Source organism: Alnus glutinosa, chromosome 5, assembly GCF_958979055.1.
Source record: "Alnus glutinosa chromosome 5, dhAlnGlut1.1, whole genome shotgun sequence".
Taxonomy (NCBI): Eukaryota; Viridiplantae; Streptophyta; class Magnoliopsida; order Fagales; family Betulaceae; genus Alnus; species Alnus glutinosa.
Genome location: NC_084890.1, coordinates 29,333,156 through 29,387,522, shown reverse-complemented (window position 1 = coordinate 29,387,522; position 54,367 = coordinate 29,333,156). Strand labels below are relative to the sequence as shown.

The following is a 54,367-nucleotide window of genomic DNA, read 5'->3' as shown; positions in this document are numbered from 1 at the left end:
CTTTCTTTTTTCTTTTTTTTTTTTTCCTTTTTTTCCTCTTATGATGATCAAATAGACAAAGAGAACAAAACAAGAAAAACACCATAACAAAAGAGAAAACAAGAAACCAGCAGAGGGGAGCTACTGCCTAAGGAGGGTTGAAATCACTAATGGGTACAAAACTCCCACGAGGCAAGGCAAAAATGTGAATGCTTTCACACATCTAGCTAGCAAGTTTATACATAGAACAGTTAGCACTATGATGAACTTTTCTAAAGGACCAATCTGGAATGAACTAGAAGAGATGGCGGACTTTTATTATAAGCTCATAATTAATTTTTTTATCCTAGATAAAACCATCCTAATACTTAGTTATTATATTGTAATTAAAATCATATTCGTCAAGCTAATTAAATAAATTAGTTTTTTTAGTTATAAAACTTTTTTTTAAAAAAAATATCAACTCATATTTGCAATAGATCTTTTTTTATAATTATTATTATCAATTCTTGATAATTTAATAATATTATCAAATGGCAAAGTTTTAAATAGTAATTTTAACTATTTCATAACCTCAATTCACAAACTTAAACAACTCGATTTTCAGTCTATAATCATTCATATTACATATGCATATAATAATAATAATAATAATAATAATAATAATAATAGTAATAATAATATTCATATTCATATTTTTAAGTGTGATCGATATTCCCGTTGCTGAGAGAATCCATGGGGAAGGAGATTCGTCTGAAGTTTGGTTGTAAAGCTTGGATGAGAGGGTCCACGGAAAATGGAAGCCATTGCATGTGTGCCACGTGTGACTTGGAATTAAAGTAAAAATGAAGGCAGACAAGCCCTCCTTGGATTGCGATTGTTGGAAAATGGGGTCCCACTGATGTGAGACGGCATATCTATCAAGATTATGCACAAGACAGTTAGCGTTACGATGAACTTTTCTAGACGACCAATCGGAAATGCACTCGAAGAGATGGCAGGCTTCTATTATAAAGGGTTCCAATTGCCAGTCTATCATGCATAAGCTCATAATTAATAAAGATGTACAGAAACGACCACTTGCGAATTACCCTATAAAATGATGTTATTAATGCCTTCTGCCTTGACAAATTTGATGGAGAGAAGAGTAGCTTAGCCTCACCACCGAAGGATCTCGGGGAAAGAATTTTTTTCGATGAATCACGACATGTAGTAGCTCCCAAAGAGATTAAAGAGCTGGATGAAGAAGCAGTGGTAAATGCCAAAGGAGGTAGTTTAGGATTCGTTTGACTTTGTGATTTTAAAAAGTATGATTTAAAAATTTACGATCTGAAAAAATAATTTTTAAAAACGCAGTTAAATGTTTGGTAAAATCACAATTTGGCCTTTAAAATCGCATGTTAACTTTTAAAATTTTACGTTTTCAAAAACTCACTCCCTTACCTACGATTTGAAAAAGTAATTTTCTGCGTTTTTATCGAATGTTCACTTTAATTAGCCAAAATATATAATATTTGGCTAGCCAAGTGTGAATGCTCTTAGGAGCCTTACGGGCTACAGGAGTGAGGGGCGAACTTACCTTAATGGTTAAGGAGGTCTTTGGCAACCCAAAAAAATTTTAATACTCTTATAAAATTATTATTTTTTATATTATGGCCCCCTCAATGATGACTTTTTCACCCCTAGATGGAAGATGCATTTTTAATATATAATTTTAATTAGTAATTTATATTGAAAAATAAATTGCTAAAAATTTTACTATAAAGACGAGAATAGATAAATTTTATTCCATAAAAGACCATCGTCAAGCATAATTCGAATGAGATGTCAAGTTCTTTTTTTATTTTTTTTATACACGTCTATAGCAAACTATAAAACTTTTGTATTTAATTTGAGAGGAAGTTTTATACACATGTAATTTTTATATATAATTATGACTCATAACTTTATGAAATTAAGTTTAAAAGTTATCTGTTTTTATTTTAGCGCGTTCGCACACATAAATGAAATATATATATATATATATATATATGAGAAATGCTTGGTTGTATACTCTTATCCCACTCCTATCCCACCTTTATCTACGTGGACCAATAATACTGTTTAAAAAATAGGGTCCCACTATACTCTCTCTACTATCTCTTACATTATTGGTCCAAGTACACAAGGGTGGGATATGAGTGAAATGAGAGTGTACAACTAAGCACTTCTCTATATATTATATATATATATATATATATATATATATATATATATATATGACTGCATGAGAGTCAAATATATTACATATATACTAATTATCAACCATGCATGGTACATACACGTACAACAGTCCGTGTCTCTTAAATGTGAAGGCCTTTACGTCCTTTTAAAAAAGTCCCCAAACCAAAGAAAAAGGACATTAAAATAATGTATGACCTTTTAAACAAGACACTTGTAAAGCGTAGTAAGCCTTTAGTCTAAGAAAAAATTCTGTGACTTTTTAACCCCAAACATCAGAAACTCACGTCCTAAAGATGTAAACGTCTTTCTTTGTCTTCAAGTCGTTTGAGAAACGTCTTGCATAATTTGGTGACCCTTTTTCCAGGGACGTGAGTTTTTATACTCTAGCTACGTTTAGAAAGGCAGCGTCAACATAAACGACCTTAAGTTTTTAGGCTTTTTTTTTTTTTTTTTATGTAAAACGACGTTAATCTGTAATAACAATTAAAAAAAAAAAATTCAGATTTCTCAGAAGCCAAACAGAAAATTCAAAATTAAAAACTGATGAAATCGAACCTCACTCTCAAACCATATAATAAAATACTGTAGATATGTTTGTAATGGCACACTTGAGGACTCTGTCCTACATTCTATTTATAACCAAATATACACGATCTACAATTGAATTTGAAATTACTTAAAAAAGAATTTGGAATTACAAACAATGAAACTCATCTGACAATGATTTTGTTACAGAATTCAAAAATCAAATAAACTGTAGATGACATCATCTGAGACAATCTTCGCTAGCTTTTGGACTAGATCTCACGAGATTGAGGTCGAGTAGGAGTTTCCTCTCGTCGGCGCTGGAGACATCATGGAGTTCGAGCTTAGAGACGGGGTTTGTGGTGCGAACGAAGCAGGCGGAGTCGAGCTTAATTGTAGCAGAGGAGGCCGGTCTTGTGGTAGAAAGCGAAGAACTTGACCGCCGGGAACATCTGCGGCGAGGGCGAAGGCGAGGGTGAGGTTGACAAAGTCGGAACTGCAAAGGAGGAAGAGTGGAGAGTTTTTAACTTTTTTTACTGACTTGGACTTGGGAGTTCATCCAACAACGGTGCAGAAGAAGAAGAAAAAATATAGGGTTATTTGAGGAATGAATGGTCAAGATTGAAGGTATCAGATGGCTAGGATTTAATCTTTAAAGATTAATGGTTGGACAGTTGGCGTTGAGTGTATGACAACCGTTTTTACAGAATTCAAAAAAATAAAACCACTTGCGTCTTTTGCTTTAAACCAGCGTCTTTTGTTTCAATTTTTTATTAAAATTTATTTAGTTGAAAGTAAAAGGACGAAAAGTAACTCAAATGAATTTCAAACCAACGCCTATTGCAAAGTGACGCTATCTCTTCGATGAGTAGCCATATATTTTAAAGGACAAAAAATAAGAAAATTAGGAGACCTTTATGATAAAGCAACGTAAAATTCATCAAAAAGTTGCTAATTAAACTCTACATATTACATCACTTTAATAAAGGGTAGTAGAAAAAATGACTTAAACACCCTGATTTCAACGACTTAACTAAAATATGACTCTATCTCTTAATTGAAAGAGTCATTTTTATAAAAGGTAGTGATACTATGCAATTAACAGCATTTTTGCAAAATGCAGTGAATAAAAAAGACGTTAAAGACTCCATTTTTTGTAGGGTCCCTCGAGTAACATCAATTAAATAATTTAGTAATGACATTTTCTGCGCAGCTCTTGCAATTAAGCGCAGCTCGTGTAATAGTGGACTTGTTTGGCAAAGACACGTACATAACATAACAGAGTAGTGGATTGTTAGTTTTAGAATTAGTAAAAAGTGATGATGTGATATAAAATAAAAAGAATTTGTATAAAAAAGTGAAAAAGTTTTGTATTGTAGTGAATTTTTTTTATTTGAATAGTAATAAAAAATTATTAATGTGATATAAAAAGTGAAAAAAGTGAGAATGTTTTGATGTTGATTGGTGGTAAAAAATATAATAAAGTAAAAAAAAAAAAAGTACATAAACAGTAACAGCATTATGCTGTTACTGTTCTGTAACTTATCAAACAAGCCCAGCCTTACTATCTAATGCTGTTACTGTTCTATAACTTATCAAACAAGCCCAGCCTTACTATCGGTACGTAGAGGAGATGATGGCCACAACACTTCTTCCTTATATTTTTGCTTTAATTTATTGTACTCATCTTGCTTTTGTACATGGAAGCACAAGCACTCCTGATGATGAAGGTGAGGAAGTCTTCTTCTTTTTCTTTTTCTTTTTCTTTTTTGTCTCTATTTTATATATACATGTGTCTGTAAAATTTTTGAAGCATGGGCCTAAAATTATATATATCGAATCTAATCCATCCAATTCATTTAATTAAATAGGTCAAATTATTTAATCTTAACCCATAATTTCATGTTGGTTTCATATCGAGTTTACAGGTCATGTGTCAAAAAATTTTAACCTTAGATTTAAGTGTATTAAGGTTTTGAGTTTTAAGTGGATTTTTTTTTTTAAAAAAAAAAAAAAAAAAAAAAAAAAAAAAAAAAAAAAAAAAAAAACTAATCTATGCATGTACTCTATATATCTTTTTTTAGAATGGAAATTTATCTTAGCCGTTTCAGCCTATGAATTATATCTTAGTTCTGTGTGATTAACTTATTTTATTATGTTATTTTCTGTTTCTTTACATACACCAAGAAACGACAGGTCAAATTAAATAGGCAAAGTTGAAGAACTTTGTATTTTGTGTGACATCAATAGATAATGCAGGGGTAGATTTCATTGACACAGTTGTTAACATTTTATTTCCTTGTCTTTATTTTGATTTCTCAGGGGACCTTTCAATTGTTTGTGATGCAAATTGATATGCATGCATGTGATGGGATTCCTTCTATGATATTTATATTTGTGTCAACCGGCATGCAGAACACGTGCTAGAAATTAAAGTAAACAAACAAGTCTTTTGATTGTTTGGTTGGATTCATTATATGATGTTTCTATATATAATGAATCTTTTAAAAATTTCTTTTATGTGTTGTGAATGCTCACCCATTTTTTGGTTAAAGTAATAGCCGAATGTAGCTTCATTTTCATCAAAATTTTCACTTTAATTAGCTAAAATATATAACATTTGGCTAGTCGAGTGTGAATGCTCTTAGGAGCCCTACGGGCAATAGGAGTAAGGGGCGAACTTACCTTAATAGTTGGGAGGTCTTCGGCAACCCTAAAAAATTTTAATATCCTTATAAAATTATTATTTTTTATATTATGGCCCCGTACGTCAATGATGACTTATTCACCCTTAGATAGAAGATGCATTTTTAGTAGATAATTTTAATTAGTAATTTATATTGAGAAAGAAATTGCTAAAAATTTTACTACAGAAATGAGAATAGATGAATTTTATTCGATGAATGACAATCGTCAAGCATAATTTGAATGAGATGTCAAGCTTTTTTTTTTTTTTTTTTTTTTTATATATATATATATATATATTTTTGTACACGTCTATAGCAAACTAGAAAACTTTTATATTTAATTTGAGAGGAAGTTTTATACACATGTAATTTTTATATACAATTATAACTTATAATTTAGGGAAAAATACATGCAACCCTCTCAAACTACCACCTTATTGTTAATGTACCCTCCAAACTACCAATTGTGTCAATGTCCCCCCCTAAACTACCAAAAAATGTCAATATCCTTCTAATGACAAAAATATCCTTCATAAAATTATTAAAATAAAATAAAAACTAAAAAAATTATTAAAAAATATAAAATAACAAAAATTTATACAAAAAAAAATTGAAAACTGGTTTTTCCTTCTTTTTTTTTTTTTAAAGAAAAAAAAATGTTTTCATAATTTTCAGTTATTTTTTCGTTTGTTTTTTTTAAAAAATTTAATAAAAAGCTGGTTTTTCTTTTTCCTTTTTTTTTTTTAAATAAAAAAATTATTTTTATAATTTTCAGCTATTTTTTCATTTTTTTTTTTTTTTTTAGTTTTAGTTTTAGTTTTTTTTTTTTCAAATTTATAAGAACATTTTTGTCTTATTCAAAAATATTTATGGTCATTTTTGTCTTTTTGTTAGTCTTAAGAGGGACATTGACATTTTTTGAAACTTTAAGGAGAGACATTAACACAATTGGTAATTTGAGGATACATTGACAATTGAATGGTAGTTTGAGAGAATATCTATAGTTTTTCCTATAATTTAATATGAAACTAAGTCTAAAATTGTCTGTTTCTGTTTTACATTAAACTTGCGTTCCCACATGTAAATGAAATATATATATATATATATATATATATATATATATATATAAAAGTTCAGATCAAAAATTTGTGGCTCTGCCCTGGCAGCAGCGAAATAGGGACCGGATGAGGAGAGCTTCTACGCATGCGGCTTTCATCAGTCTCTCATCCGTCTCTTTTCCACGTGTCAATTTTTTTTTTTTCGTTTTTTTTTAAACAAAAAAAAAAAAAAGCAATCAAAAGATTCAAAACGCAGATGTCGCCATTCTCATGTTTCATTTTCAAAATTTCCCCCATTTCCCACCGTGCTCTCCCCCACCGACCGGAATCCGACCCACTTGCCGACGCTGACGCCGCTCGCTCCCTCTTGGAGTCCCTCCCTCGAAACCAGCAGACCGGCCCGCTGACCGGAAATCCGACCCAGCAGACCGTCGACCCCAAACGAACGGCACCCACGACCGAGCTCCTCTCTCTGACCCAGCAGACCGAGCGCCGCCTCTGAGCACCGCGGATCTCCGACCCAGTAGACCGTCGACAAATCTGCTGTATACCCTTTCCCTTTCCTTTCCTCCTTTCATTTTCTGAGAAAATTTTATCTTTTTATCCTTAGTTTGGTTGGTGAGAAATTTTTTTCTTTTTATCCTTAGTTTGGTTGGGTATTGAATTTCTTGTTGAGGGAAAGACTCCCTTGGTTAACAAATACACAGTTGTTCCTCACATTTAATTTTATGGCATGTGCTTGCTTTCTCTGAAATTTAGTTCACTGCTTTTCGCCTCTTTCGCGAAATGTTTCTCAGTAAAACAGTTGGATTTGATGCTCTTTTCCTGCTTATGGAGAATCAATTCCTGGGCTCTCTTGCTTCTCTTGCTTCTTAGCTTTGATTGTGTGATACATTTTTTTTTCCTGTGCTCTTTATCCATGAAGGAACATATGCTGTAAGGATTCTGATCATTGTTCTGTTTTCCACTGCACGGGGTTATTTTATCTATTATTTGCTTATTTAATAATTTAATAATTTTCTTTTCTAACCAGCCAAATTTCCACTTTCAGAGATTGTAACTGAAGTGGAACCTTTATTATGTTTCATAGCCTCCAATGTTAGTCCTTCAAGCCAATTGATCTAGGGTTCCCACCTAAGGACAGGAAAGTAACCCTCTGGCCGTATATTCAAATTTGAAACCAATACTCAGTATTGATTAAATGTAGTGATTTAATGTAGTGTCAATTTGAGAATGGAGATCTTTGTTCTTTTTGGTGATGGAGAAGATGTTTTTTCTCAAGAAATGACTAGCATTGTGGTTTCCCTGTTGAATCTTTGTCCGTTATGTTATTGTGGAGTGCCTGCACGTGTCAGGTATTCTTGGACTGATGCCAATATCGCCAGAAAATGGTATGGCTGTGAAAATTATAAGGTAATTTTTGAAATTAATATTGTGTTATGCTTTGTTTAATTGGTAGTAGGTGATGGCATTGTGATGACATTAATTTACTTTCTTTGTTATGCAGAGAACGGGTGATTGTGATTTTTTTGCATGGACTAATAATGAAATGACTACGTATGAGACGAAGATAATGGAACGCTTGAAAGTCCTAGACGATAGAAGAAAGACAGATAGTGATAGACTTGAGAAGCTAATTGAAACAAAAAATAATGATCAATATGTTAAACTTGAGAAGCTAATTGAAAAAAATGTAATGATCAGTATGTTAAACTTGAGAAGTTAATTGAAAAAAAATATAAAGATGAATATGTTAAACTTGAGAAGCTGATTGAAAAAAAATATAATGATGAATATGTTAGACTTCGACGGGAGCTGGAGCTGTATCGCACTAATGGGACGATGTTTTGGATGTTTCGGGCTATAATAGTAGTGGTCATTTTGCTTTTAGTTTTTTGCCTTAGTGGCTATGGTGGATCTCGAGGTACTTACTTGATGTTAAACTAAAAGAAAATGAGAAGTATGTACCAAGTTGGGATGTACTGTGATATGTTGGATTGTAATGTGGTCACTTGGTTTTTATTTTAGAAGAGGAATGTTATTTTGTGATTGGTGATTGGTTGAATGTAATATGACAGCTTATTTCATTAAACTTTTGGTTGGATGGTGGATTTTGCATAAATCATGTCATTTTGCATAAATCATGTCATTATGCTTTGGTAGATGGTGGATTCTTCTTAGACAATTTTTGTTTAAATCCTGTGAGGTTTAATTGGAAGCTCATGTTTTTGGTGATACTTGAGAATTATTGGATGAAGCTTCTTGAGGCTGAGTCTTACACTTTTGAGACATTTTGGAGAAACTTGAAGCTTTCCCATAAAAGGGATTCTCAAAGAGAAGCAGATTCTAGGACTTGACTTCAATATTTGATATTAATTAGTTATACTTGGACTAAACTAAAGACATATCTAATTAATATCCGATACTGTCAATTTAGATAGGAACTCCAATATGAGTAATTACTTTGGTTTGTAATTATGAATTAAATGTAATTCAAATGAATAAAGATTGGGAAACATCATCCGCAGTCTTGCACATGCCAAAAGAAAACTCATGACCACATGCAAAAATATGTATAATAAGTAAACACCATTGTAATCTGGATATATTATTTTATCAATTTCCCATCAATGAACAAAATATACGAGCAACACAGAACAGGGATGATTGGCACAAGTTTCAGATATCAAGAATAAGAACATTACTTGTTCAAGGTCAAACATGTTTTTGCACAACAGATGCTAAGTGAACCATACAACCAGAAGTTCGTTAACTTTCACACACATTTAATTGTTTTGTGGTCTTTTTCTTTCTGTTGTTAATCAGATCACGGACTTCATGCAAAACACAAATAATTTAACCCCAAAATATGTAGGTAGGCCCTTCACCAAATCAAAAATGCCTTTACACAAAGAGCTTAACTTAAATTTCCAGGTATATCAACTATCAAGAGATTACATAGATGAAAATTTCATTAGGAAAAAAAGAACTAAGAAATACAAAGAGAAGCAGATTCTCAACATTTTCTCAGTCAAAAGGTATACACCAATATCAGTAAAATGTAAACCAAAGTTTTCTTCAAACAAAGTAAAAGCATGAATTCGTTTTCACGTCATCTAGAGGCAGTGAAGAAGCTCTCGTCAACGGGTGTTTGTCTTCTAGTCAAAACCATCTGTATGCATCACAACTGGAGGGGAAAAAAAACAAAAGAAATAAGGAATAATCATTGAAATAATCAACAGTTTCTATTCAAATGAGAATACATGAAATAGTGATGCACAGTCCGATAATCAGCAGTAAGTATATTGTTCCAGCTAAGGTCCAAAATATGGAAGAAAGAGATGCTTCCACAACTCTACCTCTCAATCAGTTCTGTTATGCTCTTTATATATATATCAAAAACAAAAACACCCACATATATTCCTAGTCTTACCAAAAAAATCACAATCCACAATACAAAACAGTGCAAACCCAAGTCTCAGATGTTGTTTTTGGAGTTAATTGTTAATTACATTGGGATTTACTTTGTTTGGATGTATTTATTTAAACTAGTTCAAATATTTGATTTAGTTAGTACTTTCAGCTGGGGCTTAATTACTTGATTGTTTATGTATATCGGTAGCTTTTCTTGGTACTGAAACTAAGATAATGGGACATGCATTTATTCACTAAATCTTTCTCCCGCTCTTTTGGTTGATTTGGTAGCTCGGAAAGATTATGGATTCTGATTACAGATTCTTGTACATTGTCGAGATTACTCAGATTTATCCAACCGAGATCAAGTGTATATATTTTTAGGTGATTTTGCTGAAAACTGGGGGGCATGTATAATTTCCCTGATGTACATACCTTAAAGATACTCACTTGGTTTTAAATAACAACAAAAATAAGATGAAGAATAATTATAGCAACCTTACCAAGAGTATTAAGCAACACAAAATCAGCTTAACAGTAATTATAGCCACCAAACAAGAATCTGATAGCAGCCCATCAAAATTCAAACCATAAACATCAGCATAATGCAAAGACCCAGCTCAAAAACCTATCTCAGATCTTCTCACAGCAATACTAAAACAACAACCACCCAAAATACACTCAAAAACAGAGACCAATCTTTCCAAAACAGAGAAAGAAATCCAAAGCTCAAAACCCCAGAATCAAAAAGATCAGAAATCGCCTCCATGGATCTGAGGCAAGAAGAAAAAGAGTACCAAAAGACCAGCTTGCACGGATACAGAGGATGATGACGATATAGATAGGTAGACAAAGGCTCAATCAAAAATCAAACAGATTGTCCGTACAGTTAGGGTTTTCGGAAAATGGTTTTACCTTCTTCTCCTGCAGGCTGCAGTGCTCTCGCTTTTCCTTTCTCAGCCAATCTCTATCTTTAGTTCTACAAGTAGATCTCAGACACCATCATGGCTAATCTCTATCTTTCACAAGGAAGTGGAGACGGGCTGAGATCAGTCGGCGCTGGAACTGGAGAGCTCGGTCAGTGGTGGAGACGGGGAGCTCGGTCACCGCCGGCAAAGGGAGGAGATTGGCCGGAAAATGGGGGTAAGGTTCTGTCCGAAATAGGGGTCGCCGCCGGAAAATGGAAAATGGAAAAGCTGGCACCGGAAGCCGGCACCGGAAGCTGGCACCGCTGCTGGAAATCGGCCGGAAAATCTGGGGGGAAAATGGAGGAGATACCGCTGCTGGGGGATCGCCGGAAATGGGGAAGGAGAAAATGTGGAGGGAGAAAATGTGGGGGGAAAATGTCTTTTGGCACTGTGAATATTGGCTGACCCGAGTGGCTCTCAAATTTGGGGGGAAATGTCTTGCCACGCTGGAAAGAGACGGACGTGAGACGGACAAGAGTCACGTTTAGCATTTCCCTCAATTAAATAATTTAGTAATGATATTTTCTTTTTCTCTTTTTTTTTTTTAGAACAAATAGCATGTGCTATTATAAGAGCATTCCTAGCAGCTTCCCTTCCCTTCCCCTTCATTTTTCCTAAATGTAGAAAATAAAACTACTTTTTACTTCCCTATCAAAAAACACCCCACAGCAGCTTCCCTTCATTTTTCCCTATATCATTAAAATATTATTTTGTTACTTTTACTTTAGTTAAAAGTAAGAAAAGAAAGAGATAAAGTAAGTGAGAGATTATATTTTTAGAATAAACAATTGAATGAGAGGTGAACAGTGCTTCCCAATGCATTGGGAAGCACTGTTCACTTCCTAGGGAACAGATAATTGTAGGGAAGCTGCTGTGGGATGGTTTTTTTGACTTTCTTAAAATTTTTCCTAAAATTTAGGAAACAGATCCCTTGTAGGGAAGCTGCTAGTAATGCTCTAAGAGCACTAGCAGCAGATTCCCAACCATTTTCCCTATATTTAGGGAACAAAACTACTTTTTACTTCCCTATAAAAAAATACTCCACAATAGATTCCCTTATTTTTCCCTATATCAATTAAATATTATTTTTTTACTCTTATTTTATTCTTTTTCTCTCTTTCCTACTTTTTCTCTCTTCTCTATATCAATTAATTATACTTCTTTTATATTAAAATAATACATAGGGAATGAATAGTAGACATGTATACATAGAGAATCACTATTCATTCCCAACTCCCTCATCTAAATATAGGGCATCTGCTGTGGGATGTTTTTTGATGTTTTTCATGAAATTTTCCCTAAATATAGGGAAGGGAACCAATATAGGGTAACTGCTACTAGTGCTCTAACAACTAGATGCCCAAAGGCTACAACAAAAAATGAGGGACATACCCCCACGTTCTTAAGTCAGAAGGATCTGACTTAAAAAAACAATTACATATGTAGAATCTCAAATTTTACTAAAATTATAATCAGCCTCCTAACAAATAAAATTCTAGTAAAATCTAAGCCACACATAAGCAATTATACATAAAAACAAGAAAATACACAAACACTAGGGGTGTAAATCCGGAGCGGGTTCCCGGGTATTGGGTAAAACCCGGGATCCGGCTCCGGGCCCCCGGATTTTACTTTTTTTACACCCGGGCCCGGACCCGGGTATCCCGGATATCCGGGGTGTCCGGGTACCCGGTTTTTACATGGGTACCCGGGTAAAACCGGGTATCCGGTCCGGGTTATATTTAAAAAAAAAAAAAAAAAAAATCTTGCCCAATTTTTTGAAACTGAATGCTGTAAATAATTTCAACCGAACCCTTGTAATTGTCTAACTAGATCAGTAGCCAATAGAGTAATAAAGTCTCATTATCCTTGATTTTTTTTTAGCCAAAAACTTAGTAGTAATGCCCAGAATCAAGATTGTTATCTAATTTATCTGATTTACAGAAATCTCATAATGTCATTGAAGAGGGAAAAAGAAGTAAAGAACAATGCAATAGGCATTATATTACTGATATAAAATAAATGAATTGAACCACCCCTGAATGTGTACATAGAGAAAAGATGCAATCCACCATAATGCATTAATTCTCATAAACATATTACATATTAAAAAAGTTCAAACTTCAAACCCAAAAGTCCATAACTAAAAGTCCATAGACATTAAAAAAGTTCATAACCAAAAGTCCATAAACATATTAAAAAAGTTCAAACCCAAAAGTCCATAAACATATTAAAAAAGTTTATAACCAAAAGTCCATAAACATATTAAAAAAGTTCATAACCAAAAGTCCATAACTAAAAGTCCATAAACATATTAAAAAAAATTCATAACCAAAAGTCCATAAACATATTAAAAAAGTTCATAACTAAAAGTTCCCAGCATGGTCCGGTTTCTGGCTTTTTGTAGCTTTGCCTTTGCTCTCAATCATCTACAACTACAATAGAAGGAAAAAAAGAAGAAGAGAAGAGAATTAGTTAAATGAATAAATAACTAAAATGAATTAATAATAATGAAAACTAAAATGAATTTATAAACATTTACCATGCTCATCAAACATTTCAATAAAATTCTCATACTCCAAGCCTCCATTGCTCTTTAACCAATCTTGTGTGCAAATCAAGGCCTCAACTGTCAATGGAGATAAAGAACTCCTAAAGGGATCCAATATGCGTCCTCCATTGCTGAATGCAGACTCAGATGCAACTGTAGAAATAGGAATGGCCAATATATCACGGGCTATCTCTGCGAGGATAGGATATTTAGGTGCATTAACCTTCCACCAAAGTAAGATGTCAAATTCATTTGTTGATGCTTCACACCCATCCAAAAAATAACGATCCACCTCCGACATACACTCCGAGTTGCTCTCTTCATCAAGGTGTTTCATGAAAATCTTCATATATTGCGTCTCTGTAAGTGCATCATCATCATCATCAACATCAACACTAACATCTATAGAAGCAACACTTGAACTTTCCACACCCGCATCAAGGTTAGACAAATGCCTCACATATAACTTATTATATTGCTCCCACAAACGGTTCAAGAGGTCTTTCACATTTGTCTCGATTTGTTTCGCCCAATCAGAGCCACTACATTTTTCCAAATAATATTTTAACGCCTTCAACTTGGTACGCGGGTCAAGGACATGAGCAATATACAACAATAAGTTAATCCTTTCCATAGTCCCCCAATACTTTTCATATTTTTTTTTCATATCCCAACTCACTACACTAATGATAGGATTACAACTCATACACCCATCGGCCAATGTCTTTATAATAATACAAAGTTGAATGAAATATGAGTTGGAGGTGACATGAGTTGAACTAGAAAACTTCAATGTGGCTTCATAAAAAGGTTTCAAAAACTTCACAAATTCCCTAGCATTTTTCCACTCATCATAGCTAGGAACAACAAAAGGATTACCATCTTCCTCCCCAAGTCGAGTAAAAGCTTTTTCGTACTTCTCAGCCGCACTCAACATTAAGTACGTAGAATTCCATCTTGTTTGAACATCTAGACACACTGTCTTCGTACTTTGAATTTTTTCACACTTTATGCATTCTTTAAACCTTGCCATTCTCTGCGGTGAAGACCTCACAAATTTCACTGCGTTCCTAATATTAGAAACACAATCACCCAATCCTTTCAAGCCTTCATTTACAATAAGATTTAATATATGAGCGGCACACCTCATGTGAATGAATTCACCTCCCAAAATAGAACCTTTCTTGTCCTTCAACTTCCTTTTCATATAATCAATCGCCACATCATTGACTGTCGCATTATCAGCTGTAACAGTGAACACGGATTCAATCTCCCATTCTATCAATGTATTTTCCAACATTCTTCCAATATTTTCACCCCTATGACTTGAAATCAAGTTAAACTTGATTATTTTTTTATGCATTCTCCAACTAGAATCTATGTAGCTAGCGGTGACAACCATGTAGTTCAAATTTTGAAGAGATGTCCATGTATCAGTAGTGATGCAAATTCTTTTACCCCTCAAAGAAGCCTTCAATTTAAGTTTTTCTTCCTCATAAAGTTTCATGCAATCTTTTTGTAGAGTAATGCGACATGGTAAATTGAACCTTGGTTCAATTCCATTTATCAATTCTCTAAACCCATAACTCTCCACATGCCTAAAAGGTAATTCCTCCATGATGAAATATTGAACAACCAACTTCCTTATTTTAATCGGATCGTACTTCACAAATCCTAGTTGGGTGGTAGTGGTATGGGAACTACCGCTCTCTGACATTTTTTTAAATGACTGTTGCAAGAGAGTTTGACCTTTGGGTACACTGCATTTTTCCAAATCTCTAAGTGGAGAGGTTGGACAGTTATAGGTAAGGTGGTTCTTCAAAGCAGTAGTGCCATGTCTCCAGTGACACCCTAACATCTTATGGCAATGATTGCATGTTGCCTTAGGCTTTTCCTTGTCAATTGGTGTCGCTTTTTTAAAGTGCAACCATACTTTTGATCGATTCATAGCTTGTGATTTGTTTTTGGAGGGATCCAATTCAGTTTGCAAGGAAGGCGAAGGGGTTTCAACATTTGTAGTTGGAGGCTTGTCATATGAATCATTGTCATTGACATTTTTCATAATAGGCCTAGTTGGAGCATAAAAACAATATTACACTTAATAGTATTGTCAGTATTGACCATACAATAAAGAACCATAATAATATAAAACAACATTAACAACATAATAATACAAAGTTTCTTGCAATCATATTCATCGATAATATGAAAAACAATAAAACATGCATAAATTTAATTGTTCTTTTTTTTTAAAACATGCATAAAAAAGCATTTTGACATTGCCCATATTGACATTGCAGCCTCCTCTGTTTCTCTTGACCAACCAATCAGATTAAATTTCCTAAATGCATCCAGATCTTTGTGTCAAAGAAAGAACCCAATTGATTTTATAATTTTTTTTTTGATAAGTAAGAAAATTTCATTAAGAACCCAAAAATGCATAAAGAACCCCCATCAAACTCCCAACCCAAAAATATAAAGGAACCCAAAATACAAAGGAAAGAGAGAAATACTGCGGGAAAAAAAAAAAAAAAAAAAAAACTGCAGACACGCCAGCGCGTGGAGCCACGCGCCGCCATCGCCGGCGCGTGGAGCCACGCGCCGCAACGCCGGCAGGGAAACCGCCGGGAAAACCAACGGGCGTCGCGGAAAATGCCGGAGAATCCCACTGTGCGGCGCGTGCGCGGTGAAGAAATCCCATACTTCGCAGATCTAGCACCCAAACTTCAGAAAACACCCACGCTCACGCGCGGTGAACCGGCGCGTGGAGGCCACCGCAGCTGATCTGGCGGCGGGGAAGAGCCGAACCACGACGGGAAACCCTCCGGTGAGGCACGAGCACATGGATGAGGACCCAAGCACCGTAGATCTACAACCCATGAAGCTAAAGAACCCATCGACCACTCACAACGACGCGGCGGCGCGGCGGCCAACCACAAAAAACGACGACGACGGGAAAGACCGGAACAAGCCGGTGAGGCCTCAGGAAGGGGCGCGAGACCGCCGGAGAAAGCCCAACCACCGTAGATCTACACCCAAGAAGAAGAGAAACCCCAACCTAAAAGACCAAAAAGAAGAAGAGAAGCACAACTGCACAAGAGTATGAGGAGGAAGGAAGCAGAAAAGGAGAGGAGAGGAAACTGAGAAGAGGAAAGGGTTTTTTTCGGAGAGGGAGACGAGAGCGAGAATAGGGAAAAATAGATTCCAACACAAGAAAATAATTATTGTTGCTATCTACAAAAAACAGACTCAAATAAGTGAAATAACCAACACTCAGAACAACCCAACTCAGAACAAACCAAAACAGACAAGAGATATATTATTTCTTACAGTGATGCCGTGATGCCGTGAACAATGTGATGCCGTGTCGCCGTGAGCAGGAGATGGGTTCTGAAGGTGAAGAGAAATGGAGCGGCAGGCCGGCGGCAGTGAGGCTTGAGCAGGAGATGAGTTTTGAAGCTTTTGAAGTTTTGATACTTGATTCTTGATTTGGATGATCTGATAGCTTAGGGCAACAATGAATCAACAGAGAATGACCAAATGGTCCTCCCCCTCTTCCTATGCATGTAGTTTTAGATTAAAAGGGCAGGGAGGTAATTTTTCATTTTTTAATTAAATAACCCACCCGGAGCCGGGTACCCGGGTATATCCGGGATTTTTTGAAATGGATACCCGGCTCCGGCTCCGGGTACCCGGATCCGGGTATCCGGGTTCCAACCGGATTTCCCGGATTCCCGGTTTCCCGGAGCCGGGTAATGCCCGGAGCCGGTTTCCTGGCCGGATATATCCGGTCCGGATTTACACCCCTAACAAACACATCACAGCAGAAAATTCAATCCAAGCGGAGATACACAATAGTCCGCGTCTCTTAAATGGGAAGGGTCCCTTAAGTACGTAACATCAATTAAATAATTTAGTAATGATATTTTCTGTGCAGCATTAATTGCAAGCGGATCGAGCTCGCGGAATGGCCTTACGATCAGTAGAGGAGATGATGGCAATTGGCAACACTTCTTCTTCCTTATATTTTTGCTTTAATTTATTGTACTCATCTTGCTTTTGTGCATGGAAGCACAAGCACTCCTGATGCTGAAAATGAGGATGTCTTTTTTTTTTTTTTTTTTTTTTTTTTTTTTTTTCTTTTTTGTCTCTATTTTATATATACATGCGTGTATAATTTTCGAAGCACGAGTATGACATTATATATGTCAAATCTAATTTGTCTGATTTATTTAATTAAACAGGTTAAATTATTTAATTTTAATCTTTTAATTTCGTGTTGACTTCATATCGAGTTTACGGGTCATGTTAAAAAATCTTGACCTTAGATTTAAGTGTTTTTAAGTTTTTTTTTTTTTTTTCTTACTCTATCGTTTTTTATAATGAAAATTTTCCCTAACCATTTCAGCTTATGAATTAAATCTTAGTTCCGTGTGATTAACTTATTTTATTATGTTATTTTCTATTTCTTTACATGCACCAAGAAATTACAGGTAAAATTAAACAGGCAAACTTGAACAACTTTGTACTTTGTGTGACATCAATAGAGAATGTAGGGTCGATTTCATTGACACAGTTGTTAGCATTTAATTTCCTTATCTTCATTTTGCTTTCTCATGGGACCTTTCAATTGTTTGTGATGCAAATTGATATGTATGATGGGATTCCTTCTATGATATTTTTATTTGTGTCGACTGGCATGCAAAAGACGACCTAGAAATTAAAGTAAACAAACAAGTCTTTTGATTAAAACTACTAAAGTAGTAGTTGAGTTGGTAAAGCAGCGGGGGATAGGGTTTAAGTACTTCCCCCTGCTTTCTTTCTAGTGGTCACAGGTTTGAACCCGCTTGTAGTAGTAGTCCGCGAACAAGATGCTATTAAGAAGGGACTTTACAAACTTGCATTTTGGTGGGGGTGTGATGACAAATTCGCCTTCCGAGACAGTAACTATGGCTCAAACCGAACATTCCACAATGGGTGAGAACCCCAATGGTCCCGCCCAAGGGAGAAATTACACCGGTCGCCCTTCCCACCTTTTCATTTTAAAAAAAAAAACCTCTCAGTACGTTGCGTCCAACAATTAATTGCTAACACAAAATAGGCCTGATACGTTCTTGGACCAATTATTTTTTGATTGTTTGGTTGGATTTATTCTATGATGTTTCTATATGTACGTGTCAATTGTTATCTATATATATATGGAGCACAAATCTCTCTGTATTGTTTATTTCTTAATTTTAGAGAGAGTACTCATTGTTTAGGGGGTAGCATTTATTTTAGAGGTTGAATAAACATATTTTTTTCCTTTTTTTTTTTCTTTAATTTTTCATTTCTACAATTTTTATTTTACCAGGAAATTGGCCGGGCTGATTCCTTAATGCATCAAGTATTGGGGGCATACTTTTCCTTAATCCCGGACGTCTATATAATATTTCCTTATTTCCATATCCTAAAAAGAATTCTAATGTGCATGCAGAGATGGACTTTGAATACTTCCATATCCATGCATGTTCAGGTCTACTTTCAGGGCAGCATCCCATGGAGTCTATGGGGACCTAATTAAAGATCAATCAATATCTGTTCTTATATTATGGCCCCCAAGCCTTCACCTAGTTACGTCACTGCACGGAGACCTAATTAAAGATCAATCAATATCTGTTCCTATATATATATTTTCTCTCATCATATATATAATAGCTGATATTTTCAAGAGAATTGGCTAAAATTGTGACAAGTGATTTTTTAAATATGATATATAAAAAATAAATCAAAATATAATAGAAATTTAAATCAGATAGAATATCTTTGGTTAATTAAGTATTATTAATGTCCAAATTACTGTAATACATTAAGTTAAATATTTACCTGTTTTTATTTTACATAAGTGTGCACACATAAATGGACTATACATACATATTTTTGTGTAAAACTTTGATGGTAGGAGATTACAATAATGTATAGGTTCAGATCGACCCATGCACACAAAAAATCTCAACCTGATAGCAGTCAAATAGGACTAGCTTGCACGGTCTAAAATAGACAAAATATAGTCAAATCTGTATTTTTTTTTTCTTAGTAGTGTCGGATATATGTATACTAATCAACAATGCATGGGACATACCGAAGCAACAGTACTCCGTGTGAATGATATATCTTATATGGAGCGCCCCTACATGTTACCGTAGCGAGTAGGGACGGATCCAGAAATTTTTATGGGCAGGGGCCAATGGCCGAAAAAAAATTTTTTGATAGGGGCCAAGTAAGCTAAATTTTTATTTTTACCTTATATATTTTTATTTTTTAGATTATTTTTTTTTCCTACCTTTAATTTTTTTTTTTTTTTTTTATAGTAAATTTTGGGGGGGGGGGGGCATGGCCCCTGCCATGCCCCCCCTCCCTCCGTACCTGGTAGCGAGGTACATACCTACTTCAATGGTTGGCGACTCTTTGGCAATCCAAGAAAATTTTAATATCCTTATAAAAGTATTTCAGTAATGGCTTTTTCACTCCCTAGATGGAAAATGAGTTTTAAGCAGATTATTTAATAGTTTATATGAAGAAAGAAATTGCTAACTAGAAAACTTTTCTATTTGAAATGGAAATTCCTTTTAAAGATGATTTTATGGACATATAACTTTTGAGTATAACTTCTATCAGGTATCGGCAAAAACCAAGAGGTTTTTGCCCTCCAATAAGAAGTTGACACATCAACATCAAACAAGAAAAACTAGTGTTAGCAAAACACCGAATCTAACTCTAGCCTTCTTTCACTTTTATTGTCTCAAAAAAAAAAAAAAAAAAAAAAAAACCCAGCCAGCGGCGCACCATGATTCTTCTTCCTCAAGCAATTCCGCTGGGAAAGTCCACAATAGCTGTCGGAAACAACTAAAACCACAGAAAATTTTCAGATTTCGCTGGATACATGCGAAATCTGCCGGACCTCTATCCAGTTAATCTTTATTTTTGGTAATATAAGCACAATATTGTTACATTGCTTATCTTAATTAGGAGTAAGTCATGTTATTAGGAATGGTTATCCTAGATGATAACAAAATGTGGGTCTATTTTCATTGTAAGGTTTGTCTTTAAATAACTTTTGAGTATCAATAAGAAAGCATCAACCGATCACTTTTTGTTTTTTTTCGATCAAATAGACAAAGAGAGCAAAGCAAGAAAAACACCATAACAAAAGAGAAAACAAGAAACCAGCAGAGGGGAGCTACTGCCTAAGGAGGGTTGAAATCACTAATGGGTACAAAAGTCCCACGAGGCAAGGCAAAAATGGGAATGCTTTCACTTTGTTTTGTAGAGGCGGCACATCTAGCAAGATTATGCGTAGAACAGTTAGCGCTACAATGAACTTTTCTAAACAACCAATCTGAAATGCACTCGAAGAGATGACAGACTTCTATTATAAAGCGTTCCAATTGCTAGTCTAGCATATATAAGCTCATAATTAATAAAGACAGAAACGACCACTTGCGAATTACCCTAGAAAATGAAGTTATTAATGCCTTCTGCCACGACAAATTTGATGGAGAGTAAAGTAGACTTAGCATCACCCACCGAAGGATCTCAAGGAAAGAAATTTTTCCGATGAATCACGACATGTAGTAGCTCCCAAAGAGAAAATTAAAGAGCTGGATGAAGAAGCAGCGGTAGATGCTAAACAAGTTAGTCTTAAGGTCCATTTGAGTTTGCAATTTCAAAAAGTATGATTTAAAAATAGAAATTTTAAAATGTGCAATTTGAAAAAGTAATTTTTAACAACACAGTTAAGCGTTTGGTAAAATCGCAGTTTATCCTTTAAAATCGCAGGTTAACCTTTAAAATTCTGCATTTTTAAAAAAAATCATCTTACCTGCAATTTGAAAAAGCAATTTTCTACGTTTTTAAAAATAAACACAATTCCCAAATAGTATATTTTTTACGATTTGATTTAATTAAAATCACATTTTTTATCTATTAAATCACGACATCAAACGTACCTTATTGAATTAGAAGCGTATTTGAATTCTAAAGATGTCGGCAGTAAGAGAAAAAGTCCCCAAGCATACAAACACATGCATCGGGCGTTCCATGCACTTGATCATCTTTTTAGAGCCTTTTTAATATGGCTTTAACGTATTTTTATCTAAAATAATTAATCAAAAGCGACTTTTATCTATTTTAATTAATGACTTTTAAAATGCATCTTACAATATTCTATTAGTTATTTTTTTTATACTATTTAAATATTCTTTTTGTACTCTACCTTTATTCTTTCTTTTCTAAGCATCGTATTTTTTACGGTAATTTTTTTTTCTTCAAAGGTAGTCGTTTTTATTTTTTCTCTTTCAAACCACCTACATTATAAAGTTATGTGTATGTCTTATCAAGAGTCAAAATTTTTTTTTTTTAAAATTTCTTTTATGTTTTGTGAATGCTCACCCATTTTTTTTGGTTAAAGTAATAGCCAAATCCAGCCACATTTTCATCGAAATTTTCACTTCAATTAGCTAAAATATATAACATTTGGGTAGCAGAGTGTGAAGCTCTTAGGAGCCCTACGGGCTACAGGAGTGAGGGGCGAACTTACCTTAATGGTTGGGAGGTCTTTGACAACCCTAAAAAATTTTAATATTCTTATAAAATTATTATTTTTTATATTATGGCCCCGTTAATGATGACTTATTCACACCTAGATAAAAGATGCATTTTTAGAAGATAATTTTAGTTAGTAATTTATATTGAAAAAGAAATTGCTAAAAATTTTACTATAGAGATTAGAATAAATGAATTTTATTCGATAAATAACAATCGTCAAACATAATTCAAATGAGATGTCAAGTTCATTTTTTTTTTTTTGTACACGTCTATAACAAACTAGAAAACTTTTATATTTAATTTGAGAAGAAGTTTTATACACATGAAATTTTTATATACAATTATAACTTATAATTTAATATGAAACTAAATTTAAAAGTTGTCTATTTTTATTTTACATAAACGTGCGTATCCACACGTAAATGAAATATATATATATAAGTTCAGACCAAAAATTTGTGGCTCTGCCTCGGCAGCAGCCAAATAGGACTGGATGAGAGTCAAATATGTGTTTTTCTTTTTATTAATTCGTAGTGTCGTCGGACATACACAACAGTCCGTGTCTCTTAAATGGGAAGGGTCCTTAAGTAACATCAATTAAATAATTTAGTAGTCTCTATTTTTTTTTTTTTTTTTGTCTCTATTTTATATATACATGTGTCTGTAAAATTTTTGAAGAATGGATATAAGATTATTTATGTCGAATCTAATCCGTTTGATCCATTTAATTAAACAGGTCAAATTATTTAATTTTAACCCCTAATTTTGTGTTGACTTCATATCGAGTTTACGGGTCATATGTCAAAAAAATTTAATCCTAGATTTAGCTCTATTAAGGTTTTGAGTTTTAAGTAATTTTCTTCATCTTGTTCTTCTTCTTTTTTTTTTTTTTTTAAACTACTCTATGCATGTACTCTATATATCTTTTTTTAGAATGAAAATTTCTCCTAGTCATTTCAACCTATAAATTAAATCTTAGTTTCATGTGATTAACTTATTTTATTATATTATTTTCTATTTCTTTACATGCACCAAAAACAACAGGTAAAATTAAACAGGCAAAGTTGAACAACTTTGTACTTTGTGTGATATCAATAGATAATGCAGGGGTCGATTTCATTGACGCAGTTGTTAGCATTTTATTTCCTTGTCTTTATTTTGCTTTCCCACGGGACCTTTCAATTGTTTGTGATGCAAATTGATCATATGCAATTATGCATGATGGGATTCCTTCTTATTATATATATATATATATATATGGAGCACAAATCTCACTATATTGTTTATTTCATATCGAGTTTACGAGTCATGTCAAAAAAATTTTAACTCTAGATTTAGGTGTATTAGGGTTTTGAGTTTTTTTTTTTTTTTTTTTTTTTTAAACTACTCTATATATGTACTCTATCTTTTTTAGAATGAAAATTTCTCCTAGCCATTTCAGCTTATGAATTAAATTTTTAGTTCAGTGTAATTAACTTATTTTATTATGTTATTTTCTGTTTCTTTACATGCACCAAGAAACGACAGGTCAAATTAAACAGGCAAAGTTGAACAACTTTGTACTTTGTGTGAAATCAACAGATAATGCAGGAGTCGATTTCATTGAAACAGCTGTTAGCATTTTATTTCCTTATCTTTATTTTGCTTTCTCAGGGAACCTTTCAATTGTTTGTGATGCAAATTGACATGCATGCATGTGATGGGATTCCTTCTATGATATTTCTATTTGTGCCCACCGGCATGCAGAAGACGCGCTAGAAATTAAGGTAAACAAATGAGTCTTTTGATTGTTTGGTTGGATTCATTCTATGATGTTTCTATATGTACGTGTCAATTGTTATATATATATATATATATTTTTGGATGAATCAAAGCTTTTATAACCAAACACAAAACAATTACAACTCCAAAAAAATAGAAGAAGACCCACAAAACACCTTACATCGAACAGCCAAAAACAAGCACCAAACTACAATTTGTTATATATATATGGAGCATAAATCTCTCTGTATTATTTATTTCTTAATTTTAGAGGGAGGCATTGTTTAGGGGTAGCATTTATTTTAGAGGTTGAATAAACATTTTTTTTTTCTTTTCTGCAATTTGTATTTTACCAGGAAATTGGCCGGGCTGATTCCTTAATGCATCAAGTATTGGGGCATACTTTTCCTTAATCCAGGACGTCTATATAATATTCCATTATTTCCATATCCTAAAAATAATTCTGATATGCATGCAGAGATGGACTTTGAATGCTTCCATATATGCATGCATGTTCAGGTCTACTTTCTGATGCAGGAGGGTCCGAGTCTGATGACGCTGAGTTGTCAGATTGCACAATAAAGGCGCTGAATTACTTGGAGCAGGCGGATCAGCGCAAAATTAGCAAGAAATCGTAATCTGACCTAATTGGGGCAATTTTCGAGTGCGCCGCAGTAATTTGGCCATAACTTTGGCTACGTGTATCCGTTTCGCGCATATGACCCCAATTCGGAAAGCTCTCTTCGGCGCGCACGTCGTGGCCACCGAGCTTTGCTCGGTGCGCCTCGTTTCGAGCCCCAAAATTCGCTGTTTTCCTTGTCAAAACCTTAATTTTAGATATTTTTTGCCATTTATGGTAACTTTTCGCTTATTGTTTTGGAGGTGTTTCTGAGCCCGATTTGGACCAGATTTTCGACAGAATAATTATTTTATTATGTATTTCGTTTATTTAGGGTTTTCGGGATTTTGCTATTTTTGGCAAAAATTCTCTTAAACCTAATTTTCAGCTATTTAAGCCCGGCTTGTGGGTGTTTTTTCGACAGTTCATTATTATTGATCAATTATCAAATTTCAGAGTTTTTATCTCTGTTTTGGGGTGAATTTCTTGTTTCTTCCTTGCAAATTACTTACTGATTAGCCTACAGAATAATCGCTATTCTGTTCCGGCGTCAATTGGTATCAGAGCTTCAGCACCTTCCTGAGACGTGGTTTTCATCAGTTCGATGGCTGGTGGTCGTGGTCGTGGTGGTCGTCGTGGGCAGGTTCCGAATGAGGAAGCTCCGCACCGTGATCGTAGCGTTCAGGATGTGATGATTGAAGATTTGCAGAGGCAAGTTGCAGAATTAACCCAGCGCCTTGCGGTGCAGGAATTCGGCAATCGTGAGATGGAGAACTCCGATTCCGATTCCACCTTCGACAACCCGTATCACAACCCCGTTCCAAACCGGGACCACCGTGGTCGGGAACGTCATCATGGAGCCCTCGGTTTCAAGGTAGACCTGCCCGAGTTTTCTGGCACGTTACAAGTCGAAGGTTTCGTCGATTGGTTGAATGAGATAGAGCGGATTTTTGAGTATAAGGAAGTCCCTGATCGCGACAAAGTGAAACTGGTCGCAATCAAATTAAAGGGTCGAGCATCTGCATGGTGGGAGCAGTTGAAGCGATCCAGAGAGAGGCAAGGCAAAGCCAAGATCACTGATTGGGAGAAGATGAAGATCAAGATGAAGAGTCACTTCCTCCCGTTCGGCTACACTCAAACCCTGTTTCAGCGACTTCACTTGTTGAGGCAAGGCATGAGATCGGTGGATGATTACACCGAGGAGTTCTATCAGCTGATCGCGCGGAATGATTTATCTGAGACAGAAGAGCAGATGGTGGCGCGGTATTTGGGAGGATTGCGACAGCCCCTTCAAGATGCCCTCAGCCTACACTCGCTGTGGACTGTTTCAGAGGCCTATCAGCGTGCACTTGTTGCAGAGAAGCAGCAGAACAAGCGGCCTGTGATTAGAAGCGATCAAAGCAACCGTCCGGTTCGGCCCCAAGTATCCCGTCCTGTCCAGCCGCCAACACAGGGTAATGGTAATACTAACCATAATATTAAATGTTATCGATGTGGGGAACAGGGGCATAGGGCAAGTGAATGCAGGAAACCTGCCAGCCAGAAGGGCAAAAACCTCCTGCTTGAGGAAGACATGGTAGATTACACGTATGAGGAGACTGGGGATCCATTGTATGACGAAGATGGGGATGAAGAGGTGTTGTATGGAGATGGCCAAGAGACTCTCGTCATTCGTAAGAGTCTGCTGACTCCCAAGGGGGACTCTGGAGATGATTGGTTGAGAACCAATATTTTCCATACCACCTGCACGGTGGCCGACAAAGTATGTAAGATGATCATTGATAGTGGCAGTTGCGAGAACGTAGTGTCTGATGAGGCTGTCCAGAAATTGCAATTGAAGACCGAACATCATCCTAAACCATACAAGCTGTCATGGCTCAGCAAAGGAAGTGAGGTAAAAGTAGATAGACGATGCCTAGTATCTTTTTCTGTAGGCAAGAAGTATTTTGACAATGCTTGGTGTGATGTAGTAGCTATGGACGCTTGTCATATACTATTAGGCAGGCCTTGGCAGTACGATCGCAATGTGGTGCATGATGGCAGGAAGAATACCTATTCCCTTAGCATCAAAGGGAAGAAGATTGTGTTAGCACCTCGTCGGGATGGAGCCAATCCTACCCAGGTAGCCGATAATACTAACCTGCTTTCTTTGTCCAGGTTCTTAGTCGAAGTTGAGCGTGAAGACAGAATTTATGCGTTACTGCCTTGTGGGAATAGTGCAGTGGACGAGGCGCCAGAATTACCACCAGAAGTGCAGCGGCTGCTATCAGAATTTTCTGACCTCATGCCAGAAGATTTTTCTCCCGGACTACCACCGATGCGAGACATCCAGCATCAGATTGACCTGATTCCTGGGTCGATTTTGCCGAATAGGCCAGCCTATCGCCTCAGTCCCAAGGAAGCGGAAGAGTTGCAACGGCAAGTGGTAGAGTTGCTGGAGCGGGGCTACATCCGTGAGAGTATGAGTCCATGTGCCGTTCCTGCCCTGTTGGTACCAAAGAAAGATGGTTCATGGCGCATGTGCGTTGATAGCAGAGCCATCAACCGGATCACCGTAAAATACCGGTTCCCAATTCCTCGCTTAGATGATATGTTGGATCAATTAGCCGGTTCTCGGGTCTTCTCCAAAATTGATCTTAAAAACGGCTACCACCAGATTAGAATAAGGCCTGGAGATGAGTGGAAGACGGCGTTCAAGACGCAGCATGGATTGTACGAGTGGTTGGTGATGCCTTTTGGGCTGTCCAATGCACCCAGTACTTTTATGAGGTTCATGCATCAGGTTCTGCGGCCTTTTATGGGGAAGTTCGTCGTGGTGTACTTCGACGATATCCTCATCTATAGTCCCACTTGGACATCACATTTTGAGCACCTCCGTGCTGTTTTCAGTATGTTGAGAACAGAACGCCTCTTCGTTAATCGGAAGAAGTGTTCTTTCTTCACTACTTCGGTAACCTTTCTTGGTTTTGTTGTATCTACTGATGGTGTCCATGCAGATCAATCCAAGATAGATGCCGTTTTGGAGTGGCCCCAGCCAAAGACCCTACACGACGTGAGGAGTTTCCATGGGTTGGCGTCCTTTTACCGCCGATTCATCAGGAATTTCAGCACCTTGATTGCTCCCATCACAGAGTGCCTCAAGGGTCGTGAGTTCCAGTGGTCTGAGGAGGCAGAGATCAGTTTCCAACTGGTCAAGCAGAAGATGACCGAGGCACCAGTTTTGGCACTCCCTGACTTTGAGAAGGTGTTCGAATTAAACTGCGACGCATCTGGAGTTGGCATTGGAGGCGTCCTCAGTCAGGAGGGGCGTCCCATAGCTTTTTTCAGTGAGAAGCTATCAGGATCAAAGAAGAATTACTCCACCTACGACCTGGAGTTTTATGCCATCGTTCAGTCTCTGAAGCATTGGCGTCACTATCTAGTCCACAAGGAGTTTATCCTTATTACCGATCATGAGGCTCTGAAGTACATCAATGGTCAACACAAGCTGAGTAGGCGACACGCCAAGTGGGTGGCATACTTACAGGAATTTACCTTTGCACTAAGGCACCAAGCGGGAAGTCTGAACCGAGTCGCAGATGCCCTGAGTCGTCGTACGATGCTTCTCACCACCATGAGTACTAGAGTCGCAGGGTTTGAAGCTTTCACTGACATGTATGCAGCAGACCCTTCCTTTGGGAAGATCATTCAGGAGGTAACAGATGGTCATCGTTCTGATTTCATTTTGCATAATGGTTATCTGTTTCGTGGGTTACAATTGTGCATTCCAGATTGTTCACTGAGGCAACAGATTATTAGTGAACTTCATAATGAGGGCCACTTTGGGCGGGACAAGACGTTGGCTCTTATCTCTTCTGACTACTATTGGCCCAAGTTGACTAGTGATGTGGCTCACTTTGTGGAGCGTTGTTATGTGTGTCAGAAGTCCAAGGGTGTCCTCACCAATGCGGGCTTGTACACCCCATTACCGGTTCCTGACGCTCCGTGGCTCGATGTCAGCATGGATTTTGTGTTGGGCTTGCCCCGTACCCAACGGGCCTGCGATTCCATTTTGGTTGTGGTTGATAGGTTTTCCAAGATGGCCCATTTCGTAGCTTGCAGGAAGACCATGGATGCTGTTCGGATCGCCCATCTCTACTTTAGGGAGATTGTGCGTCTTCATGGTGTCCCTCGATCCATCACTTCAGATCGGGATACCAAATTTATTAGTAGTTTTTGGAGGAGCTTATGGGGAAAACTGGGGACAAAGTTGAACTTCAGTAGTGCCTACCACCCCCAGACAGATGACCAGACAGAAGTGGTGAATCGGAGTTTGGGCAACCTCTTGCGGTGTTTGGCAGGGACTAAGCCAAAGCAGTGGGATTTGGCCCTACCTCAGGCAGAGTTTGCCTACAACAGGTCGAGGAGCAGGACCACAGGGATGAGCCCATTCGAGATTGTCTATGGTCAGAATCCATCCGGAGTATTGGACTTGGCTCCTGTTCCACGTGTCGGTCGCTTGAATCCTAAGGCAGATGAGCTGGCCGACCATCTTCGGGGCATCCATGAGCAGGTAAAACTGGCCATTCAGGAGAGCAATGACAAGTACAAGGCTCGAGCGGACCGCCATCGTCGTCAGGTACTTTTTGATGTTGGTGATTTTGTTTGGGCAGTGTTAACTCGTGATCGGTTCCCTGTTGGCGAGTATAATAAGCTTAAGGAGCGGAAGATCGGGCCCTGTGAAATATTGCAGAAGATCAATGACAACGCCTACCGGTTGCGTCTCCCCAGTCATTTGAAGACCTCTGATGTCTTTAATGTGAAGCACTTAAGTCCTTATTTTGCGGATTCTTATGATATTGCTGTGAACTCGAGGACGAGTTCTTTCCAACCCGGGGTGACTGATGCAGGAGGGTCCGAGTCTGATGACGCTGAGTTGTCAGATTGCACAATAAAGGCGCTGAATTACTTGGAGCAGGCGGATCAGCGCAAAATTAGCAAGAAATCGTAATCTGACCTAATTGGGGCAATTTTCGAGTGCGCCACAGTAATTTGGCCATAACTTTGGCTACGTGTATCCGTTTCGCGCATATGACCCCAATTCGGAAAGCTCTCTTCGGCACGCACGTCGTGGCCACCGAGCTTTGCTCGGTGCGCCTCGTTTCGAGCCCCAAAATTCGCTGTTTTCCTTGTCAAAACCTTAATTTTAGATATTTTTTGCCATTTATGGTAACTTTTCGCTTATTGTTTTGGAGGTGTTTCTGAGCCCGATTTGGACCAGATTTTCGATAGAATAATTATTTTATTATGTATTTCGTTTATTTAGGGTTTTCGGGATTTTGCTATTTTTGGCAAAAATTCTCCTAAACCTAATTTTCAGCTATTTAAGCCCGGCTTGTGGGTGTTTTTTCGACAGTTCATTATTATTGATCAATTATCAAATTTCAGAGTTTTTATCTCTGTTTTGGGGTGAATTTCTTGTTTCTTCCTTGCAAATTACTTACTGATTAGCCTACAGAATAATCGCTATTCTGTTCCGGCGTCACTTTCAGGGCAGCATCCCATGGAGATGGACCTAAAGATCGATCAATACCCTTTTTTATGTGGTTAACAGCCATTGCAGTCTTTTTCATTTTTTTTTTCTTTTCTTTTTTTTAATGTCCATACAAGAGGGGGAAAAAGATTCGAACTAGTAACCTCCGTTTCGTGAGGCGTGGTCCCCGGCCGATTGAACTACTCCTTAGGAGACAACCATTGCAATCTCTAGGTAACGGCCAATGGCATGAAATTATGAATCACTCATTTCGGGTTAAATCCCACCTACCCACCCTTTCTTTCATTTTTGTGGGGTTTTTTTTTAAAAAAAAAAATTATTTGAAGGCAATATTTGACATTATCCAGCAATTTCAAAGCACTTACCTAAATCCTATACTCTATTTTAGCTATTTACTTTTAACATTCCATTTAAATATGAGAAATATTTGGTTTTTATCTTTTACATAACTCTTGTCCATCTCTATACAAGAAATAGACAAATTCATCATTAAATATCAATGATACATTTACAGAAGAAATTGGTAAAAGATGGGCAAGAGATGGATGTGTAATATACATCTCTTTTTAAATATTTATTCTTTTTCAAATCACCTACATTCTAAAATCATTTATATGTCTTCTCAAGAGTCAACTTTTTCTTTTTATAAATCATTTGTATGTCTTCTCAAGAGTCAACTTTTTCTTTTTATAATTATTTCACGTTTGGTAAGCACCAGAGTAGCTTACCAATTTTTTGGTTAAAGTAATTAGCTGAATATAGCTACATTTTTATCCAAATTTACACTTTAATTAGCCAAAATAACATTTGACTAGTCGAGTGTAAATTTAGGAGCCCTACAGGCTACCGTAGCAAGGCACATACCTATCTTAATGGTTGGGGGTTCCTTGGCAATCCAAGAAAATCTTAATATCCTTATAAAAGTATTTCAGTAATGACTTTTTCACTCCCTAGATGGAAGATGAGTTTTAAGCAGATCATTTAGTAGTTTATATTGAGAAAGAAATTGCTAAAGATTTTACTACAAAAATGATATATAATGGATAATGAGAAAGAAATTGCTAAAAATTTCACTACAAATATGAGAATATATGAATTTTATTCGATAAATAACAATCGTCAAGCATAATTCGAATGAGATGTCAAGCTTTTTTTTTTTTTTTTTTTTTTTGTGTACACGTCTCTAGCAAACTAGCAAACTTTTATATTTAATTTGAGAGGAAGTTTTATACACATGTAATTTTTATATACAATTATAACTTATAATTAAATATGAAACTAAGTTTAAAAGTTGTATGTTTTTATTTTACATAAACGTCCGTATCCACACATAAATGAAATATATATATAGATGTAAAAGTTCAGACCAAAAATTTGTGGCTCTGCCCTGGCAGCAGCCAAATAGGACTGGATGAGAGTCAAATATATGTGTTTTTCTTTTTATTAATTAGTAGTGTCGTCGGACATACACAATAGTCCGTGTCTCTTAAATGGGAAGGGTCCCTTAATATAAGTAACATCAATTAAATAATTTAGTAGATGAGATGATGGCAACACTTCTTCCTTATATTTTTGCTATAATTTATTGTACTCATCTTGCTTTTGTGCATGGAAGCACAAGCATTCCTGATGATGAAGGTGAAAAAGCCAATTTTTTTTTTCTTTTTTTTCTTTTTTTTCTCGTCTCTATTTTATATATACAAGTGTCTATAAAATTTTTGAAGCATGGATATAAGATTATATATCTCGAATCTAATCCGTTCGATCCATTTAATTAAACAGGTCAAATTATTCAATTTTAACTCCTAATTTTATATTGGCTTCATATCGAGTTTATGGGTCATGTGTCAAAAAAATTTAACCCTAGATTTAGGTGTATTAAGTTTTGAGTTTTAAGTGATTATTTATTTATTTATTTATTTATTTTTAAACTACTCTATGCATGTACTCTATATATCTTCTTTTAGAATGAAAATTCCTCCTAGCTGTTTCAGCCTATAAATTAAATCTTAGTTTCGTGTGATTAACTTATTTTATTATGTTATTTTATGTTTCTTTACATGCACCAAGAAACGACACGTCAAATTAAACTGGCAAAGTTGAACAACTTTGTACTTTGTGTGATATCAATAGATAATGCAGCGGTGGATTTCATTGACACAGTTGTTAACATTTTATTTCCTTGTCTTTATTTTGACCTTTCAATTGTTTGTGATGCAAATTGATCATATGCATGATGGGATTCCTTTTCATATATATATATATATATATATATATGGAGCACAAATCTCACTATACTGTTTATTTTATATCGGGTTTACGAGTCATGTCAAAAAATTTTAACCCTAGATTTAGGTGTCTTAAGGTTTTGAGCCTTTTTTTTTTTTTTTTTTTTTTTTTATTATTTTTTTTTTTTTTATAACTATTCTATATATGTACTCTATCTTTTTTAGAATGAAAATTTCTCCTAGCCATTTCAGCTTATGAATTAAATTTTTAGTTCAGTGTAATTAACTTATTTTATTATGTTATTTTCTGTTTCTTTTCATTCACCAAGAAACGACAGGTCAAATTAACAGGCAAAGTTGAACAACTTTGTACTTTGTGTGACATCAACAGATAATGCAGGAGGCGATTTCATTGAAACAGTTGTTAGCATTTTATTTCCTTATCTTTATTTTGCTTTCTCAGGGGACCTTTCAATGGGGACCTTTCAATTGTTTGTGATGCAAATTGACATACATGCATGTGATGGGATTCCTTCTATGATATTTCTATTTGTGCCCACCTGCATGCAGAGGACGCGCTAGAAATTAAGGTAAACAAACAAGTCTTTTGATTGTTTGGTTGGACATTCTATGATGTTTCTATATGTACGTGTCAATTGTTATATATATATATATATATATATATATATATATCGGATGAATCAAAGCTTTTATAACCAAACACAAAACAATTATAAAACTTTGATGGAATTGTGAAACGTTTGATTAAATCGCTCTCTTTGTCTCTTTCTTCTTGGTAGTAAAATCTAAAAAATATATTTTAAAAATAAAACCTAAAAGAAAAATTATCTTCTTCTTCTTCAACCTCTTGAAGTCTCCCCTCCAATGGCGGATCGAGGTCCATTTGTAGACCAAAATCGTTCCAAACCCCAGAAACCATCAACCACAACTGTATAATTCCAACTAAAAATTTGTTCCAAAGAAGAAATTGTTTTTCAGATGGGTAATCTTCAAAACCTTATTGAATTTCGACATGACATGGTCAGTGAAACCATAGAGAGAGACCCATGCCATGAGAGAGAAAGGGAGAGGGGTTGAAGTTAACGGTGGCGGAACCGGTGGTGATAGCGTTGTCTGAGATGGGTGATGGCTGTGAGGTTTTTTTTTTTTTTTTTTTTTTTTTTTTTTTTTTCAGACCAAAAGAGTAAAAAAGAGATTAGATCTAGTGTTTTGCCGACACTTGCTTTTCTTATTCTAGACTGATGTGACAATCTATTATTGGTGAGTATAAAACCCTTATTTTCTGCCATAATCGGATAGAAGAGAGCTCTCATAACTTTTATGTACAATTATAACTTATAACTTAGTATAAAATTAAATTTAATATTTACCTGTTTTATTTTACATAAGTGCGCATGCGCACACATAGATAGACTATATATACAATATACATACATATATTTTGTGTAAAACAGTGATGGTAGGAGATTACAATAATATATAGGTTCAGATCGACCCATGCACACAAAAAATCTCAACCTGACAGCAGCCACATAGGACTCGCACTGCATGTCTTAAATAGACAAGAAAAGAGTCAAATCTAAGTGTTTTTTCTCCTTAGTAGTGTCGGATTTATACTAATGAACGATGGGACATACTGAAGCATCAGTACTCCGTAGCTCATAAATGTTAAGGGTCCCGACTCCCTTAAGTAACATCAATGAAATAATTCAGCAATGATATATACATATCACATTTTCTGTGCATCTTTGCAAACAGATCGAGTTTGTGGAATACCCGGCCTTGGCAGTAGAGGAGATGATGGCAAGATTTCTTCCTTATATTTGCTTTATTATACTCATCTCGCTTATTTGCATCGAAGCCCAAGTAGGCCGTCTAGGGCCTACTCCTGATGATGAAGGTGAGGAGCTCTTTCTTCTTCTTTCTATATATATGTAAAATTTTCGATCATTTCAGGTTGGTGGGAATGAAAATCTAAACATTTAAATCCTCAGCCTAACGAATTAAGCTTTTATATATATATATATATATATATATTAGCTTTTAGTGGCAGCATGCCATTTATCTATCGTTATATTAAGATGAAAAAGTTGTTATGAATTTGGGTATTATAATTTATTGTAATCTATTTAAAAACTCTTGTGTGTTAATAAAATTATCAAAAAAAATTTATCTCCAAATTCTCTCTTAATTAACCTACGTACCCAAATTATATTCCGGTTGTATTCAACGTCGTTACGAAGGATTATTCACGTGTGATTAAATAGCGTATAGAGTAACAACTGGTCATGCAGTCAAAGGGCAGCAGTTGACTAACTTACATCAACCATTAATTTCATGAAAAAAATATTGTGCGCAGAAAATTTAGATGTCGACCACCACAACCACATGAATGTTTTATGTTTACCGACAAAATTGAGGATGGAGAACCAGACGCGAAAGTTATACCGTATGTGTTGCCAGTAGCAATGAAGCGGAATTTTACGGCGTCGTTTGGCCGTGAATAAAGACATAGAGCTCCTTGCTCCTCCCGTGGCAATATTAATGTGTTTTTTCTTTTTCTTTTTCTTTTTTTTTTTTTTAAAAAAAAATTAGGACATCATTCAATAAATGAGAAAAGGATTAGCGCACTTACGATCAGCTCTTTAAATTTAATTTTCTCTAAATTTTTAACAAAACACAAAAAAAAATTAAAGCTAAGAGTTAAAATTAACAAACTCTTTGTCAAAAATTAAATTTAAGAGAAATGCTACCTTATTCGCCACCATCCTACGGCCTTCCCTCCCAGTCCTATGATTTTTTTTTTTAATCCCAAATGTGTTTTGCCTGTCCCTCTCTCTCCCTCTCACTCTCTCTAGCTCTCTCTCTTTGTTCATTATGATTTATCTAAAATCTTTTAAGCTTAATTGGTTCCATTAATTAAACATTATGCATATTGAGATCGATTAATGTTTTTGTCTTTTTTATTTGCTCCCTCCATTCCGATCTGCAAGCCAATGTACTACATGTTTAATGTTTTGATTCATGCCATTATTTACATGAGTTGTATCTTGTTTCCCATGCATGTGCGCTTTCGAACTCTTGATAGATTCTGTAAAAATTTTACTCTTTTTCTTCTTCTTCTTCTTCTTTTTTCTTTTTCTTTTTCTTTTTCTTTTTTTATTTTTTATTTTTTTTTATTTTTTTAATGTAAACTTGAACAATTTTAAGAATGGTTCCATTTTTGTGTAAATTAAAGCTGAATAATTGCCTATTTGCCTTCTTTACTTTACTTTACTTTTTTTTTTTTTTTTTCTTCCTTTTTTGGGTTAAGAATCCTAGGCAAATGAATTGCTAAAAATAAAAGTCAATCATGAGCAACTAAATGATTCCGTCAAGAGAAGGACAGCCGGCCGGAGAGAGAGAAAGAGAGCTAGGCGCCTAGGCAAAATGCGTTGGGAGGGGAAATGAAAACCCTCCCAATGCGTTTGGGATTCAAAAGAAAAATAAAATAAAATAAAAATGCCATGTAGGTCGGGTGGGATAGCAGTGGGATCATGGTGTATAAGGTAGTATGAGAAATGCTAGAACATCTCCCAGTATTTTTATGGTGTTCTCCTGAAATGGCATAGATGTAATTAAAAAATTACATTTATGTCCTTTTGGATGGCATATATGCAATTTTTTAATAAAAAAAAATTACATCTATGCCATTCCAGGAGAACATCAGGAGAACACAAGGAGATGCTCTAACATTCCTCATGTAGTATTTCTCTAAATTTAACATCTATTAGAATTCTTTTTTTAAATTAATCTAAAGAGCCATAAATTTTTTTTAATATTATTTTTTTTTTTTTGCATTAAATGCTTCAAAATGTTAGGCTTGACTTAAATTTAATGCATTGAATGCTTTTAGTACTTAACTTTATCATTAAAAAATAATATTTATTTAATTAGGACATCATTCAATAAATGAGAAAGAGCATTTACAATCAGCTCTTTCAATTTAAGTGTTCTCTAAATTTTTAACAAAACACACAAAAAATTAAAGCTAAGAGTTAAAAATTAACGAACTCTATGTCAAAAGCTAAATTTAAGAGAAATGCTACCTTATACGCCACCATCCTACTGCCTTCCCACCCGGTTCTACAATTTTTTTTTTTTAATCTCAAATGTGTTTTGCCTGTCTCTCTCTCTCTCTCTCTCTTTCTCTCTTTGTTCATTATGATTTATCTATAATCTTTTAAGCTTGGTTCCATTCATTAATTAAACATTATGCATATTGAGATTAATGTTTTTGTCTTTTTAATTTGCTCCCGGCCTCCATTCCGATCTGCAAGCCAATGTACATGTTTAATGTTTTGATTCATCCCATTATTTACATTAGTTGTATCTTGTTTCCCATGCATGTGAGCTTTCGAACTCTTGATAGATTGTGTAAAATTTTTTATTTTTAACTTTTATTTTTGATTTTTGATTTTTTTTTTTTTTTTTTTTATGTAAACTTGAACAATTTTAAGAATGGTTCCATTTTTGTGTAAATTAAAGCGAACAATTGCCTATTTTCCTTCTTTACTTTTTTTTTTTTTTTTTTTTTTTTTTTTTTTTTTTTTTTTTTTTTTCCTTTTTTGGATTAAGAATCCTAGGCAAATGAATTGCTAAAACTAAAAGTCAATCATGAGCAACGAAATAATTCTGTCAAGAGAAGGACGGCCGGCCAGAGAGAGAGAGAGAGCTAGGCAAAACGCGTTGGGAGGGGAAATGAAAACCTCCCAATGCTTTTGGGATTCAAAAGACAAAAAAAAAAAAATGTTAAAATGCCATGTTGGACCGGGTGGGATGGCATTAGGATCATGGTGTATAAGGTAGTCTTTCTCTAAATTTAACATCTATCAGAATTCTCTTTTTAAATCTAAAGAGCCACATATTTATTTAATTTTGTTTTTTGTTTTTTTTTTGTTTTTTTGCATTAAATGCTTCAAAATGTCATGTTTGACTTAAATTCAATGCATTGAATGCTTTTAGTAGTTAGCTTTATCAATTAAAAATAGTATTTATTTAATGTAGCAATCATTTAGAGAGTCTGTTATTTAATAGTTTTAAAAAATGACTAGCTAAATCAACAAAAGTATACTTTTAGAGTTAAATTTAGAAACATTTAAAAGAACTCATTGTGAATGCTCACAAGCAACAAAAATTTCAACAATAATGGGCTCCCAAAAACAAACCCAAACCAAAAAAAGTGTGAATATGTAAATAACAAATAGGAATTGACTGTGTTTATGGCCTCAAATTAATGGGTCATAAATGTCTCGGCAGTCCTATAAACCTTGGGCATAAGCTAAAGAATGGGTTACATAAAGTGATATAGGCACCAAAATAAAAGAGGGTAAGGTCATGATCATTGTGAGACCCTTCAACCCTATCTGACCCCCAATAAAAGGGATGCAAGAAATTAATGTCATGATACTTGAAAGACCCTTCAAACCTACCCAAATGGATAGGAGTATGACCCTCGTAAATGAATCCAATCCTATCCGAACCCTTAAAAGACTCATCAACCTTACCCGAACGTATGCTAGGAAAAAACTACTACTACAAGTCTACAACAACCAAGAGGAGGTTGAAGAGGGGATTGCACTGCATAAATTAGAATAGAATCTGTCGTCAAGTAGTAGCCAACTCCAGATACTTGGTCCTAGGCTCAAAATTGGTTTTATATATATATATATATATATATATATATATATATATATATTGTAATAAAAACGTTGCTTTATATTTTTATATAGATTAATTTATAGAGCATTTTAAGGATGAAAAAAAAAATATCAACGACAAATTTGATGTGGTTGGTGTATTATGCAGTGCAAGCTCTTCGTGAAATAGGTAAACAAGTGGGGAAAAACGATTGGAATTTCAGCGTAGATCCATGCACTAGTAATGACTCAAGCTGGAAAACACCAAAATCGGATTTGAGGCCATTGTACAACAATTCTCTAATCTGCAATTGCTCCTTCCCTGATGGCGTATGTCACGTGGTTAAACTGTACGTACCCTTCATTTCCTAACTGAAGTTGTGAACAGATCAAGTTTTTATTCAACCAAAAGCAGAAAAAGTACTTAAATTTGACTTACAAAGTCGCTGATTTCACCTTTCAATAGTAGAGAGTGAGGTCACCGGTGGATTTTGCCATTCTCTGTTCAGAAATATATGGGGGGAAGATGATCCCTCATTCCTTCTCCTAGTACATTATGGATTAATGCAAGTGTGATTATTCTTGTTACAGATTTCTTAAAGGGCAGGATCTCGATGGTGTGCTTCCACCTTCCCTGGCGAAGCTACAATACCTGAATACGACGTAATTAAGAAGAGTCGCCAACTATTTGTTTTATTTACTATTACATGAAAACATAGAGTTGTTGTAAAGACATGGCTATCGCTTTTTCTAGGTCGTTACAAAATTCATTTGAGCTTCTAATCTAACAGCCCGCTTTCCTCTTGCTTGTAGTGACCTCAATCGAAACTACCTCACTGGTACAATACCACCCGGATGGGCTTCTATAAAGTTGGAATTTCTGTAAGTTACTACTGATTTCATGTCTAAGGTTAGCCACTGAATGCACTTTCTTATTGAATTAAGCTGATTCACTGCAGGTCCATTAGCGTAAACAAGTTATCTGGACCAATCCCACACCACCTGGGAAACTTTACCACTCTTATATACATGTATGCTCATATTGCATCTTCTTGCTCACCCTTTTTTAAATTTTAATCTAGTAGAATGCCTCATAGTTTCATTTGCTTTATCCGAGCTTTAATATTGACGAAGACTATTTTCAGGAGCATAGAGAACAATCTGTTTTCTGGAATTATTCCCCCTGAGCTTGGGAATTTGGTTAATTTGCTGAATCTGTCGGTGTTTCTTTTTTAATCCTTCTATTCATTTTCAAATCAGATTTGATGATTCTATTTTTAATTATCAATGATTTTTTTATTCAACTGACACTAAGTTGAACTGGTCTGAGCTGAGCATCCGATTTGATGACTGCAGTACTCTTAGCCATAACAATCTCACTGGAGAGTTGCCAATAGCTCTCACTAATCTAACCAAATTACAGGAACTGTAAGTGGTTGCAACCCCATTTCTATAGTACTTAAAAGTAATTTTAGATGTTTACTTGAAAAGCTTATAGTTTCTATGTTATTCAGTCTTGTTTCCAATTTGGCTGTATGCAGTAGGATTAGCAGTAACAACTTCACTGGAAGAATACCTGACTTTTTTCAAAGTTGGAAAGACCTTGAGAAATTGTATGCGATCTATTTTTTATTTTTATTTTCCTATAATGTTAAAATCTCTTCTAGTAGAGTGTTCCGGTTTAATCTAACCAATTAGAATTGTGTTTTTAACAGAGAGATTCAAGCTAGTGGTCTCGAGGGGCCCATTCCCCGTAGCATTTCAGTCCTGAGTAATTTAACCGAGCTGTAAGTTCTTCCTTCGAAGTACTCTTGGGTTGCATAATCTCTCTCGTATCTTCATGTGATACTAAAATTAACAGGAAGTGTTGCTTAAGACACTAACAGTTATTAATAATGCAATTTAGTGCAGAAGGATTAGTGACTTACTTGGTGAGGGTTCTAAATTTCCAAACTTAAGCAAAATGATAGGCATGAAAAGATTGTAAGTTATTCTTTTTCTGTAAAATTTCAACAACTCAAATGATATAAGTTTATAACAATTTTGCTTAGATGATGGCGGTTGACATTGCAGGATGTTGACGAGCTGCAATCTCTCCGGACAAATCCCCCAATATATATCAAAAATGACAGCACTACAAATTCTGTAGTTCTTCTTTCCTTTCTGTTTTCCTTGCTTTTTTGGTTTTTTGTTTCATTGAGAACATTATACTGTACATACATTGTAACGACTCACCCCCAATGACACAATATTGTCCGCTTTTGACTCCCCAAACCAGACTTCCCAGGAGGTCACCCATCCTGGGATTGCTCTCGCATAAGCACGCTTAACTGCGGAGTTCTGATAGGTTCATGACCATCACGGCTTTAAAACGAGTTGTGTCATAAAGGGTGCATTTATACATATAAGCACATCCTCATTCCCAGACGATGTGGGACGTCACAATCACCCCCTCTTTGGACCCAGCGTCCCCGCTGGCGTCCCTCATTGGGCTTGTGCACGCTCCCACCATCTCAGGTTGGGCAATGGCTCTGATACCATTTGTAACGACCCACCCCCAATGACACAATATTGTCCGCTTTTGACTCCCCAAACCAGACATCCCAGGAGGTCACCCATCCTGGGATTGCTCTCGCATAAGCACGCTTAACTGCGGAGTTCTGATAGGTTCATAACTATCACGGCTTTAAAACGTGTTGTATCATAAATGGTGCATTTATACATATAAGCACATCCTCATTCCCAGGCGATGTGGGACGTCACATACATATAGGTGTAAAGTTTTCTTTTTTCCTTTTTGTTTTTGGGTAGCACAAGTAGATATTGGCATATTAAAATTTATGGACTATGGGTTTTTATGGTACTCTATTCTTAAAGCTAACAGTGTATAACTATTTCAATAAATATTTTGTTCATTCTTTTCTAGAATTCAGATCATCTGCTGAAATCATCAAACCGAGGTGTAGTTTTTGAGTAGGATTCGTTTGAAAAAAGGAGTGGGAAACACCGTTCATCTAATGAATATGTAATAATTAATTATCTGCTTTCATCCTTAATTTAGCCTTTGAAAAACAATGATGATTGCTTCTAATCTTTACAGCCTACACCTTTTAGAAAGCAGCTATCTAAGGTTGTCAACCGATACTCATTGTAGGCATGGCATTGGCAGCCATGATCCACCCCCTCCTACTCCTTTAGTCCATTGTGGCAGCTTCCGTAAGAAACCTTTGAACAATGCGCGCTTTAGTTAGGCTGTCTAGGGTGCATTGTTTTCATTAGAATGAAAATAATAAAAGTCCTCTTTTAAGCTGCATCTTCACTGTTATATGGACATTCAAGTCTCTCTTTCAATTTTTTTTCTTCCTGGACATTCATGTCTCATTTTATAATCCTTCTTTTATGTTATTATAATCCTTCTTCATCGTTATATCCATGCAGAGATCTCAGCTTCAATAGATTGGAAGGAAATGTTCCAGATTTTGAAGGTCTATCACAATTGGAATACATGTAAAGTGTGGAATCAAAGCCCAAAATCTAGCTCTATTGCGGAGAAGCTCAAATAAACAATTAAAAAGATTATATTGCTTATGGTTACCATATACACATATGCATATACATTTATATAAGTGTGTGTACACACACACACATTTTATCAGAGTATATTTTACATTCGAATATTTCTCCCTCAGTAATTATATAAATAAGTGTTTAACCAGAGCGTGATTATATATGTTGCTATTTAAACAGGTTTTTTACAAGCAACTTGCTCAATGGACCTATTCCAATGTGGATCATAAAGCGAGATATTGGCAAGTATATAATTCATCCTGAACTCTATTTGAAAGCATGACATGCTTCTTTTTCTGTACCTTTTTTTAGTTTCCTGCAGATATATAATCTTTACAGACATCACAATGTTCAAATATACATTACTTTGGACATTGATTCATCTCTAGAACCCTTTATGGTCATTGGGGGATCTCCTTCAATCATATTGAATGGGTGAATTCAACCGATTTTGCTTCCAGCATAGATTTGCTTCTTGCACCATGTGACTCCAGTAAAAAAGAGCGGAGGGAACTTTCTTTTTTCCATTGTTATGTTGGATCTCAGTTATTAGGAAACTCCGTGTTGACAATTAATTTTGAGTTGCTTCCGGAAGTTTGGTGGTCTTAGCTTGAGTTGACACAGTCAGATGTTATCTGTCTTGGTGTTTCTGGAATATTGAAATGAACTCCTTTTACATTTATCGTTAGTTTATCCAAACCTTTTCAAATATACCTTTTCTTTTCTTATGGATTTATAATGAGTTATTTACGAAAATACGTTTTTCTGCAGACATATGGATCTTTCTTACAATAACTTTTCAAACAGTTCTGCGCCACTTGCTTGTCGAGAAAACCTGTAAGATCTTTTCTTATCCTTTTTAATCTTAATTTGAGTTTACTTAAGGTTTGCATACTTACCCTCTTCACAAGCTTTTAGTTTTACAAAACTAACTAGGTTCTCATTTTATCAGGAATTTGTTTCGGAGCTTCTCTGGACAGGACAACTTGTAAGCTTCTAACTTGTAAACTTATAAGAAGAACCAATGTTTTTTCGGATCCGGCTTACATCCTGTAGAAAAATAATAGGACATCTCCTAATCTCCTGTTATTTTAAATCTACAGCCAACATTAATGGAAACTTCATTTTTAATGATATATATTATTGTGATTTAGTTTCTCTCAAACTTGTTCTATTTGACCCGTTGTTTTGCTGAAAATGGTCAAGACGAATTTGCAGAAAGAAAGTGGAAGTGGGTGAAGAAGGAAGAGGAAGACATGCAAACGGTGTTTAGAAAACTTCTGTTAGTTCATTTAAAGCTATGTCGTTTGGGCTAAAAATGGGGAAGTTTTAATCTTAGCCGTAGATTTAATTTATACAGGATGTAAACCCGATCCATTTTTTTGTGTTATTTTTGTTTTTAATTCTAATTTTTCTAATTAAGTTCACACTTCTTTCTTGTACGACGCTAATCAAGAACATTTGACGGCGAATGCCAAACTTTTCCATGCTCAAAAGGTAGCTATATGACCTCATTCAAATTATGAGGTACTGTATGCTTTAATTATATTTTCAGGCGTTCCTTTGATATTTTCTTTCATAAATGAAAGGAAACCACGGTAAAATATTTCTTCTTTTCAATATTGGCGAGTAAATGAAACAAGACAAAGTTAATACATAATTTCCTTTTTGCTCTATAATGTTTGCTTATATCTCATTTAATTAAAAATATGTTGTTTTTGTTTCTGGGTAGATCGGTACTCATTGCATATAAATTGTGGTGGAAGTGAAACCACTATTGGAGACATAGTTTACGAAGCGGATCAAAAGCAAGCAGGTCCAGCAAAATTTGTTTCTAACACTGCTTGGGGATTCAGTAGCAGCGGAATTTTTTGGGATATCAGCAACAAAGCTGCAAATCAATACATAGCGAATAATGCGTCAATACTAAGCATGAATGACTCTGGAATATTCACGAGTGCACGGCTCTCTCCTCTATCTCTGACATATTATGCAAGTTGCTTGGCAAATGGAAATTATACTGTGAAACTATTCTTTGCAGAGATAGTATTAAGAGACAACAGATCTTTTTATAGTCTTGGAAAACGGATATTTGATATTTATATACAGGTATGATGTCATATTTGCTTCGCTTTATACGTAGAACACAATTTTTATTGATTTAATTTGTTACAGGAAAAATTGGTGAGGAAGGATTTTGATATTGAACATGAAGCACAAGGTGTTGATAAACCCGTTGTAAGGGAATTTAAAGCAGTTGTTGTGAAGAATAAAGTTTTACAAATCCGCTTTCATTGGGCTGGGAAAGGGACAACAGCTGTCCCATATGGTGGATCATATGGTCCTCTCATCTCAGCTATCTCTGTTAAATCTGGTAGACATTTCTTGGAGTATGAGAATATTTTTACTATCCAACTTCTTCCATACTTATTAGATTGATGAGAAATAGTTGAAGTAGAACTATGATTATTTGCTGTAAAAGGTATACCCAAAACAAGATTAAACTGCAACTAGATGGAAGAAATAAAATTTTTTATAATCTTCTTTATACTCTTACTCTGGTATTCGTGTGCTTGAACCATCCATTCATATCTTGTTTTAGATTGGTCCACCTATGTCTACCTATATATATGATACTACTTGAATTCCAGGGTGCAACTTTATAATCAGTTTCCTTAACTATTTTTCTCTTCCGCAGATTTCAGTCCCCCTTATGATTACAGGAAGATATTCATTGTTGTTGGAGCTGTAGTATCAGCGCTATTGCTCATTTTTATGATTTTAGGTATTCGAATTTGGAAAATCAATAGAGGCAAGATAACAAGGGAAAAAGGTAATCACCAGGCGCTCATTTTGGTGTAGAAATTAGATAGGATAATTTATATCTTCTCCAACTATTCACGAAGTTGAAACAATGTATAGCAATTTCCCAAGGGCCTTATATACTATTGCAGTCTACGTGTTATATTATTTAACATTTTTCCCTTGATGAAAAATCAACAATCCAAAATACACCATGAAAGCAATTATACTGTTGCTGGATTGCAGAGCATAAGAATCTGTCTTCATGATAGCTTTCTTGGGCTTTTTCGGTACTGCTACTGGAGTCAGTTAGTTTCAACCATAATCATACAGAAATATGAGAGTGTTGTTTTTTCATAAAATCTAAATGAAGGCATATTTACATGAGAAATGGATGACTTGAGGTCTCTGAGTAGAGTAAATGTCTAAGGACCCATATTAAAAAAAAAAAAAAAAAAAAAAACATTGTGAGAGATAAAAGATTATGGATTTCAATTAACTCTCTTTTTGAAATGTCATCTAAATGATCTTACCATTATTGTTGAAAAGAACAAAAGGTAAATCTCTTGGTAATAGCTAGCTACCAATGGAGTTCCTCTCTTTTTAATTGTTTTTTTGATTCCCAATACACCTGTGATTGGAAAACAAAAATGAAACCCTAAATCTTGTAAAAACTTGGGGTTTATGTGGCTGACGAATTGCAGTATGATACTTTCTCACTGCCTTTGTTTGGTCACATTCTATCTGACATCTTCTAAGTAGTCAATAGACACAACAATACTAATTAAAAAATTAATCATATCATTTATAAGATGTAATGTGACATCTTAGCCTCACATTTTCATTCATTTTGGCAGAGCTGAGAGGATTAGATCTGCAAACTGGTTTTTTCACCTATAGGCAAATCAAAGCAGCCACTAACAACTTTGATGCTGCAAATAAGATTGGGGAAGGTGGTTTTGGATCTGTATACAAGGTATCCCACAACGTCATCTTCCTTCAATTTTAGGATATTTATTTTCTTTTCTTATTTATCCATGACACCTAGAGGCATCTAATTAGATAATGAATACACACCTGAAGATGTATATTTTTCTATTTCTGATGCAGGGTATACTATTAGATGGTACTATAATTGCAGTTAAGAAACTTTCTTCAAAATCAAATCAAGGAAATCGTGAATTTGTGAACGAAATAGGAATGATATCTGCTTTACAACACCCAAATCTTGTTAGATTGTATGGATGCTGTGTTGAAGGAAATCAACTATTCTTGGTATATGAATACATGGAAAACAATAGCCTGGCACGTGCTTTGTTTGGTAAGCCTGAGGTTTTCACTTTAGTATTTTATGTTGACCGTAGGATGCTTACAAACTTAAAACTGAGAATGGCCTATATTAAGAACTAAGTTGATGAGTTCCCCATTGGACAATCTGCAAAATATGTAGGTCCAGAGGAATACCACTTAAACTTGGACTGGCCTTCAAGGCAGAAAATATGCGTTGGCATAGCAAGAGGTTTGGCTTTCTTGCACGAGGAATCAACACTAAGAATTGTTCATAGAGACATCAAAACTTCCAATGTGCTATTGGATAGGGACCTTAACCCAAAGATTTCTGACTTTGGTTTGGCCAAGCTTGATGAAGAGGAAAACACCCACATCAGCACACGAGTCGCTGGAACAATGTGAGCTATCTTTTTTCTCTTTTCTTCAATATGGAGTCTTTTTGTGATTCTATTCTTCTGTTTCATTTGCCTCCCAAGTTATTGACCAAGAGAGAAAAAGGAACAAATATTGATTGATCTTTATGTCTCTGTGAGATGCTGCCCTCAAAGTGAACCTCAACATGGAAGCATTCAAAGTCTCTGCATATCAGAAAAATTTGCATATGGAATATGATATTGACGTCCTGGATTAAGTGTTTGTTAGGATTTTTATATGTCAGCTGTTGGCGTTTACAACACAACCATGCTTACAAATAAATTCAAAGCTAGATTAATTATCAACCAGTTTTCAAGCGCTGAAAATGTCTAAACATGAAACGTACTATCAATTTGTTGTAGTTATTGCATGCCCCAATACTCAATGCATTAAAGAATCAGTTCAATTTCCTGGTAAAATAAAATTGCAGGGAGCAGAAAAGCAAAAAAAAAAAAAAAGGCAAAAAATATGTTTATTCAACCTCTAAAATAAATGCTACCCCTAAACAATGACTCCCTTTAAAATTAAGAAATAAACAATACAGAGAAATTTATGCTCAATTATTCTATGATCCTTCACTTTCAAAACCAATATTTCTAGAGGGAAAAAAGACCACACCCTGTTGAACTTGAGCTCAATGACCAAACAAATTGCGTGGCTAAAGTTATATTACATCAGTTCTTCACTTGCAATGTGCAAAGGTAATGACATATTCGTCTTCCCCATTGACAAAAATTTAAATTACCACTCAACCCTAGTAGCCTACTGATTGCATAATTGCATTCTGAATGCAAATGAAATATGATTTGGTACCTAAGTTTCTCTTGATTCTTAAGTACTTTGTTGGATATGAAAGATCAGATCTTTATACAAGTGATCTTTGTGTGTGTGTGTGTGTGTGTGTGTGTTTTTTTTTTCCTGATAATTCATACTAGTGATATAAGTCATAATATAATCTTCATTTGCAGAGGATATATGGCACCCGAATATGCATTATGGGGTTATTTAACATATAAAGCAGATGTCTATGCTTTTGGGATTGTTGCTCTGGAAATTGTTACTGGGAAGAGCATCATGAAATATCGATCAGAAGAGAATTGTGTATGCCTTCTAGATTGGGTAAGATTGATCTTTTTATTTTGACATATGCTACTATAATTAACGTTTAGAGGCCTGGCTGCTTCTATTAATAACCGAATGGTTTAGGTAAAAACAGAGAAAACAGAGAAATTTGAGAATGGGAATGAAATCTGTAACTTGTATTGAATAATTATCAAGTATTCCTTTTATACAACTTGCAGAAACTTGAATACTAAGCTACGTTGCAATTAACCACACTGATTAACATCTAACTAACTACAGTTAATACAACATCTAATTAACTACAGTTAATACAACATGTGATGAAAATCAATAGAGCATGTGCTCTCTTTAGGTGACAGCCTGGATATCACATTGTTAATCTGTGTCCTTCTTGCTACAACATTCTGCAGTGGACATGTTGCATGTATCTGGTTGTGTGAGATGTTGATACTCCCCCTCAAGATGAAAAATATCTAAGATATTCATCTTGGACAGTAGATTATGAAACAAAGCACAACCGAGAGGTTTAGTGAAGATGTCTGCCAATTGTAAATGAGATTTAACATGAAGAGTTCGAATAAGACCAAGTTGAATCTTTTCCCGAACAAAATGGCAGTCAAGCTCAATATGCTTGGTTCTCTCGTGAAAAACCGGGTTAGCAGCAATATGTAAAGCTGTTGTACTGTCACAGAAAAGGAGAGCAGATTGTGGATGTGAAATGTGAAAATCCTTGAGAAGGGAGAACAGCCATATCAACTCACAACAGGTAGAAGCCATGGCCCTACACTCGGATTCAGCAGAGGACCGGGAGACTGTCTGCTGCTTCTTGGACTTCCAAGAGATTAAGGACTCTCCAAGAAAAACACAATAACCGGTTACTGATATATCTCAGCAATCTATGAGCAGCATCTAAATGTGGTTGCCGAGGTTCCTGCATAAATTGGCTAAGATGTTGGACAGCAAATGTTAAATCAGGACGGGTAATAGTGAGATAGATCAACCTTCCTACAAGGCGTCTATAGCTAGAAGGATTTTCCAAAAGAACACCATCCTTGTTGGAAAGTTTAAGATTCTGTTCCATAGGGAACTTGGCAGGTTTGCAAGCCAATAGTCCAGCATCTTCAAGTATTTTTAGAGCATATTTGCGTTGACAAATAGAAATACCTTGAGCAGACCGAGCCACTTCTAACCTCAAAAAATATTTGAGAGAACCCAAGTCCTTGAGTTTGAATTTCTGATCAAGAAATATTGTCAAATCAGAAATTGCTGCAGGATCATTACTGGCTAGTATTATCTCATCAACATAAACTAGAAGAGCAATAAAAGAAGATCCTTGAATGCGAGTAAATAGAGAATAGTCAGCTTTAGACTGAGTAAAACCGTGATTGAGCAGAGTAGTAGAAAATTTAGAGAACCATTGTCTAGAAGCCTGCTTCAATCCATAGAGAGATTTAATTAGCTTACATACTTGAGACTCCCCCTTGGCAGCAAAACCCGGAGGTGGAGTCATATAAACCTCTTCATCCAATTCCCCATGCAAAAAAGCATTATTAACATCTAATTGGTGAAGAGTCCAATTTTTAGCTGCAGCAAGAGCTAATAGACACCGAACAGTAGTAAGCTTAGCCACGGGTGAGAAAGTTTCATGGTAGTCCAACCCTTCGGACTGAGTGTATCCTTTAGCTACAAGTCGTGCTTTGTAACGTTCTACACTTCCATCAGCCTTGAGCTTCACTTTATAAACCCATTTACACCCAATGGCCCGTTTACCCAGTGGAAGAGAGGTCAAAAACCAAGTGTTATTCTGCTGTAAAGCAGAAATTTCTGCATTCATGGCCTCACGCCAATGTGGAAATTTGACAGCTTGATGAAAAAACTTTGGTTCATAATGAGAAGAAATAGACAAACTAAAATGTTTATGAGAAGGAGATAAACGATCATATGAAAGAACAGAGGATAAGCTATAAGGATTACCTGTATCATTGCCAGCTTTGGTCGTTGGAAACGACTTCAGTGAGTTTGGAAGAGAAGCTAAATGACAATGGTATTGCTGCAAGTACCTAGGAGCATTCTTAGGCCGAGTAGAATGCCTAAGAGGTAAAGAAGTAGGTGGAGGTTGAGAAGAGATGTCAGGAGAAGAAATGGGAACATCATAAGAAGGGACAGGAACATCTGAACAAGATGTATGGTTATCATCAAGTGGAGGCAAAGAAACAAGAGTAGGAGTACAATCAGGAATAAAAGAAGGAAAAGAAGTAGATGGAGAAACTTGGAAGGAAGGAGATGAAGGAAGAATAACTCCCTGAGAATCAGTGTGTATCATTCTTGAAGCATATGGAAATATGTGTTCATGAAAAATCACATTGCGTGAGACAAAAACTGATTTGGTGATTAAGCTAAAAAGCTTGTAACCTTTAGTTCCATGGGGATAGCCAATGAATATGGAAGGAATTGACCGAGAATCAAATTTGGTTCTATCACGAGTAAGGGTAGAAGCGAAAGCTAGACAACCAAAAACTCGAAGATGTGAGTAGTTAGGAGGAATAGAAAATAGAAGCTCAAAGGGAGATTTGTTTGACAGAAGGGGAGAGGGAATGCGGTTGATAATATGAGTGGCAGTCAATACACAATCACCCCAAAAACTCAAAGGAAGATGAGCTTGGAATCTCAAAGCTCGAGCTACATTCAATAGATGTTGATGCTTTCTTTCAACAACTGAGTTTTGTTGAGGAGTCTCTACACAACTTAGTTGATGTAGAGTTCCTTGATGAGAGAAAAAATCATTCATTTGAAATTCAACCCCATTATCAGATCTCAAAGATTTAATTTTGAGGTTAAATTGAGTGTTAACCATAGGAAAGAAAGTTGAACAATTGATCGAGATTGAGATTTATTGTGCATAAGATATATCCAAGTATATCTACTAAAATCATCAACAATGGTCAAAAAGAAATGTGAGCCATTTATTGATTGAACTGAAAAAGGACCCCAAATGTCAACATGTACAAGATCAAAAGGGTTTTTAGAAACAGTGGTACTAACAGGAAAAGGTAAATGTCGTTGTTTGGCCATAGGACAAACATTACAGACTTTATTAGAGTCAACAGAAATAGAAGGAATTAAAGCATGCAACATATTCTGCCGAGAAGTAGACAGATGACCTAATCTATAATGCCATAGATCAGAGGAGGGATTCTTAAGAGAAGCAGCAAGAACCCGAGAATGAGTATTTGCTCTTGGTGCTTGCAACAAGTAAAATAAGCCTCCTCTTTCTTCACCCACTCCAATCGTTTTCCATGTGACCAAATTCTGTATGAAACAGTGATTAGCAATGAAAATGAGACAACATGCAAGATATTTAATCAACTTGCTTGCAGATATGAGATTGAAAGAGAAGGAGGGGACACAAAGTACATTGGTTAGAATTAGGTGTTCTGAAATTTTGATGGTACCTATATGAGTGACACTAACAAGTTCACCATTTGGCAAAGTGACAGAGGTGGAAACAATGGCTGTGATGGTGGTAAAAAAAGAGATGCTATTGACCACATGGTCAGTAGCACCAGTGTCAATAATCCAAGGAGAATCCTTTGGATTATGAAGCTGATTGGTTTTGATAAATTGAGAACGAAAAACAGAGTATTTGGAATGAATAACAGAAGTGAAAGCAAAAATACCTGTCATTTTGGAAAAGAGGTGATCTTGATTTGTAGGTAGCATACCTACTTGATTGGCGGAAGCATGAGAAGATTCAGCTTGAGGCTTGATAAGAGCCAAAAGCTAATGGTATTGTTCTGCAGTGAATGGCAGTTGTGGCAATGGTTGTGAGGAATTATCAGCAATTTCCTCTTGAGAATGCAGCACCGAATAAGCACTTGGTTTATCAGCAAAACCAGTAGAGGATGGCCGCTTTGTGAACTTGAATCCAGGGGGATATCCGTGCAATTTATAGCACTTATCCACGGTATGTCCAGCAATACCGCAATGAGAACAAATCGGTCTCTCTTTTTTATTATAAGACTTGGTAAACTTATTCTGCTGCACTGGCGTAGCCTTACTCATCAAGGCTGCCGTATCATGGGTTAAAGTTCCGAGAAACACTTCTCTTTGGCTTTCTTCTTGGACAACCAAGGAAAACACCTTGTTGATTGAAGGTAGAGGATCAATTAAGAGAATTTGACCTCTGATATTAGAGAAAGAGTCATTGAGACCCATCAAAAACTGAAATATGTATTCTTGATTGTAATTGGCAACAACAGAACTCAAGGCTCCACAAGAACACGATGGAGAGCATGTACAGGTCGGAATTGGCCTGTAATTACTCAATTCATCCCAAAGTGACTTCAGACGGGTGAAATAAGCACTTACCGAGAGATTATCTTGAGCAAGAGCAGAAATGGATTTCTACAATTGGAACAATCTAGGTCCATTCTTCTTGGAAAATCTCTCCTTCAAATCCATCCACATTTCAGAACATGTGTTAATGTATATAACACTTGCAGCAATTTCCTTTGAAAGAGAATTCAAAATCCACGACAAAATCATATCATTACATCGAGTCCAAGCTTCTGCTCCATCTGGATCAGACGGCTTGATCAAAGTTCCATCAACAAACTTGAGTTTATTTTTGGCTCGCAACGCCATGGTCATAGACCTACTCCAGGTATTATAGTTCTCACCAATCAGTGGTTGAGAAACTAAAATTGCACCAGGACTATCGCCATTGTGCAGAAAAAAAGGATTAGAGAAATTGTCAATAAGGGAAGAAGAAGAAGAATCTTGTGAAACAGTCGCCATGGAAGGAATTTCAGAAGAGCTTTGATACCATATTAATAACCGAATGGTTTAGGTAAAAACAGAGAAATTTGAGAATGGGAATGAAATCTGTAACTTGTATTGAATAATTATCAAGTATTCCTTTTATACAACTTGCAGAAACTTGAAGACTAAGCTACGTTGCAATTAACCACACTGATTAACATCTAACTAACTACAGTTAATACAACATCTAATTAACTACAGTTAATACAACATGTGATGAAAATCAATAGAGCATGTGCTCTCTTTAGGTGACAGCCTGGATATCACATTGTTGATCTGTGTCCTTCTTGCTACAACATTCTGCAGTGGACATGTTGCATGTATCTGGTTGTGTGAGATGTTGATAGCTTCTTTGTCCTTTTCCACTCAATTTGGTCATCCTAATATGTTACTCTAGATTCAACCAGCAAAATAAACTAACATGTTGAAATTGTTTGATTCGTTCACTTCACACTTGAGTTCAGCTTATTGACATGTATATTATTTTCTATGCTTATTATAGGATAGATTGGGTAAGATTGATCTTTTTTCTATTCTTATTACAGGCGCTTGTTCTACAACGAAAGGGTAATCTCATGGAGCTGGTGGATCCACAGTTTGGTTCCGAGTTAAACAAGGAGGAAGCTATTAGAATGATCAAAGTAGCTCTCTTGTGCACTAATCCATCGCCAGCACTTAGACCCATCATGTCTGCTGTAGTAAGCATGCTCGAAGGCCAAACCATTGTTGATGAAGTCACCATGGACCCAAGTAAATATGGCGATGAATTGACGTTTAGTGCCTTAAGAGACCAGTTTGAACAACTCCAACCAATAACAAGGAGCACAAGTGGAGCAGAGAGACTTATGCATTCATCAGATATGACTTGGGTTGGATCTTCTTCTACATCTGCCCAGGATCTCTATCGAGTTAATCTTGATACTCAGTAATTTCAGCATACTATTGCCCCCAGTCAATGCAACCAAGTTATTAAAATGATATTGTACGTTACCTATTTTTTATAGGATCGATTGTAATCAGGTTTAATGATAATCAAATAAATCTGATTTGATTACCATACTTATCTATTCATTGATGATCTTATGTATTGTAAGATCATCAAGGAATAAAAACAAAATGTAGTCATTTGGACTTTATCCTGCAGACCTAGGCCATAGATTGAACAACATAAAATTCCTTGTGTCTATTTTATTATTTTGCTTTGTTAGAATATACAAAAAATATATTATATTTTCCGTATATTCAATATTTGGTTAATATTGAAATATTCTCTATTTACTGATTCGTTAAAGCCACTATGCATGAACTTTGCACAAGGCCAAGACTGTAGTCTCAACAAGGATCCGCTGGAGTACTTGGAAGAGAGGAGGATTAATGGCCTTATGAAGAAATACTCGAAGTCATCAGCTTTCCTATCTATCTCTGGCACCGTCACCATATGAAGCCCCGCTGGCTCTGAATGTGCTGTCGTTGCACTAATAGTTGGAGTTTTGGTATTTTTGGCTCTTGATTATATGTTATTATTAAAAATAAACTAAAAAAAAAAATTAAAGAAGAAGAAGAAAGGGAAGAGTGGTCCAAGCGGACCACATCACACAAGCGAGTTGGATTCGATGTGCCGTCCCGATAATCGCTCAAGTGGGCTCATTCCCTTTTTGGATTTTGGTCCAAGTTGGCCATGTTTTCGCGGTGTCTCTTTTTAGCCTCCATTTTGTGCTCGTGTAGTTTTTTCTTCCCGTTTGAGCGTTTCTTTTTTGTGTTTTTCTTTGTTTCAAACAATACATCAAACGCATGTCGCAGTTGCTTTTATACGTGATGGAACTTCGAAATTCATATTCAGCCCTATTTTGTTGTGATCTGCAGCTCATTTCATAGGTGAATCTTGACACAATATGGTTTGGCCCTTTATCGGATTTTTAATGGCTAATTTTTGTTCTTCGACCATCATTTTCACTTGTGGCTTGACCCCTCATATATGAGTAATATTATACATCATCCTTTAATTACTCTATTTCCTAAAGCCCATTTGACGTGGCCCCTATAATATTTGATGCCTGAAGATTTGATTTTTTTTAAGGTAAATGTATAATAAATCCCTGAGTTGGAGCACAATTTGAAAATGGTTCCTCACTTTTTAATTTTCAACATTGATTTCTTAACTTTTTCGCGATTTTGAATTGGGACCTTCTGTCATTTTTCCGTCCAATTTCGCAACTTTCGTTAGTGCCACGTCGACATTGATTCCTTTAACTTTTTCACGCCGGGATGCCGCCCCCTAGGGGAGGGGTTGTGGAAGGGGGAAGAGTATTCCAATGTTAGAAGAGGTGAGATCTGCAGATCCTTCTATCTACAAGGGAGGGTGGATGTGGAGGATGTAGATCCTGTTGATAAAAAAGAAATGGGTGATGATGAAGAGGAAGAGGAAGGTTAGATCTGTTTTAGCGTAGGAAAATAGAGTCGCCTTCTTGGATGGCAGGTGAGGGAAGTGAGTATAGTTGGGGTTGAATACCCTTGGTTACCGTTGAAGTGTAAAGATTGTTCTACGTTTGGACATGCAGC

General features: G+C 35.7%; 2 protein-coding genes across 2 annotated transcripts; both read left to right on the top strand.

Moving 5' to 3' along the window:
- Positions 1-7,705: 7,705 nt before the first annotated feature.
- LOC133869220 (uncharacterized) lies at positions 7,706-8,829 on the top strand. Its single transcript, XM_062306177.1, has 3 exons — positions 7,706-7,885; positions 7,980-8,175; positions 8,636-8,829. Exons 1-3 carry the CDS (start codon positions 7,706-7,708, stop codon positions 8,827-8,829), a joined length of 570 nt encoding a protein of 189 aa, XP_062162161.1.
- Positions 8,830-33,917: 25,088 nt separating this feature from the next.
- On the top strand, positions 33,918-52,971 carry LOC133868395 (probable LRR receptor-like serine/threonine-protein kinase At1g07650). The gene is made up of 24 exons (XM_062305284.1): positions 33,918-34,053; positions 38,001-38,181; positions 38,423-38,494; positions 38,645-38,713; positions 38,791-38,862; positions 38,977-39,048; positions 39,188-39,259; positions 39,373-39,444; positions 39,547-39,618; positions 39,743-39,814; positions 39,905-39,976; positions 41,270-41,338; positions 41,579-41,644; positions 42,170-42,235; positions 42,351-42,386; positions 42,855-42,895; positions 43,131-43,507; positions 43,574-43,772; positions 44,097-44,231; positions 45,058-45,176; positions 45,311-45,521; positions 45,651-45,888; positions 46,873-47,023; positions 52,354-52,971. The coding sequence occupies exons 1-24, from the start codon at positions 33,951-33,953 to the stop codon at positions 52,735-52,737; spliced, it is 3,021 nt and encodes a 1,006-aa protein (XP_062161268.1). The 5' UTR covers positions 33,918-33,950; the 3' UTR covers positions 52,738-52,971.
- The last annotated feature ends 1,396 nt before the right edge of the window (positions 52,972-54,367 follow it).

What these genes read in the sequence shown, in the direction of transcription:
- LOC133869220 (XM_062306177.1), top strand. Translation starts at nt 7,706, where the DNA reads ATGGAGATCTTTGTTCTTTTTGGTGATGGAGAAGATGTTTTTTCTCAA. An exon ending in ATGGCTGTGAAAATTATAAG is followed by an intron (nt 7,886 to 7,979) that starts GTAATTTTTGAA and finishes TTTGTTATGCAG; the next exon opens with AGAACGGGTGATTGTGATTT. An exon ending in TGAAAAAAATGTAATGATCA is followed by an intron (nt 8,176 to 8,635) that starts GTATGTTAAACT and finishes ATGCTTTGGTAG; the next exon opens with ATGGTGGATTCTTCTTAGAC.
- LOC133868395 (XM_062305284.1), top strand. Translation starts at nt 33,951, where the DNA reads ATGATGGCAAGATTTCTTCCTTATATTTGCTTTATTATACTCATCTCG. An exon ending in TATTTGATATTTATATACAG is followed by an intron (nt 43,508 to 43,573) that starts GTATGATGTCAT and finishes AATTTGTTACAG; the next exon opens with GAAAAATTGGTGAGGAAGGA. An exon ending in GTTTTGGATCTGTATACAAG is followed by an intron (nt 45,177 to 45,310) that starts GTATCCCACAAC and finishes TTTCTGATGCAG; the next exon opens with GGTATACTATTAGATGGTAC.